This window comes from Typopeltis vanoorti, chromosome 24 (assembly GCF_054136105.1).
Source record: "Typopeltis vanoorti isolate ZY-2024b chromosome 24, IOZ_Tvanoo_1.0, whole genome shotgun sequence".
Taxonomy (NCBI): Eukaryota; Metazoa; Arthropoda; class Arachnida; order Uropygi; family Thelyphonidae; genus Typopeltis; species Typopeltis vanoorti.
In genome coordinates, this window is record NC_143572.1 from 83,835,302 (window position 1) to 83,902,232 (window position 66,931).

A 66,931-nucleotide genomic window follows, 5' to 3' on the forward strand; every position below is an offset into this window, starting at 1 on the left:
TGTTATCTTGCATTTTTTGCAATTGAAACGGTGTTCTGATGCATGAAGCACAAGTTTGTGTATCTTCAAATAATATAAACTCAAAAACCGCCTGTTGCATATTTCACATGTCAACAGATTTTCATTGCAGTTCACTGTAGTCAGGTGTGTAAACGAGTAAAAGGTCTTGCTGTAATTTTCACAAGAAAATAGCTTCTCGAATGAGGGAATTTTCAGATGCTCTCGAAAATTGGCTGAATCAAAGAAATTCTTCTGGCATGTCATACAGAAGGAATGTTTTTCCTTTTTCTTCCACATGCGTTTTCTGGCGCCTTTTTAGGTTGTTACGACAATGAAAGTTTTTCCCACATTTTAAGCATGACTGTTTAGCTCTGCAATCTGTTATTGTTCGATCGCTCTGAATCGTCTCTCGTGTGTTTCAAGTTGATCTGATTGTTTAAATGATTTGTGGCTTACTTTGCACATAGATTTTTTTATCCGATTGATTGTGCATGTTCCGACGTCAGTTTAGATTATTCTGATATAAAAACTGAGCGTTGGATAACGTAGAAACGAAATACTTTTTCCGATTTTCATATCAGCTAAGATATATCAACAGGAAATTTGATTCAGTTATCTTCACTGTTGCAGGAGGACAATTACTCATTGTTTTTTTGAATTTGTGTTGTCAATTCCATTCGCATTTTGATGGTTTTCCATTATGCCACTAGAAGTGCAACCTACTTGGAATTATTTGGTTTTTATTTCAGAAATCCAGCATGAAATATTTTCTACAACTTAATAGTCTTCTTAAATTGCTTCTTATCAGCTTCGTTTTAATGGATTATTAGGCAAAATGTCTCATGGCAGTAATCATATTCTCAATCTGTAAAGAAAAATGATGTAATTAATGCTAAATTAATTACATTTAGTAAATAAAATATTCTCAAAATATTATCTAATATTTAATCGCAATTAATATATGAATTTTTCATCTAGAAATTTAATATTTCTAATGAATAGTTGAAAAAAAATAACAGTTAAACTTTCATTGGAAAATAACTGAGTATTATCGCTCTTAAAATGATGATTGTTTTAACAATCCTGATTTCGTTTGTCAAATGCATCATGACAAAATAATATGCAAAGCAACGAGCCATGTGGCCATATTATATTCTGAAGTTGAACATGTCCTCAGGAATAATTCTGAGGATGAATTTAGATATGAACGTATTTCTTGCACACATGGAAACTGTAAAATAATGGTCAAAGTTTAAAAATGGCTTTTCAATCCAGGAGTGAATTTCTTAAAAAGTACAACTTTATTCAGTTAGTTGTGTGTCAATTATTACTAAACGAGCAATTGTGATTTACAGTTGTAGGTAGCATGAACAGCCATTCTTCTCTTATATTATTCTCTGTTCTTTGGATTTCCTTCTCTACATCATCCAGAAACTGAATGTAAATTATATAAATTTTTTAGAGGGGGTCGCGACTTCCTCCAGCAACACCATCGGTTGTGGAAATGCAGAGATTCCTCCAGATCACCCTATTTCTGGCTTTACTTTTCCCTACTAATGTTACACTTCCTCTAAGAAGGTGCATTTAAGTCATCTTCTTGTTTTCTTAGGATTCTCTCCTTCAATCCCATCTATAATCCATTTATTGTCTCCTCATGTGTGCCAGATGATTGTCTTCGATACTCAACTCTCTTATTTCTTGCAAAACTTATTGTTAGTTTTCTTTTCTACATGTCTTCACTAATCTTACTTGTATTAAAAGATTTTTTTCTTTAACACTTATTTTGCCATAATAATTCATCTTCTTCATATTTTCAGCGTGCATCTTCCATCATCTTGGATAATTCCTCAAAGATATGAGTGATTTTACTTGGTCATTCATTTTACCTGTAATGACAATAGTAGTAGTGCAGGCACTTCTGACAAGATCAAGATAAGGAATGGTGACGTGATTGGTTAATGATGTCATTGTGGACGTGACGTCATGAGATTGGAATGTTCGGAATTTCCCTGTGGGCATATGTGTCAATGGGTTCAGTTCTTGTATTTTGGTTCGCGTATGGCATTATGGGTGATGGTATAGATAAGGATTCGTGTTGTGATTGATGGTGCAGTTCTGACAAGATCATGATACGGAATTGTGACGTGGGTGTGTGTTGTTATGAGATGTAGATATGCGACGTCATTTGTTAGTTGCAAATAAGTGACGTTATTGTTTTGAAAGGAAAGGATGATATTAGTGGATAAGGAATCGTGTCGTGATTGGTGGAACACTTCTGACAAGATCAAGATCGAGCTAAGGAATCGTGATGTGAATGTTTGTTATGAGATGTAGATAAGTGACGTCATTTGTTAGTTGTAAATAAGCGATGTTATTGTTTTGAATGGAAATGAAAAATCCAACCAATCACAACACGATTCCTTATTAGTGTATAAGGAATCGTGTTGTGATTGGTGGGACACTTCTGACAACATCAAGATCAAGATAAGATAAGGAATTGTGACGGGATGTTTGTTGTTATAGATTTTAGAATGTTTGAAATTTCGCTGGGGCCCTCGTCTGTCAAGGACATCATGTGGTGGGTTTGGTGATTTTTAGAGATAAGAATTGTGACATTATGTGTTTGGAAATTTCTGGGGAACATATGTCTCTCTGTGATATCACATGGTATTTTGGTTTGGCTAAGGAATTGTGGGCGATGTTTTTGAGATAAGATATCTTGGAATTTTCCCAAGGTGACACACATCCGTCATTGTTGTCATGTTTTGTTTGGTTGTCTAATGATGGGTGTACTAATTTCCACTACATTATGGGGTATTTCTTTCCTGTTAAAGGTGGGAATTCTTAGAGTAGAGTAGAGTTGTGATGGCGTCCGTGTTTAGGGTTTTCTGAATAATTTAATTATATATATTAATGTCACTCAAACATACATTTTTTTTATCATCTATAGATGGATGTACTAATTTTCCAATACATTTTTAGGTATTTCTTTTCTGTTAAAGGGTGAGAATTCGTAGAGTAGAGTAGAGTCTAGTGGTGGCTGAGTTCGAGCTTTTCTGAATAATTTAATTATAAGCTGGTGTCCCTCAAACACACACTTTAGGCATGAAAAGTCGCTAATGTATCCATGTTGATACTGTAATATGTACCCTATGATTAATAAAAAAAAAACTATTCAGTATTGGAATTATGCTTACCGAAACATGCGAGTATTGATTATTGAAATTAAAATTATCAATTGTTATGTTTAAGTTAAAAAAAAAAAACGAACTTACATTTCTTTCCAGAATGGGAACATCTTGGTACTGTGGTTTTCTGAATAATTTAATTATATGCTGGTGTCTCTATGGTATTTAAAATGAATAAATTAAAATAAACAGACAGTTAAATGGATTACAAAACCTTTTGTATGTATTCTAGAAATTCTAATGATAATTTAAAATTACTTACAGCTTTCCAGAATGGCTCTTCTAAATACGATTATTCCAATATATATATATATATATTCCAAAATAGTTGAATTTTATATCCACACCACAACACAAACACAAAACCACAAAGAACAAAATTTCTGTAAATACTCTAACCTGAAATAATTCAGTACTTTGTTCTTTAGATTTCAGCCCATAGATGCTACGTTATCGTCATGAGCAATATCCCCCAGCGAGCGGTTTTCTTCAAAGGCGTCTTTCTCATGAATATGACATGACTCACATCCATAAATTGCGGTATTGTTCAAAAGGTAGCATTTTCTCAAGTTTGGATATTTCTGAAATACTTACATATGACTAAGTGATGACACATATCCTAAAATTATTCATTCTTCGTTCCCGTGGGAAATTATTGGTGTAGTAAATTAATGTTTACATTTAATTTTAAAACCAATATTCACTATTAATTTTACCTGTGATTCCTTGTGCTCTTAACCTATTTCTGTAACTGAAATTTATTTATATTATTTATTTTTTTCTTTAGCATTAGTAATTTTAAGTAACGGACATTTGCGACAATGAAGGTTTCGAACTGGCCCTTGCATATTCTTTTAGAAATTTCTTTTGCCAGCACAACAAATAAATAGTTATTTCTTATTATTTCAAATGAATATTAGCTCTGTAATATATACTTTGTTAATTTCAATGTTACCTTTTATTTGACTAATATTATTAACAAATGGCTCTGTAAAATAGCCAAATTCTTACAGTATTGTAACTTTACAGGTGAAATCTTCTCCACTAAAATTCTAGCTAATAATTTAATACCCAATTATTCTTTTTGCTTCCAACAGTTGACAGTTTCTTGAGATATTTGAGGGCTTGAATGAACAAATAAGACTTTTAATTCAGTGAGTCAAAAAAAAAAAAAAATTTTATCGCCTTTCTTAAATTTGTATAACACATCAATGACACCCAATTTGTTCATTTATATTTACACATTTTATTTGAATGAAATATTATATACAAATTATATTTGCTGAATGTAACAATACAGAAAATAAATAAATAAATTGAAAAATACATCAAAGGTTCTTCCCATGCTTGTGGAATTGCCATCATGTGGTTTTTTACAATTTGACTCTCATCTGAAAGTTAATTTTTCATTTGGTGATCATTTGGAATTTTTTACAGTAATAAAATTAAGGGTTGCATATTTATTTTCTTGAAACCAATACATATACTTCTGAGAATTATTAAAAGCACAGAATCTTTCATTATGTTTCCAAAAGCATTTAAAAGTACACATTATGTTTTCACGTTTTGGGCATCCAATTTCATTTAAATCAAGAACAGACCTCCCTATTAACCTCGTTAATGTTTTTGATTTTTCTCTTCCTTTGGCAATATATGATATTTCCATGTTGATTCTATCATCCAATTTCTTAGTTTGTCCAAAGATAGTGAACCAATTTCCCACTTCAGCTGATGGTTATATTTTATTAACCAAGAATTCTGTTTTTTTAACTCTTTCAGGTAATTCTTTCCAACTACAAGGTGATTTTTTCAATGCATATCTTACACTAATTCCATCAGAAATTCAAATTTCTTTAGGAAATAAATTTGAAGTCTTATTCAACAGAAATTGTGCATCAATTATAGCAATGATAACTGAAAATATGTATTTTTCACGCAATGTTGATTTTTCATTATCATTTTCCTTCATTATTCTTCTTCTTAGATTACTTCATATGGCACCCCAAATAAATAATTATTTATTATTATTATTTCAATGCTTATTAGCTCTGATCGTATACTTTATGGTAACCTTCATTTACAAAATTCTAAACAATTAGAACTTTTCACAAAGAAACTTTCAAATAATTTGTGGTTCACCCATTATGTTTACATTACCAAACACAAAACACCACAACACAAAACAGCAACTGCAGTGGATGAACGATTACCTTAAGTCCAAAGTCATTTACCATGCTCTACCCTGACCGTTCCTTTAAAAATGAACGTTTTGTGCAGATGACTTAACAACATGTTTTCACATGCTGTTGGATATACTGTTGGTGTGTTTTTATCTTACTTTGTGTGGGGAAAGGTAAAATTTGTATATGTGTTATCTGGAGAGTACAAACATTTTTTCTATACAAAATTTAAGAGATACAGTCACGTTTTAGGTTAATTAGGTGCTCTCTCTCTCTATATATATATATATAAAACAACCAAATTCTAACAGTTCGGATTTTCGATTATGTGAACGAATTGTTTTCAGATAACTCAAATAATGTCAATAGGTAGCATTAGACAATTTTTAAAATAATCAATACAAGGATATTAGTTTTCAACACTTTTTTCCCCATTGCTGGCATTAATTTCAGAGTTGTGAATTTTTTTAAAAATAATTAAACAGAATTGCATTAAGGTATAAAGTTGTGTATTTAAATATCAATTTCGAATCAGAATAACTGAGTAAAAAATTCAGTGTGGAAAAACACCACAACAAAAACACACATCTTTGTTCATTTAAGTTTACAAATGCAGATTTTATTTTGCTGAAATACTATTTACAAGTATATTCACTGAGAAAAATTCGAAACATGTAATTACCTAAAAATATTTCACAATATTTAGTTTTGACTCTTAATATTTTCCAAAGAGTTCAATGAATAAAATTTTTGTTACTCACTGTTTCTTGGTTCCATTACATCAAAATAACTGGTCACGGAAAATAATTTTTAAATCAGATACCATGGTAACCACACTTCCATACATTTGATATTGTGTCAGTCTGCAATTGACAGCATGCCTCCCTAAACATTCTGTGTATTCTTTTGTCAGCAAATATACACAAACAGTTTTGTAAAATGTTCGTAAATGCCCCAAAATAAAGAATCTTTATCGAATTGGATAAAATCTTGAAAGTCTAATTTTACCATTGATGAATTTAAATGATTAGTGATAATTTTCCCCATGATACGAACAGATGGTAATTCAGTTTCCAAAAATAATAAATGATTATCAATGTCGTACATTTTTGGTGAAAATCTATCAGCTTCTTCACAACTAAATAGAAAAAACTTTACTTCCATCAGCTCCTATATCATCAAGTATTAGTTCCCCATCTTGGCATTTCAGAATATAACACTCACCGAGGTCCATTTCGTTGTCAACTCTTCTTTGCAAGTAGCCGAGGATATCAGACCACTTCCTGCGTAACTTTTCCCAAGTGGTCCTGGATAAATACATCACAATGTACGTGTCTTCTAAAATAATAATCGGTTTCCATCCTTTTAGAGCTAGGTGAAGAGTTTTGTCTCGTGCTATTTTCCTGAATAAAGAAAATTTCAATGACTTCTGTCACTCACCCATTATTTTACTTTACTTTCCTGGATACCAATCACCACAACACAATACAATAGCTGCACTGGATGAACGAACTGCCGTAACTGCAAAGACACTTGACTCATTTGTTTTTCCTTATAGTACTGTTTACCTGACCTTTAACCCTGACTGTTCCTTCCAAAATGAAACTTTTGCACAGATGATTCACGGACATGTTTCTACATGCTGTTGGATATGATGTTAATGTGAGATTATCTTCCTTTGACACATCATAGGGCAAATCTTATCTCTGTGGCTCGAAGGGTATTCTATATTATTTGTCCATATTATGTTAAGTATTTTATCCTCAAAAAGTGTTTTTGATGTTAGACAATGTGACTATTTCTCTCACTCATATGTCCAAAATTGTTCGGATGGGGAAAAAAATAGCATTATGTGTTGGAAGGGAAAAGGGTGACAAAGGTCTTCACTGCAATGCTCCACCCTCACCCCTCTCCTCCACAAGATGTCTGCTCAGCCTCATGGAGATGAGAAGGTTAATCATCATTTGCAGATATCTTTTAGTGATCTCACCTCCAACTGATACTGATAACTTTTTGGAAAAAAATAAAACAAAACGCGTTTTTTTATTTTTTTACCATCTGTTCGTATCATTGGGAAAATTATCACTAATCATTTAAATTCATCAATGGTAAAATTAGACTTTCAAGATTTTATCCAATTCGATAAAGATTCTTTATTTTGGGATACTTACGAACATTTTACAACTGTTTGTGTATATTTACTGACAAAAGAATACACAGAATGTTTAGGGAGCCATAGTGTCATTTCCAGACTGACACAATATCAAATGTATGGAAGTGTGGTTACCATGGTATCTGATTTAAAAATTCTTTTCAGTGACCAGCTATTTTGATGTAATGTAACCAAGAAACAGTAACAAAAATTTTATTCATTGAACTCTTTGGAAAATATTAAGAGTCAAAACTAAATATTGTGAAATATTTTTAGGTCATTACATGTTTCGAATTTTTCTCAGTGAATATACTTGTAAATAGTATTTCAGCAAAATAAAATGGTATTTTGTGTTTGGTAATGTAAAAATAATGGATGAACCACAAATTCTTTGAAAGTTTCTTTGTGAAAAACTCTAATTGTTTAGAATTTTGTAAACAAAAGTTACCACAAAGTATACGATCAGAGCTAATAATCAGTGAAATAATAATAAATAACTATTTATTTGTGGTGCCATATGAAGTAATCTAAGAAGAATGAAGGGAAACGATTATGAAAAAGAAATTTCTAAAAGAATATGCAAGGGCCAGTTCGAAACCTTCATTGTCGCAAATATCCGTTACTTAAAATTACTAATGCTAAAGAAAAAAATAAATAATATAAATAAATTTCAGTTACAGAAATAGGTTAAGAGCACAAGGAATCGCAGGTAAAATTAATAGTGAATATTGGTTATAAATTTAAATGTAAACATTAATTTACTACACCAATAATTTCCCACGGGAACGAAGAATGAATAATTTTAGGATATATGTCATCACTTACTCATATGTAAGTATTTCAGAAATATCCAAACTTGAGAAAATGCTACCTTTGAACAATACCGCAATTTACGGATGTGAGTCATGTCATCTTCATGAGAAAGACGCCTTTGAAGAAAACCGCTCGCTGAGGGATATTGCTCATGACGATAACGTAGCATCTATGGGCTGAAATCTAAAGGAAGAAGTACTGAACTATTTCAGGTTACAGTATTTACAGAAATTTTGTTCTTTGTGGTTTTGTGTTTGTGTTGTGGTGTGGATATAAAATTCAACTATTTTGGAATATTTTTTTTTTGGAATATTCGTATTAAGAAGAGCCATTCTGGAAAGCTGTAAGTAATTTTAAATTATCATTAGAATTTCTAGAATACATACAAAAGGTTTTGTAATCCATTTAACTGTCCGTTTATTTTAATTTATTCATTTTAAATACCATAGAGACACCAGCATATAATTAAATTATTCAGAAAACCACAGTACCAAGATGTTCCCATTCTGGAAAGAAATGTAAGTTCGTTTTTTTTTTTTAACTTAAACATAACAATTGATAATTTTAATTTCAATAATCAATACTCGCATGTTTCGGTAAGCATAATTCCAATACTGAATAGTTTTTTTTTTATTAATCATAGGGTACATATTACAGTATCAACATGGATACATTAGCGACTTTTCATGCCTAAAGTGTGTGTTTGAGGGACACCAGCTTATAATTAAATTATTCAGAAAAGCTCGAACTCAGCCACCACTAGACTCTACTCTAGTAGAGTCTAGTGGTGGCTGAGTTCTACTCTACGTAGTAGTAGAGTCTACTCTACGAATTCTCACCCTTTAACAGAAAAGAAATACCTAAAAATGTATTGGAAAATTAGTACATCCATCTATAGATGATAAAAAAAATGTATGTTTGAGTGACATTAATATATATAATTAAATTATTCAGAAAACCCTAAACACGGACGCCATCACAACTCTACTCTACTCTAAGAATTCCCACCTTTAACAGGAAAGAAATACCCCATAATGTAGTGGAAATTAGTACACCCATCATTAGACAACCAAACAAAACATGACAACAATGACGGATGTGTGTCACCTTGGGAAAATTCCAAGATATCTTATCTCAAAAACATCGCCCACAATTCCATAGCCAAACCAAAATACCATGTGATATCACAGAGAGACATATGTTCCCCAGAAATTTCCAAACACATAATGTCACAATTCTTATCTCTAAAAATCACCAAACCCACCACATGATGTCCTTGACAGACGAGGGCCCCAGCGAAATTTCAAACATTCTAAAATCTATAACAACAAACATCCCGTCATGATTCCTTATCTTATCTTGATCTTGTCAGAAGTGTCCTACCAATCACAGCACAATTCCTTATACACTAATATATCCCCCTTTCCATTCAAAACAATAACGTCACTTATTTACAACTAACAAATGACGTCACTTATCTACATCTCATAACAAACATTCACGTCACGATTCCTTAGCTCGATCTTGATCTTGTCAGTAGTGTTCCACCAATCATGACTCGATTCCTTATCCACTAATATCATCCTTTCCATTCAAAGCAATAACATCACTTATTTACAACTAACAAATGACGTCACATTTACATCTCATAACAATAAACATTCACGTCACGATTCCATATCTTATTTTGATCTTGATCTTGTCAGAAGTGTTCCACCAATCACGACACGATTCCTTATCCACTAATATCATTCCCTCCATTCAAAAGAATAACGTCACTTATTTACAACTAACAAATGACGTCACTTATCTACATCTCATAACAACACACACCCACGTCACGATTCCTTATCTTATCTTGATCTTATCAGAACAGTACCACCAATCACAACATGAATCCTCATCTCTACCATCACCTATAATGCCATACGCGAACCAAAATACAAGAACTGAACCAATTGACACATATGATCACAGGGAAATTCCGAACATTCCAATCTCATGATGTCATGCCCACAATGACGTCATCAACCAATCACGTCACGATTACTTACCTTATCTTGATCTCGTCAGAAGTGCCCGCACTACTACTGACAATTATTTTATTTTTTTATTTATTTATTATTTTTTGATACTGTAACCATCATTTTAGTTTTTATATTATTTTATAGAGGTAGTCGGCATTGTAGGATCAGTGGACATTGATCAATCAACGTTAACTGCTCCTATCAAATTTTCGAATGTTGGAAGCTCAACAAAATAAAAATTAGGTCACGACTCTGAACAATAAGCGATAATACAAGGGCCTCAAAGGCTGATACTCCAAGCTGACATTACATTGACCTACACTTATCCCGAAATATTCCGATGACAATAACACGATCGAAACAGTTCGCACCCAGTTAACGCTCTTCCCCGCTCCTGTTTTCCCATAAAATCCTTCCCCAAGAAACGTGCCCTTAAATATAATAATATATATATATATATATGTATATATATATATTTTTTTTTTTTAATAAAAAAACCTGGGATTTCTAATTAATTTTCCCACCGTGCCTCATCTCGCCCACCTTTCCTAACATCTCCCCCCTTTTTTTAACAGCCAACAGCAGAAGTATGGAGAATGAAGACATACTAACATCCAAAAATATTCGAGTCTAGTCGACGACTAGAGGAAATTTTTCTCAGCCTTTTTTCGACCGGTTCCCGAGTTAGTCGATCTCTGGCACGGGCAAGCAGGTTTTTCCTCCCGGAAACTCGGGTTTTTCGTCCTGTAAATTCAAGAAAATCGACTGTAGAACCCACATTATTTCAGACATTAAATATATTGTGTTAGGGTTAGGGACCACGAGATGGCGGTACATTTGAGCCGTCTCTCTTCACTGAGTACCGCTTAATTAGTGATAGCCTTGGGCCATCTATCTCTGATTGGTACCAGTGGAGATTGAACTGCCCACTCAGTCTCCAAAAGTTAGATAGGGCTGAATGGCCTCGCCTACTCCCCGTATATGGGAATAAAAAGGCGTTAGCTGATTTTTTTTTTTTTTAAATATACTTATAATTCCCTAAGTATTCTTTAGTGAAAAGCCAATGTTCTTAAAATAACGGACACTCATAAACAAAAACAGGCTAAAATAGCTGTAAAAATAATAATTATTGTTTATTTTATCTTGCTCTACTACGATATATGAAAATATGCATGTCATGTCCTTATGCCTACATATTGAGATCTACTGCTGCTGGTCAAAAACAACTCTTTCTGCTTTTATGAACAAGACATTAAACTGGATTACATTGTTATTTCAAAGATAATTTTAAAATTTCACAAAACTGTATTCAGTAGTATTTCAAATGAAATTGTAGTTGTAAAATGAAAAAAATTGTTATTATTGTTATTTCTCGAGTGCTCATTTCAATAACACCGTTTCTTTACCATTATAAAATAACCCTTTGTGAGTGAAAGCAACGTAAATATGTATATGAAGAAATTATGTGAGACATATGCATCCTATATGCAATTTATTAAAATTTCGTTTGTTTTGAAGTGTTCTACTCCCCTCCCAACGTTTTATCGAGCTGCCACAACCACTCATAGTAAAAGTATTATAAATATCTACATTCCTCCAATTTCACATTATATACTTTTCACAGTATGTTCACTTCGCATTTGATATGATTGAAGATTTTCATATTATTATCTATAAAGCGAAGTCATCAAAGTGAATCCTGCAGGCAACCAACTAAATTTGATTTTTAATAAAAATGAAAATAACATAATCTGGAAATTTGACAGCCCATTTTTTTTTTTCAAAATACAATACTTTAAATAATTATCATGAATTACGTTCTTCAAGAACAAATAAAATGTACAGTTGACTACACAAAATTAGCACATAAAATTAAAAATGGCATTCGTTTACCAAGATAATGCATTTTCAAGTGAAAAAATAGGCAAGCATCCCTTATTTTGTCCTAACATTAAAAATTGTGCAATAAAAGGAAAAAACAAAAATAATTTCTATATTTTTTGTCTATCCCATATAAGTAAAAGTCCAGTTAACCAGCATGGACAAGGAATGGCGTTTCTTTTCTTGTTATTGGCAAATGAGATGCAGTGTGATAATCAAGAATTCTCTTCAGCATGAAGGTTTATCACACGTTCAAATGAACATGATGTCCAAACTGCATTTCTTATCCCTGTTCTTTCAACAGAGCACGCATCATATCCATATTTTGCTGGACACATATAAATAGATGTTCTGACCTGTTGGGAGGTTAACATATGAATTTTTCGAAGTACACACTTTTTCATAAAAAAAATTTTTTTTTAAATACAAGTAGTTCTCATGTGACTAATTCCTGCTTAATGAATATTTATCTTTATGTATTTTTTGGATTGGAATTTTTATTTTAAATTGTGTGAGGTGAAGGAAATTAGGAGCATGTATGGAAATGTTAATATTCATAAAAAATGTTAACAATTTTTATGAAGACAGCAGACTTCATAAAAAGTCTGCTGTCTTTTTATGAAGTTCTATTATGGAGTTGAAGTGAATGCTTTCTTTAATATTGTCAATCCATTTCGTTCTTGGTCTTCCTCTGCTGGACTTCCTGATACCATTTAATAATGTTTGGTAGCCTTTCTGGGTTCATTCTTGAAACATGTCCAAACCATCTTAATTGGGTCTTTTTAGTACACTGATTACTGTTTATTTAAAGTTAAGTTAGTCTCTGACTTTTTCATTTGTTTCTCTTTCTGTGCAGTTTGTACTATTGATTTTTCTTAGGCATTTCATTTCAAAAGCATTCAGTTTATCCATTTCTTTTTTTTTCTTAAGATCCAGCATTCTGAGAGATAGAATACTGTGGAAATTATTGTTTTATATACAGGTAACCCTCGTATAACACAGTACTTATACAGCACGGTTTCAATATAATGCGGTCTACAAATTGTAGTATCCCTTGTTCGACGCGATTTCGATATAACGCAGTCTACAATTTCTAGTAACCCTTTATTTTTTTCATATTTTTCACCTCGGGACTTAAAAACCAAATTTTATCTTCATTAAATTTGTGTCTGCCCGTATCGTGCAAGTAGTAATAAGTATCGAATTTAGTTTTATTGTATCACTGAATAAGTACTGTACAGAGGCTTTTGCAGTCTGTGTCATTCTCAACAACTAGTTCAATTAGAGACAGATGGAATACAAATGGCACTAACTAATAAATCATGTCGCCTCTCACAGAAACTATGCTGTATACACTTAAGCAAAACCATATGCTGCATCGAAACACAGTATCTAACTAAAAACTATTGTCCAATTTTTCAGTTATGAAATAAGTGTTTGTTTTATTGCATTTGAAATTCTCGATGTCATTATGACAGGTCACAAAGCCTAACTTCAAATAAAAGACTACCAACAATTGAAACATGCCATATAATGAATGTGTTAGTTTGCCTGCCAAGAAGCCATATAAAATTCAAACAAGGGTTGAAACGTTTGTGTGAGTTGAGCCAGTCAGTAATGAGAAGTTCCATCGGAACAATAAATGACACCTTGTTGTGAATGTGTTAAAACTAATAGTGAATGTTGTTATGACAGTTTCAGATATTATGGTATTTGATTGAAGAGAATTACCATTTCAACTCAACACTTCTCGGTTGCTTTTGCCTTTGGGTTGCACAATCTTTTGTTAATACCATACCAATCATATGCACGTCTTTATAGCTGCCATCTTGTGTAAAACAAAATTCAGCTTGTGCGTATTGTAACAATTAAAAAAAAAAAAAATTGAATAATTTATAAGTGTACAAAAGGATATCACCTGTAAATCGTTGACATGCCAGAAAAATTCTCAGATGTTCCACCTATGGCACAAGTGCCATAGGTTCCCCATCTAGGGTTTACTGTATAAAGTCTTTATTGTTGAAAATTGTCTTCGTTTTCTGCCAGGAAAGCACATTTAAAATCATAAGTTTGTTATTCTCAAGCTCAGCAGTTTATTTTCTGCTGAGTTATATACATATGTAGTTTTTTTTGTTTTTTTTTTATGTAAAAGTTTATTTTTATTGTAATGGACACTAAAACTGCAACGAAAGGGAAAAAACCAACATTGAAGAGGAAATTCATTTCTCTCGAAGAAAAAATTAAAATCTTGGATCGGATGAAAATTGGAGAAAAACCAGGAGTTGTTGAAAGGACTCTGAATTTAGGATCAACAATTCGAACATTCAAACATAATGAACATAAAATCCAAGAAGTGTTATTGCTGGGTCAATGGTAAGTGCAAAGCGCGTTTCTCGTGTTCATGATATTCTAATAGAAAAAATGGAGAAATCTCTGATTTGGATAGAAGATTGCACTCAAAATTCCTTTGGATGGGCACCTTATTGAGCAAAAAGTTCTCAAAGTTTATAAACATTTAAAAGAACTCGATCAAGATTCTTCAGAAGAAATCACTCAGGATGGATTTTGTACCAGTAAGGGTTCGTTCGAAAACTTTAAAAAGCGGTTTTCTTTGTATAACCTTAAAATCCAGGGAGAATTAGTATCAGCAGACGTTGAAGGCTGCCCGGAAATACCCAGCAGAACTTAAAAATCATTAAAGAAGGTGGTTACAGTGCAGACCAGGTGTTCAATGCAGATGAATCTGAGTTATATGGGGGGGGGGGGGGGTGGCAAAACGCACCTATATTTCAAAAAATGAAAGATCAGCTCTTGGATTCAAAGTTTCCAAAGATAGAATTACTCTACTGTTTTGTGGTAATGCATTATGTGATTACATGACAAAACCGATGTTTATTAACCGATCCACAAATCTTCGTGCCATGAAAGGGCTCGACAAGTCCACCCTACCTATTTATTGGCGGGCCAACAAAAAGGCATGGGTTACAGCTAGCATGTTCGAAAATTAGTTTTTTTAAGTTTTTACCCGATGCAGAATGTTACACAAAGAAAAAGAATATGGACTTCAAAATTCTACTAATTTTAGATAATGCACCAGGCCACCCAAAAAATTTAAGCTATCTGAATATGAAAATAACTTTTTTGCCGCCTAATACTACTTCACTTATTCAACCACTCAACCAAGGAATAATATCAACATTTAAGTCATATTATATTTGGCGAACATTTCAATTAATTTTGGAAAAAATGGAATCTAATCCAAACATGACACTGCTTCAAGCATGGAAAGAGTTTTCAATATTCAGTTGTGTAAAAATTATTTCTCTGTCCATTAAGGAATTACAACTTTCTACGCTGAATGCTTGCTGGAAAAAAAATATGGCCTGATGGCCTGAAGCTGTTCTGGAACAAAGTTTCGTACTTCCGGTGGATGCCGAACTACGTCGTGTAATAAACATCGCACACATTTTTGGTGGAGAGGACTTTTGCGATATGGTTGAAAACGAAATTAGTGAATTAACTAATGGGAAACAGATTTAAATGAGGAACTGGTAAATTAATAGATGGCGTCGAAACAAATGGCAGGGAAAGTTCTGCTGAAAATTCTGATTGTGATGAATCCGTTAACGAATTCAGTTTAAAGAAATTAGAAGAAGGATTGGACTTGCCAAAAAAGTTAGGAAGTTATTTTACGGATAATGATCCCTCAATGGACCACTCAGTAAAATTCATGGGACAATTGGATATTTCTTTAGCGCCATATTATGAACTTAATAAAAAAAATTGCAGCATAGTGCAAAGTAAAGTGTTATTACTGACTTCTTGATGATTAAATCTGCCAAAGTATGCAATGAGAATTATACTAATGATGTCCAAGAGATTTCAAGTGGTGATGACCTCCAGCCACTTAAAGAACATCTACGAAATGTTATTTCTAGTGTCTAAAACATTTATGCATTATGTGCAATGAAATTTATGTACAATTTGTAATTTTTATAATTTTATACTACGTATTTGTCTTATAGTTTATGTTTTCTTAACTTACATGAATTACCTGAATTAAATAAAAATATTGTTTTATTTGGATATGTCGTTGTTGTTCATACAATTAAAAAAAATAACGATTTCGGAACCTAACCTTACTTTTTCTATGTGATCTAAGTCTCATATAACTCGTCATTTCTATGGAACCTAACATCCGCGTTATACGAGGGTTACCTATTTTTAATTTGAGTTCTTTGCTTAATCTTTAACTGTTTCATATTTTTTTACAGTATGCCCATTGTTATCCATTTATTATTGATTCGGAGTTTTATGGTTTCGAAATAGTCTAGATCTTTAGTGATCATTGATCCTAGGTAATGGAACTTCTTTATTTGTTCTATAGTATTGTTTCCTATTTTCATTTGGTTTGCTTCTATTTTCCTTCCTATTTCCATTAGTTCTGTTTTACTAAAATTGATTTTCATATCATATTTGTTACTTGCTTAATGTAGCATGGTCAGGATATTTTCTAATTTTACTTGGCTGTCTGTAGTGACAACTATATCATCAGCATAATGAGTTTGCTTCTGTTTATTGAATCAAAAGCTTGTTTGAAGTTGATAAAACAGCAGTAGAGTTTTTATTTTTTTGTCTCTCATAAGATCTGCTAATCTGTTTAATGTGAAAATTGCATTTATTGTGCTTCTCCTATTTCTAAATCCCATTTACTCCACTTCTATCTGTTCTTCATAGGAATGTTTAACTCTGTTTTGAAGAATCCTGCTGAATATTTTATAGCAGTGGCTTAAAAAGATGATAAGTCTATAGTTTGTGCAGAATCCACCACCTCCTTTTTTGTGGATGGGTATGATCTGGCTGTTCTCCATTCTGTTGGTAAAGTTGCTTTCTTTATTTTGTTGAACAGTTTCCTTAGGTAAATTATTAGGCTTTCTCTCCCCTTTTTCTAGAAGTTCTTTTTGAATGTTGTCTATACCTGGTGCTTTTTCATTTTTCATTTGTTTGATTACTCTATATATTTCTTCATTTAGGATGTCTTTTGTGAAAGAAGTTTCTTCAGGGTTGAAGGCATCTTCATCTATGTTTCCTTCACCTGCAAATGTTTCTTTAAAATGTACAGCCCATATTTCTTTCATTGCTTCACTGCTACTTGTTGTGGTTCCATCTTGTTGCAATACTGAAATTTGGTTTGGTGAGTATGTTTTGGTTATCTCTAACTATTTCATAAATGGTCTTGGGTCATGTTTCACACATTCCTGCTTTTTCCTCTAAATATGTGATGATTTTTGCTAATCCAGTTTTTGTCAATTTCTATTTTAGAATTTTTGTATAATATTCTATTTTCTTCTTATCATCTATTGAGAGGTTACTTTCAGATTTTCTTTTTCTCTCCCATAAGTCCAAAATCTCAGCTAAGCCAATCTTTATTTAGTCTTGTCTGGTAGCCTATGGTTTTGTTGCTGTTTCTATAATAATTTCTTTACTTTTTTCCAAAACTCCAGGTCTGTATCTAAAGCAAGATTATTTAATTATTCTTTCACTGATCTCTGATAGTTAGATCTGGTCAAGCTATCACTGCATTTTGAGATATCTACATTCTTTTGTGTTTGATGGTTTATTCTCTTTCTTTTGAAACTGATTTTTAGTTTGGCTGATAGACGTTCATGGTCTGTATCCATATCAATCTTTTTTAATGTTTTGACATTTTGGAAGGAACATTTCAATTTCTTATTAAAGATTATATAGTCTATACAGTTTCTGATTTCATTGTTTCGTGACGTCCAAGTGTATTTTTGTTTGGTCTGTGGTTGAATAAGGTATTTGTGATTAACAGTTGTGATTAATCACATCCTCTGCTGTTTCACTTCATTCATGTCTCCATGACCAAATTTTCCCATTACTTCTATTTGACCTTCAGAGTACTGAACAATCTTTGCATTAAAATCTCCCATAATAATCAAGATATCTCTTGTACTTCTTTGCCTTATTTCTCCTTGCAGTTGTTCAAGAAATAGACTATATTCTGCTTCGTCATGTGATTGGTCTGGGGCATAAACCTCTATTATTTTTATGAATATTCCTCTTCCTTTTTCTTTTGATCTTACAGAGACGATTGTAGAGAAAATTGATCTTACCTCAACTATTGAGTTTAGGAACCATTTTTTAATGATTAGTGGTACACCTTCACTGTGATGGTTATCTTTCCTTCCTGAGTAAAATAAGGTTGCATTTTTTATGTTGATTTTTCCCTTGCCTGTCCAGTGGGTCTCTGCAACTCCCACTATTTCCCATTTGAATAGTTCTAGTTCTTTCTCTATCAGTTTGAATTTGACAAGTTTGTACAATGTTCTGATGTTGATGGTTGAAATATTATATATGCAGTTTGCATTCCACATAGCTCTCTTCTTGCCTACCCTAGGTGGATTTGAGTTGGGCATATCAGCTTGCCCATACTCAGTCCCATTATTTCTACTTCTATTTGCTGGCCAATTCATTTCTAAAGATTTCAGGCAATTAATGCAGATGTCTTGCCATTCCTCTGCAGCATATCTATTGGTCTGTGAAACCAACAATTATGCAGGAAATCATAGAGGGTTAAATTTATTAAATACTTCGTTAAAAGTACCAACAAGAATTCTAAATAACAAAATAACAAAGGACATTAATCTACTAGATGAACAACAAGGATTCAGAGAAGATAGATCATGTACAGATGCAATCTTAATAATTAGACAATTGATAGAGAAAACAATAGAATATTATTTATATGTTTTATAGACTAGGAAAAGCATTTTACAGAATATTAATTCTCAAGATGTAATAGAAATATTGCAGAGAAGAAAAGTATCAGAAAACATAACACAAATAATTAAAGAAATATACAATAACAATAGTTGTATAACAAAAATATAAGGAAAAACAAGTAAAGAGATACAAATTAATAATGGCATTAGACAAAGAGAATCCTTAAGTCCAACAATATTCAATATAATAATGTATGGAATAACACAAAATGTTAATAAAATACAAAATACGGAAGTGGAAATAAAAACAGAATAATAAGAACTATATGTTATGCAGACAATGTAATATTAATTGCAGGAAATGAAACCCAGTTACAAATATTACTACATGCATTTAATAAAGCTGCAAGATTATTTAATATGAAGAGATCAAAAACTAAAACAAAATGTATGACAATATCACAAGAACCAGAAAGATGTAAATTTGAACTGGAAGGTACTATTATACAGCAAATAACACATTACAACTATTTAAGTATACAACTGAACTGGGAAGGAAGGCCACATCTAGAAGTTGAAAATGTTGGAAGAATATCAGGATACTTGAAAAAGAATTTAAACAGCAGTAATCAGGACTATTATGACATATAATGCAGAAACAAGACCAGACAGTACTAAAACTAGACAATGTTAAACACTGATGAAATGAATATATTATGAAAAATAGTAAAAATAACTAGACTAGATAAAATAAATATCCAGATAAAAGTAAACAATATGAAATACAAGCAATAGACAATTGGCTTTCAACACGAAGAATAAAATGGATTGAACATGTACATAGATGAAGTGAAGAAAGAATAATAAAGCACGTCTACAGTTGGAAACCAAGGAATAAAAGAAAAACCGGAAGACCTAGAAAACGTTACCATAAAAGAAGATGAAGTGTTCGTTGCAAGAGATATATTTCCTAATGCATGAAGAAGAAGATAACAACGTAAATGAACGAACCTAAGTTTAGTTCGCCCCATTTTGAGGTCTCTCCTTGGAATATTGCCAAGAATAGTCGATTCAGCATGAGTCGACTATTCTTGTCGATTATCCTTCATTTGAAAATATCGTATATCCTTCATTTGAAAGAAATGAAGGATGCATGAATTGGGTGCCAACATGCAAAATCACGTGCTTTCTTGTCTGTCGCTGTACTAGTACTAGCTTGATTTTGTTGTTGCTTTTTTGCATTATTTTTTTATTATTAATTTGTATGATGGATCCAGTACAGTCAACAAGGTCTGTTAAACGTTTCATTAACTCTTGCTAAAGAGTATTGAATAATGTGCTGACATTCTGCGAAAATGAATCATCAGAAGGCTGTCTCCTTGTTCCCCTTTCTCAAGTCATAAAACGTGCAACTGTAATTACGGGCATATTGGGGTTGACTGTTAAAAGAATTTGTAGGGAATCAAAAGGTGAAGGTAAGCCAAAATTTAAATCTCCTAAAAAAAAGCGCCAGAGAAAGAAAACCATCGAAACCGTAGATTTGAATGATTTTGATGTCGACGTTATAAGAAGAACTATTCACGAATTTTATGTGGTCGAGAAAAGAGTGGCAAATGTTCCGAAATTGATTCCTGTGCTTAAAAAAAAATTAATTTTCTTTGGAAAAGAGAAACTTTAAGGAAATTACTTCATGAAATTGGATTTTGTTTTAAAAAGTCCCAGAATAAAAGGAAACATCATGGAGTGAAGTGACATTGTTTTATCTAGAACGCAGTATTTGAGAAAAATAAGACGTTTCAGGGAGGAGAAAAGCCGATTGTGTATCTAGAAGAAACCTGGATTGATAGTAATATAACTTATGGAAAATGTTGGCAGTCTAAAATAGACTCTGAAGATTAAAAAGGATTTGACAATGGTATTTTTTCCCAACATTTTTTTTGCACAGGTTTGTTAAAAGAGTCACAAGTCATAAATAATTAATCGGTTTAGGACATTAAAGTGTCTCAGTTCTCTCAACTGTAAGTTTAGAATATCTAAGTTCATTTGAAAAAATTTATGTTTTTCTGTATAATTATTTTTATTTTATAGAAAACTTTCTTAAAAATAAACTTAGTTAAATTTTTGTTTTATGCTATACCTTTTTTAATTTTGTTAATACTCTACGTACGTTTTTCCAACTGTTATACAAGCAAAATAGTTAAACTTTAAAAACAGTAATGTTCGTAAAAGAAAAGCCAAATTTTCCGACCTGTAATAATAAACAAATTCACCCCAGAAGACAGATGATTACACTATTATCGGAATGGATTTTCCTTTTTCTGGCATGCGCAGAAGTGTAGAGGGATCTCTAATCGGTGGGCGAACTATAACTCACTAGATTTGGCAGCATATTTTTTTTTTTTTTGTTTATATCATTCAATTACACTTGATTTTTTATTTTGTTCTATTTTTAACGATAACAATTTCACTCTTCCAAAAATGTCAAAAAGATGCAAGAGTCCAAAACCAGAAGATGAGCAAAAGAAACGAAGAAAAGCAGAATAGAGAAAAAATGAGAAATTATCACGTCATCAAGCTGGTAGCATTGTTAAAGCTCTTTCTGAAAATTTTCTCTGCCGCTTCTACAGTTTGCACCATTTTAAAGGGTCAAGAAAATTATTTGAAAGAGTAAAAAATGCGAAAAATCCATGCCGTCTACATGGTTGCATAATAAATAAACAAGTAGTATAATTCCTCATGAGGAGAAATTGTTAACTCATTGAATCGGTACTCGAGCCGTTATCCTCCTCTTCCTGTGGCAGAACTGTGCATCACCTAGTCATTCAATGAGAAACTTGTAAGGCTCTAAAGAAACTTCCATTTCATCCACTCCTACAAGTAACGTCACATCCGGTTACCAACGAAGCCGAGTTACAAGCTCGCGCAGTTATACGTCCGCTGCGATCTCCAGTAGACTCCCGTGTTAATGAATGACCGTTTGGAAGGAAAGAGTCCGATTTTAGAAATGCAATCATTCAAAATGTGCTGATGAGTGTCCTAATTTTCTTTGGTAGACTGTCATGACTAAAAGTTAAAAAAGTGCATGATATACAAATTTTGAAATTTAATACAATTCCATAGCTGCACTGGTGTCAGGGCTGAGTGACACATTTGCCTGCAACCGCTGTTCAGTAGTGGAATTAATACAGCTTTGGACAAAGGATTTTACCCTTGTGAGCTTGGTTGCTCTAAAATTTCATGTAATACATTGACAGGTCAGCTTTGTCTTCTGATAATTTTTTGTTCTTACTTTCACTCAGTTTTGTGCTGTAAAAATGATAGAATTTGTTACAATTAGAGTTTACTCGCCTTATAAAGTCTTGTTTTCGCATACTTTGTAGAGTATCGCCATTTCTTAAGATTAGAACCCGCCTTGTACATAGGCCAGAAGATCTTTTTCATTGACTACGTGGATACTATAAAAAGCATACAATTATCAGTTATATCACCTTGTAGTTGATAAATTTTACTAACTAATTTACAATCACCTTAAGAATAAGTAAATTGAGAGGCTACTTACTAATACTTCGCCACCTAGCTTCCAGAATGAGCACTTCGCTACACAATTGAAACCAATGACATCGACTTGTTTATCCCACTGCTATGCGCGACACCTATCGCATTAAATTGAATCAAATGAAAAACAGTAATATAATGTAAATTATATATTTTATGTATAGTGTGAAGCGATTAATTCCGCGGTCTTAGAAGTGTCGATATTTGAAATGGAAGGTCTTAAAGAAACAGGTGATGAAAATAATTACACTTCCATTTTTACAGTCTTTGGGTTGTTCTGAAACTAAATCATTTTTCCAGTGCATGTCCAGTGGGTAGGATGCAGAACAAGAAATCATTTCCTACATTACTCGAACCGTAGTGAAACGAACGATCAAAATCAGTTAAAAGTCAGGTAAACAAGAGCACACAATTGTAAGTTGTTTATGCAAATTCTTTACATAAATAATCCTCACATAATTTGCAATTACAGTATATTCTTCGAAATGGGATCAAATTCACTACATCTTACAAGGAAGAAATCACATCCGCTTGTTTATTACATTTTTATTCACAGCATCTATGGCATAGATGTTTGCATAACAATGGTGCATAGATTCTATGCAATGGACCACAACCAAAGAAATGCACTTTTACTGAGGATCTCATAAATTCTTCCCCAAAAATATTTCAAAAGCACATAAAACCAACACAAAAAATCCAAACATACAATAAAAACATCGAAAATTCAAGCAAATAACCCAACACTAATTCTTACAAAAAAAAAAATTCTTTCCACATTATCTTCACCAAATATTTATAGTCTAAAAAGCAGTATAAAGTATGTGCATTGCCACCTGTGGTCATGGAAATCAGAATAATTCTTCCTATGAGAACTAAATAGGCGAGCTACTCATTGCACAGGTTTTTTGTCCAAAGGGCAGCATTTTACATTTACCTGAACCAACACAACATGCCACACAATATATCCTTGAATATCAACTAACTGAACTTCACTGCCTCAAAATTTCTCTACCAAATCAATCTGCCCTTTTCATATGCTGTCTTATTGCACTCCAAACTCCATCAATCACTCTAACCTCTGCAACTATCTCTGTCTAAAACTGAACTATCTGCAGTCGAAATACTGCAATAGTAAAGTTCACCTTCTTCTGGACTTCAGGGTCGAAAATTCATATTGGTTCTGCTTCTCCAGTTTCATAGACCAATCAGTAACGGATGTGGAGATGTTTTTCATCAGCAATGACTTATCTCAGATCGTCAATCTTCCTACCAGAAAAGCTTGCACTCCCTTCCACTTCGAAAAGACACTTGACCTCTACATAACAATCTACCCATCCAGGTATATACCATGGTTATCATGAAGCGATTAATTCCGCGGTCTTAGAATTGTCGATATTTGAAATGGAAGGTCTTAAAGAAACAGGTGATGAAAATAATTACATTTCCATTTTTACAGTCTTTGGGTTGGTCTGAAACTAAATCATTTTTCCAGTGCATGTCCAGTGGGTAGGATGCCATGGTTATCAATCGACTCATCCAGGTATATACCATGGTTATCAGTTCTCTTCTTAGTAACTAAGTAATACAAGGGTGCCATCTAAGAGGATCTCAGTGAATTATATTCCTCCGTCCGATTGTCCGTCTATTGTTTCAGTTCTTCTCATCCAAACCCCTGCCCAGACTGGATAACAGAAATTATCTTAAGAGAATGAAACCTTTCGTCTCTTATTCCACTCGAAATTCTCAGCCACCATTGAAGCCATGGTTCTTAAAAAAAGTGCATCAATGCTGTAAGAGAAAAATACCTTGGCATATTAGGGATGGGTGAAGGCCAAATCTTTTGTTGCCCACAGTGCCTTTTACAAAACTCGCAACAGTCATAAACGATTCATCACCAATCAAAATCAGACTTTGAAAGGGCAAAATTCTTTAAAATCGCCTCATGCTCAAAGGGCAGTTGGTCCTTGTTCGCTGCCAAGGCCATTGGCAGCAACTTCTGCCACCCAGGTTCCTATAACTCTCATATCCTGATGATACAGAAGGTATATCACATAAAGACTAAGGCAACTTACTGGAATCAGTCTTCTCTTCCAATTCTTGCATTAATGATCTGGAGAGCGGTCACTTACTTTCAACGATATAGGTGCTGTTCATGCTTCTAGAGTCTTCCGACAAAAAGATATCCGAAGAGTCCTTATTAACATGAACACAAACAAAGGATCTCGTCTTGATACTATCCTACTTATTGTGCCAAAAGTATGCCTCAGAACTAACAGCAATCCTGTGTTGCCACTTGAATCCATCCCGTTCAGCTGTCATCTACCTTGCATCATGGAAACAGGTTGACATCCAGCCTAACCCAAAAAGAGAAATTATTAAAGACAACCAACGATATGCAATCGAATTAGTCTCACTTCTATTGTCTCTGAAATAATGGAGGTCATCAACAACCATCTTGAACCATCTAGAGACATATCAACTAATCATGGCCAATAGTATCAATTCTTCTACTCTCTATCTACAGCTGAACTTATTGCATTTACCAATCACCTCTGGGCTCAGACCATGGTTAAATTTGCAGAAACTGATATTTTTGCTCTCAACATTTCAAAGGCATTTGATCAGTTTTGGCAAAGGAGCCTACATAACAAGCATCCATGTTGTTCTCGGCCTTACTCTCTCTGCAACTGGATCACTAACGTTCCCACTGGTTGCTCACTACATATCATAGCAAATGGTTTATGCTCATCAGAGTTACCAAACAATGTAGGATAACCCTAGGGTTCTGTTCTTTTGCCTTTCTCTTCCTCTTTGTATATAAATGATCTGATCATTTCCAGTGCTATCCATAGCTCTGTAGATGACAGTACAGTCCATTCCTCCTTTTCATTCGACAAGCCTTCTAGTACTAAAGAAATAGAATCCTCAGCGTCATGAACAGTGATCTGAACTCGGTTCTAATAGTTTTCTCAGTGGGGCAAGCACAATATTGTAAGTGTCAATGTCACTAAAACTCAGTTCTGTCGATCTATCACAAGAAAGAGCTCTCATTCCTTCCCTCTTGCCTTTGGTAATATTGAGATAACCAAGCATGATAGAATTTCTCTTCTTGAACTGATCTTGTACGTCCGATCTTTCCTGGCACAACCACATTTCAACTATACTTTCTGAATCCTCCAAAATACTTGTATATTTATGCAAAAGACACTACGTCAGACCTCCACAGATCCTCACTCTATAAATATCCAAAATCCAGTCAGCCACGGAATATTGCTTCTATATTTGGAGTGGTACACCAAGCCCCTCTCTAAGATTGTTCGATTCTATCCAGAGAAGGGCAATCTAACTAATCAGTGATCATTTCTTAAATACTCACTTCAAACCTTCTCTCAAAGATGTTCAGTTTCCGTCTTGTGCCTCTCATCCAGATTCTTTCAAGCACTGCTGAATTGACACTAATATCCAGCCTAATTCAAAATCATTAGAACGACAATTGCTAACAAATATTAAACACCTTTTTGGCACTAACCGAACCAACATTACTGCCTCCTCATTCATTCCATCTGTTTCTCTCCTTTGGAACAAATTCGACCACTATTTCCTCAAAGAATAAAACCTCAGTTGTTCAGCAACATGTGAACAGATTCCTCCTTTCTTCTATTCCTCTTGCCCACACACGGCGCTAATCTGCTGTATGTATTGTGGCCATTCGTTTCTGGGGCAGATGTAAAAATTCTGTCGGATTTAAATTTAACTAGCGGTTCTCATTGCGAACCACTTCATGCATCCGATTTCAATCATTCGCCACTCTCGTAGCAAACAACCTGAACCTTACGTCTCTACTAACTACACCGTTACTGTATTGCCAACCGTGATCGGTTGCTTCTCTCTTAGGAATTTCTTCCAAAAACCTGTAAGCACCTTGAGAGGAACTACTATTGAATGCTCTCAACCACTTCTACATCCTAAAGAAACCCACTGACCAAATCTGAGCACGAAATTCTAGATTTGGATGCAGCAAAACTTTATAAAGGGGATGTGAACTACTTCTTCGCTACTAGGTGGCATACTGTGAAGCATGCCACCTAGTGTAGTTGATCTAATGTGTTATTACCATGCTGTGTAATTGATCTAATGTGTGGTTTTGCCAACTTTCGGTAGTCTCATATAAATAAATAAGACTATAAAATAATGCTCCTTGATTGGTACCTTTGATTATCACTGAAGTATAAAAACAAAAGAAAAATATAACGTATTTCAATATTATTGTGTTTAGATAATATTTATGTATTAATTATAGATTATTTGTCATAAAAATTTCTATCGCAAACAAAATATTTTGTTTATAAACATCCCGCGAATATCCATTAGCGTTCACAAACATCCTGCCGTGAAATGGATGTTTGTGATTGTCTCTGGAAATGCTAGTGGTGGCAGTCGGCGACAGATGGCGTTGGTGTAGTTTTTTTCTTTTTTTTTTTTTTTTTTTGCTCGACGATGTTTGTTAAAATTTCCATGGCTCACCATTGCTGATAACCCTCTCATTACTGAAATATTGGCATAAAAGATGCTGTACTGAATGTTCAATGTGTGGCCCTGCTCCATCCTGCTTAAAAATTACAGAGTTCAAACACTGTCTATGCTGCAATGCAAGAATGACAAAATTTTGACTTCGCCAGCGCCGAAATTTCCCCTATCGGCAACTTTTGGTACTAATTTTTTTTTTTTTTCGCAGAAATCATATCCCCATGCTTTCAAAAGTCTCAATATAAAATTTGGTCTAATTCTGTTTATTGGTTTTAGCTAGAGACCTCCAAAGAGGGAAAGTTATTTTTTCCTGCTCCATCCTGCTTAAAAATTACGGAGTTCAAACACTGTCTATGCTGCAATGCAAGAATGACAAAATTTTGACTTCGCCAGCGCCGAAATTTCCCCTATCGGCAACTTTTGGTACTAATATTTTTTTTTTTTTCGCAGAAATCATATCCCCATGCCTTCAAAAGTCTCAATATAAAATTTGGTCTAATTCTGTTTATTGGTTTTAGCTAGAGACCTCCAAAGAGGGAAAGTTATTTTTTAGCCACCCTGTACAGTAATCATCTTGAGTACATCTCAACTTATAATTTTACAAAATTCAGCACTAAGTGCTGCATAGATGATTAATTGTTTACATTAGTTTGCAATTAAAATTTTTAACAATACTTTTTTGTCTCCGTATAATGTATTTACAGCACATGTTCTTCTAATATTAACAATGACAATTATGCAGATTATTTGTATAATGACTAACTAATATAATAATAATAATAATAATAATAATAATAATAATAATAATAATAATAATAATAATATTTTTATTTATTTTATTTATTTGCAATTACGAAAATTTCGTACAATGATTCGACTTTACCTACTGCCACTACTACTTTTAATAATAATAATAATTTTTACTTAAAATTATGATTACATATTTAAATTACATGTGGTACATTACATTGCATGCATATGTACATTACATGCATTTGATTACATATGATACGTACATTACATGCACTTGATTGCATGTGATACATACATATGTTGATTACATTTTTTTTTAATTTAATCCTTTTTTATTATTAAAATTATGATTACATATTGTAATTACTTATTTACAGCACATCTGATTACATGTTTACATCAGATTTAATTGTTTTTTTGTTTTTTTTTATGGATGCACCTTTTTGACAACTCGTATAGCAGAGTATATAAGTTCTTTTTGCTATACCCTTAGTATTATTTTGGTCTAGCTACTCACTGATGAGATTTCAATGAAGATCGAAACCGGTCTGGGTAGTGACCTCCCACCATAATGTATAACATCATACATCTCCTAGGAGATGGGTTTTTCATTATGGAAAATACTAAGAATACCGATCAGAACTTTCCCCACCTTTGGTACGATTTGCCCTAGTTTGTACAACGTACTTGGACTACGTGCATTAGCTTACGCTAGTAGTCGCCGATACTTTTATAGTTACTATATTCGGTATGAAACTCTTTGATTCCGATCTTTGAGTTTCTTATTCGGTTTTGAAACAATGTGGGATTTAATATTTACTTAATTTAAATAATGTAGGAAACGATTTCTCCCACCTGCCCTCTGGTAAATGATGGAATTTCAAACTATCCCGAAGACGCGAAAAATTAAAGTGCAATTATTCCTATCACCAGTTTTTTCAAGATCTTCCACTTCAATTATTTACACTTTCAACATCGAGGAATTAATCACTTCACCACTATACATTTTTTTCCCCGTTTATATTACATTACTGTTCTACCTCCGATTAAATTTAACTCCAAGAGGTGTCGCGCATAGCAATGGAATAAACAAGTCAATAAGCTTCGTGTGGTGTAGTGTCAGTGAGGCGCTATGAAAGTGTCTCCCGATTAATACATTTTTAAAGTGATTAATTGCAAATTAGTAAGTAAATTTCAGTTGTGTAATGTCTTATAACCATCCTATAAGGTGATATAACTGATAATTGTGTGCCCCTTATAGTATTCTAACAGTGTATGAAAAAGATCTTCAAACTCGAGTACTGCCATAACCGTCGGACGCACGTACATGGCGGATGGTAATCTTAGGAAATGGCGATAAAGCTGTGAAGTATGAGAGGAAATAGCCGTTGATAACAAGACTATAGGTGCGTAAACTCTAACTGTAACAATAACTATCATTTTTACTGCGCAAGACTGAGTGAAAGTCAGTACAAGAAATTACATAAGATAAAAAAACAAAACTGGAAATGCATTGCATGCAAAGTTCCGCAGCCTTTATACCAGCGCAGTTACGGAATTTCGTTAAATTTAAAATTTTGTTTATCCCGCAGTCCCTCAACTTTTAGCTATAACAGCGCATTTAAAGAAAATTATAGCTCATCAACACATTCTGAATTATTCCATTTCAAAAATCGGACTCTTTCCTTTCAAACGGTCATTTCGTTAACATGGGAGCGCACTAGAGATCTCGGCGGGTGCATAACAGCGTGTGAGAGGGCTTCTCGTCTCCGGATGTGACGTCACTGGAAGTGGAAGAAATAGAAGTTATGCATTTAATGTGAAGATGGTGCACAATTCTGGTGGAGGAGGATAACGGTTCGCTTGTGAATAATGCCTGCTAGATGTTCTTTCGTCCATTCAGGAGCTGTACGTACATATATGCATATAGGAACGGATATCAATTAAATCACCATAACGCAAATAACGTAGAAAAATGTAGCGTATTGGCTTCTGGTTTTGTGCATGCCACCACCACACATAAAGCCTGCAAAACAAGCTGCCGTATCATACGTAATGTTAAGGTAATGTCGCTGGAGGGATAATGCGGCCGACCACATCGTATCCGCTGCACGTAGACAACAGCGTATTACTGTTATGGATGTAGTGTGTTATGTAGTAGCCGTCGGTTTCCATACAGTGGAAAATTGAAATTTAATAAGCATCAAAACGGAATGAACACAAGCGGCACACAGTTTGTAAGACAGCCAACTTTCATTTACTGCAAAATCAATGCGCGTTCATCACGAACAAATAACTTTTGAAAGTAAAGTCCACGTGGTTGGTGAGCTGCCTTTGGCTCACCAACCACGTGAACGAAGATGGCCAGTGCGTATGATGAACCTGGTAAGAAAACACTTCGAGTCAGTGTTGCGTTTTGCCTGATATTACATGCATAAATTTTCATTCAACTTTGAAGTGCTCCATAAGAAAAATGAAATTTATAATATATCAAATAAAATAAAAGTTGCGCTTTTGTTTTAACGTACAATAATCTACAAAGAGAAGAATATCATTTATTTCATTTACTATTATAATAATGAAATAATATGATCATAATAGAGGATGGCTGGTGGATGGATATCAAAGATTTATTTATAGAGCTGAGTCCAGAAGAAGACACGTGACTAGTGTACCTCAGGGCTCAGTGCTTGGTCCTCTGTTGTTTAATTTGTATATTACTGGTATTGAAAATTTGAAAGGAAATATCCACTTGTTTGCTGATGAGGCAAAATTGGGAAGAGCGATAGTCAATTCAGATGATGTGGATATCTTGCAGAATGAATTAAATAGGCTGACGATATGGGCTAAGGTAAAAGGCTGTCAATTTAACGAGGCTAAGAGTAAGTTGATGCACTTCGGGAGGATGAGATCTATTGCTTTTTCCTATATTAATGGAACTGAACTTCAATAAGTTAACGAGGCAAGGGTCTTGGGTGTTATTGTGGACAGAGAACTTAAGTTTCGAGGGTATATTGCAAAGGTTGCCAAAATATCTTATCAAATGATATGGTGGTTGAAAAACACATCGAGAAGCAGGAATAAGTAAGTGATTGTCCCAGTTTATAAGGCATTAATAAGACCGCATTTGGACTATTGCGCACAGATCTGGTCACTTGGATTTCTTGGATAGATGGTGATGAAGAAATGGTGGAGAGGATTCAGAAGCGAGTTAGATTGTTGCATGTCTGTGGGATGTTTCATACAAGGATAGATTGAAGGTCTTTGGGCTCCAAAAACTAGCTGATAGAGGTAGGAAAGGAGATATGATAGAAGCATATAAATTATTAAAGGGGTTTTATAGGATTGATACTGGTGACTCTTTTAAGACCAGTGCAGGAAGGGAGAAAACGAGTGGACCATCCATGGGGAATGTGTAAGAATGTGGTTAACAAGGGTGTTCGGACTAGATTTTTGTTTGGAGGGTTGTGAATAAGTGGAATGTGGTGCCAGAGGTGGTTGTGAATGATTCGTCTATGATGAATTTAACGAGAAGTATAAGTATTATATGAATAATGGTGTCAATGTAGGGTCTCCCGCGATGAGTCTTTTGATTCCATGGAGACACCCTTATAATAATAATAATTATTATTATTATTAATTTTATGCCATTCATTAGTTATTATGCGTGATAATTATTTACTATTAGGAATAAATTACTTCTTGAATTCCGACGTAATGCACAGAGTCGGAGGGAGTACATCATCTTGTCAGAAAGATGAGAACATGTGCTTAAGTTCAGCCTTTGTGGGCCACCAGCCGTAATTTTTATACGGAAATAGGTGTTATGAAACAGAAGTAATATAACTAACAAATATGTAAACCACTATTTTACGGCAAGCTACGTGGTTGTATACAAAGAAATTGTCTGCGCATTGCAAGCCTATAGCAACCGAAAATAATTTTATCGTTGTGTTATTATGCTGCACTCTTACGTGAATGTAGTGAGTACTATTTGTGTCAACAGTGGGCATTCTTCAATTAATGAGTGCTTTCACTAACACTACTGATGGTATATCAACACATGCTAAAAGAATGTCCAGTCGAACAAATTTTATAAACATGTAAAAAAGGCCTAGCTAGGCCTTTTACATGTTTATAAAATTTGTGCCTTACCTCTGGAAAGGACCCAGAGGAATGAAAAGAATGTATGATGTGTCCACACTATCGACCTATCTGCATACTTGGAATAATTGTGAGAATTTTCGACAGGTGGATTCACAGAAAAGCTTTACTTTATAAATAACAGCTTGAGTTCAGTAAAACGTAGTCATGACGAGGAAATTTGCCATTATTTTACAACTGTTTTGGATAAAGGAAACGGATATATGTTGGAATTGCCTACCATCTAAGTTGCATGAACTGGGGAATATCAGGATTGAAATACACGCTGTTGGCTTAAATAACTTGGTGGCTGATATCACAAAGCGGTATATTGTTGGTTGGTGCAAATCTGGCAGATTTAAGATGACCAGAGCTGTGCCTCGCGGAGCAGTTTTCTCACCACTATTCTGTAGTGTATATACAGATAATCCTCGTATAAATAACGCGGATGTTAGGTTCCACAAAAATGCTGCGTTATGTAAATAGCATTATGCCATTAGTTTAGATCACATAGAAAAAGTAGGGCTAGGTTCGGAAATGTTTTTTTTTTTTTTTAAGATGATATAAACAATGACATATCCTACCAAAAAACATATATATTTAATTCTGGTAATTCATGTAAGTTAAGAAAACAATGAAACAAATACATAGTATAAAATTATAAAAAAATTATAAAATTATACAGGGTGTTTCAAAGAGAATGACCCGAATTCAAATAATTATATTTAATAATGAAAATGTGGTACAGTTGCAAAATAAATTACCAAGTATGAAGTAAGGCCTAAAGTTTCACTAACCGCAATCACAAATGCTCAATGTGCCCTCCACCTGCTGCGCGGACAACATCAAGCATATAGCTGAATTCATCCCAAACGCGTCTGAGAGTGTCTTCTGTCACAGAATTTACTGCAGCCGTGATTCTGGTTCGGCGCTCATCCAAGTCAGCGGGTAATGGAGGAACATAATCACAGTCTTTTACGTATCCTCATGAAAAGAAGTCACAAGGTGTGATGTCTGGAGATCTTGAAGGCCAAGAGTGTAGTGCCAAGTAGTGGGGTCCCGTGCGTCCAATCCAACGCTGAGGCAATGTTTCGTTTAGAAACCGACGAACTTGGAGGTTCCAATGTGGCGGTGCTCGTCTTGCTGAAAAATGTAATCTTCAGATTCAGCTGTGGAAGTAGCCAGTCCTGCAGCATTTCAAGATAGGAGTTTCCCGTAGCAGTGTTTTCCTCAAAAGAAAAGGCCATAAACCTTTGTAACAGAAACCGCACCAAAAACATCAAGTTTTGGTGAATCACGTTCATGTTGTACAATTTCATGTGGATTCTCAAGTCCTCATATGCAGACATTGTGGCGCCAACGTTTACCGCTTAGGTGAAAGGTTTCTTCATCACTAAATATCAACCTTTGTAGGAAGGTGTCGCCTCCATGTCCTCTAACAGATTAGCATAAAAATCTGTTCTTTTTTTTTTTTTTTTTTTTTTTGTCACCTACATGAAAAACTTGCACCAGTTGCAATATGTATGGCTTCATAAGCAAACGTCGTAACACACGCCAAACAGTCACATAAAGAATGGTAAGTTCTCGGCTAACACGACTTGCGCGGGCTTCGCTGAAAAGCCTCTCGAATTCGTTGCACATTCCCCTCTGAGGTGCGTGGTCGTCCAGGACTCTTTCTCTTACATAAACACCCTGTTTCTTGAAAGTGTCGATACCAGCGACGAATGTTTTTGTCCAGTGTTGGATCAATTCCGTAACGTCGTCTAAACGCACGCTGCACCGTAATCACGGACTCAGTCTTGCTAAATTCGAGAACACGAAACACCTTCTGTTGACTAGACAGCATCTTCTCATTAACTAAGCGTAGCGGCTATTTGGGCGCTAGTAGTGTCATCTAGCGGTCCTCATTATCAAACTCTGGACCAAGGCCGTTGACATGGCACAATTCGCATTCATTTGTGGTTCGTGGTTGCCGAGATATACAATTTTCAAATCGGGATTCTTTTTGAAACCCATTGTATTTTAATCATCATCACTCTTTTCAAAACTAACATTTCGTAGATGTTCTTTATTTACGAGTGGCCGGACGTCGTCATCACTTGAAATCTCTTGGACATCATTAGTATAATTCTCATTGCATACTTCGGCTGGTTTGTTATCAAGAATTCAGTAATAAGACATTGCTTACCCCTATGCTGCAATTTTTTTATTAAGTTCATAATACAGAGCTAAAGAAATATCCAATTGTCTCGTGAAATTTTCCAGAACGCTTCATTGAGAGATCATTATCCATAAAATAACTTTCTTGCCAAGTCCAATCCTTCTGCTAATTTCATTAAACTGAATTCTTTAACTGATTCCTTACGGTCAGAATCTTTGGCAAAACTTTCCCCGCCATTTGGTTCGACGTCATCTATTAATTGTACCAGTTCCTCCTCATTTAAATCCATTTCCCCATCAATTAATTCACTATTAAAGAGATCGGAGCACTTATGAAGAAGTTCGCAAAAGTTGAGTCTCATGTGCTGATCGAAACCGAACGTATCTTCAGTCTTGTTCAATTGTTACCTTGGTTTATCTCTATTAATAAACGCGTGTATCGCAAATGCGATGTAAATGGCCATTACTTTAAAAATATTTTTTTCTTAGATAAAAAATAGCATTACATATTATATGTAATTCACCAAAAAATAAAGTGCTCAGCTTGAAATTAACACATTTATGATTTTTAATGCACTTTCCTGGTAGAAAACGAAGACAATTTTCAACAATAAATACTTTATACTGTAAACAATTGACGTACATGCGAGCTAAAGATATTTCCCCTAATATAAATTCACTACTTATAACTACATGCGCGATACGGACAGACGCAAATTTAACGAAGATAAAATTTGATTTCTAAGTCGCGCGTTGAAAAATATATGAAAAGATAAAGGGTTACTACAGTTTGCAGACAGTCTTATATCGAAACCGCGTTGTATAAATACCGCGTTCAACAAGTGTTACTACAATTTGTAGACCGCATTATATCGAAACCGTTTTGTATAATTACCGCGTTATACGAAGGTTACCTGTATTATATATTACATTATATGAACTGTATTGGGAATAGCATTGCGAAGAAAGGCAAGAAGATAAGATACAGATGTACAGCATTATAAAGCGATTTGTACTGGCTGGAAGTGTGCTGCCAAACGATTATGGCTATCATGTTAGTAGATGTGAAGTCGTGCATGGGAGGACGAGATATCAAAAGGAATAATACATCGTGTGATTGTGCTTGGAGTAACAGACGCGAGGCTATACATGTTAGAATTATGGGGACAGGAACTGAGTGAGAGAGTGTCATTGGGAATCAGTTGGTAAAATTTAGGAGTATATGGGCAGGACAAGGGTCAACTGTGCACATCGAGATCGTGTTCTGCTATGATGAATGGGTTAAGATAGGAGCTAGTTATCTCTCATCTCACAAAGCACTGAGCGAATGGAACAGTCGGAAGGTCCAAGCACGAGTGTATGTAGGGTGAATATGTTTAAAAGAAGGTATGGCAGCTGGGGCTGGGTGATTTTTGGCTTCCCTGAAGGTCGGATAATAGTAATAATAATAATATTGGGGAGATGCGATAGAGATGAGCATTTCTCCCCGGAGATAAAGGATAAAAGAGACCTTTCCATTTAAGAAATGTGTTCCTCTACGGTGGAACTGCTATGAAACAGTAGCAACAACTTTGGAACAGCAATTTTTGGAAGCTCGAAATGTTACGTTGTTACACTAGGATTTGCATGAATTGGTGCCCTGGGCAGATGAATGATGATTTCTGGTCATTTTGTGGTTTGATTGGAAGAGTGGGGGTTTACGGTTCTTACGGTGTTGCTAAGTATAAAAGCATGCAATTGACCCACAAATGGTGGAATGAGATGTATCAGGGGAGCTTTGCTTCAGGAGTCGAGAGGTCCGGGTGTGGGAGTGCTAATAGACAATTCAAGGATGCATTGTGACGGATATTCAAAAACTTGATGCCGTCACGACTGCCATCCCCAATTATTTGCCTAAAGAACTAACATATGCAAATTCTCTTGTGACACACCACAGCCACCTGCATTTGCTGAATCTCATTTCGCATCTCCAGCGAAAAACAACTTCCTCTTTGACTCCGAAATATGTGTTTGATAAATGGAACAAACAAAAAAAAAATTCAGTCCATCGATTTATCAGCAATAATCTCTATTTATCTGCCCGTACACACACACGCGCGTGCGCACGAGGGTACACACATCACCTTTATTGTACATGACTGAATTCTCTCTCCTGTTGTTTGCCTACCTGAGGCATTTTTATCTTTAAATGAATGGTTTTCCTTCCTCTCTACCCTTCTCATTTCCTTGCCTACACCTTCTTATGCCTCTGGGGAGGGAGGTATCATGTTCTTTACATTTCCTTCAGCAGCATCTTTCTCCTCCTGTGCCATGAATAATTGCATGGTTCATTCATTTGGCCAACTCTGTGGGTTTTTTTTTTTTTTAAGTTATTATAATCCTAACCTTAGGAATCTAATCCTCGAGCAAAATCGTGTGGTGTGTGAGATGTTTATCCTGAAACAGCTGATGGTATTCATGCTCGTAATTCCCTATCATGCTTCCCTGCTTGTAGAGCATCCCACAATTTAAAAGAAATTGTCACTTGCCTGTCATTCAACATCTGTCTGCTCATTTCTGGACCGCCTCCTTCCATATTCCCTTAGTCTGCAACAATACGTAATATCCTACGTAATATCTGAAATTCCTGTTTCACGTAATCTCTCACCAAATGAATTGAAATCTGGTGTCAGTGTCACTGATGTTCCACCCTGGAGGTAACCCAACTCTCGTGAGAATTAGTCCTTCGTCTTGCTGAAATATGTTAATTGACATCTATTCGCATTGTTCTATCACTCTGTCATCCGTCTCCAAACAATGAATATTCGACAGATAAATTCTATCCAAGACTTCCAGTTACCCCTTTCATTAACATGTGCAAGGTATAACCTTTCGATTATTATATACCCTTTTCTCTCCGTTTAGATCATTAATTTTTCATGATGCCTTTATGAAACAAAATGCGGAGTTGATTTCTTTAGTCTCTTTTCGAAGAGCGATAACATTCTGTGTTATTGTGCAGTGAAAGTTTTAACATTTCAGTTAATAAATTTAGTTTTCATTTAGCGTGAATAAAACACTTTGTTTCTCTTTACAGGTTGTGAATGCATTTACTTCCACAGGTTTGTCTGCCAAATAATACGTTAACAACAAGCAGATAAATATTAATATTTGAAAATTCTTAAGTTATATGAAACATTTCTTCCTGGCTTAGCGAGAAAATGTTTTTCAGCTTCGAAGATATCACAGTGCCATTGGCATAATGGAAAATCCTGAAAGCGAGAATGAAATTGAAGATCCAGTTTCAAAATATAATGAGTTCTCTTCCTGACAGTGAAGATTGTCAATCACGTTCTCAGAGGAAAACGGGAAAACGTATTTTGCACGTGACTCATGCAACATAGAAATTGCCTATTGGTGTAACCTTAAGTGACATCAGAAAATCCACCACAATCATTGAATAAAAACTGTTTATGTGTAAAGCCTTGAAGCAATCACATCTACTTAAAAGACGGGATGATTCATAGCATTGACACAGCAACAGTGTAACTACAAACATCCTATACAATCATGTGACAAATGTGAAAAAACGTATTCTATTATTAACGCATTGAAAAGACACCAAAAGTGTCAGTCTATAATGAAATATCTGCTTCTGATATCTTCGGCAAAAAAATATATCGCCTGAACCATCTTGTAAGACATAAATAAGTGCACTTAAAACAAGAAGAAAAACATATTTTGTGTACGACGTGCCAGAAAAAATTCTTTGATACAGCAAGTCTTAAACGGCATCTCAAAATACACTCCAATCAGAAACCGTTTCGATGAGAAATTTGTTAAAAAGTCCTTTTCAGCTCAGATAATCTAAAAAAGCCACATGGCTAGGACTCACAGCAGGGAAACTCTCGTTCCTAATGAAATATGCGATGAGACATTTACTTTTCGTGAAGCACTCAAACGCCACTTAGATAGTGCGCACTTGGAGAAGAAATCTTTCACCTGTGAAATATGTGATAAAGCCTTTTCTAGTAAAAAAAAGCTTTTGTTTCACATCAGAATTGTTCACGAAAAAGAGAAGCCGTTTGAGTGTGAAATTTGTAGCAAATCATATGGCTATAGACAAAGCCTTGTGATTCATCTCAGATCTCACACTAAAGAAAAACCGTTCACTTGTCACGTGTGTAGTTGCATGTTTTCAACTCTACGTTCCCTTAAAAGGCATCAAAAACATCACCAACTGACTGAAGAAAAACAATTTTCGTGTAAAATATGTGGCAAGCAATTTTCTGAATCAGACTATCTTAAAGCACACGTCAAAAGACACACCACAGATTACTCCTTTGCATGCGAAATCTGTCACAAGAAATTCTTCTATTCATCTGAGCTGAAAATACACGAAAGAGTTCACACCAGAGAAAAACCGTTCCAATGTGAAATTTGCAACAAGTGGTTTTCGAGCAGTTCGAATTTGAAATGTCATCTAAGAATACATACTGATGAGAAGCCTTTCACTTGTGACATGTGTAGCTGCGTGTTTTCTACTCTACGCTCCCTTAAAAGACACCAACGTCGCCATCTACCTGTAGAAAAACTTTTTTCGTGTAAAGTATGTGGCAAGCAATTTCCTGAATCAGACTATCTTAAAGCACACATCAAAAGGCACACCACAAATTACTCCTTTGCATGCGAAATCTGTCACAAGAAATTCTTCGAGTCAACTGAGCTTAGAAGACACGAAAGAGTTCACACCAGAGAAAAACCGTTGCAATGTGCAATTTGCAACAAGGGGTTTTCGGACAGTTGGAGTTTGAAAACTCATCTAAGAATACATACTGATGAGAAACCCTTCACTTGTCACGTGTGTAGCTCTAAGTTTTCTACTCGACGCTCCCTTAAAAGGCACCAACGCCGCCATCCACCTGTAGAGATAGATGGCGAACGTTTTTCGTGTAAAGTATGTGAAAAAAATTTTTCTGAATCGCAATATCTTAAAAAACACATGAAAAGGCACACCAGAGATTACTCCTTTGAATGCGAAATCTGTCACAAGAAATTCATCGACTCGTATGGCCTAAAAAGACACGAAAGAGTTCACACCAGGGAGAAACCTTTTCAATGTGAAATTTGCAACAAGAGGCTTTCACACCCTAGGAGTCTGGAAAGACATCTAAGAATACACACCGATGAGAAACCTTTCATTTGTTCAACTTGTGGGGATACATTCACGCGAAAGGAAAATCTGATGAGCCACTCAAGAATTCAACACAGCCAATGATTGGTGGGTGGATGTGTGTGTGTCCTTGTCACATATGTACAATTCTTTTTGCATTTATTCAAACCACCCTTTTAACCACAACTTAAAAATATTCCTTGTGAATGAGTTTTATTATTATTATTTTGTTTTCCATGTGAAATATGCAGTAGATTAGGTTGAAGCACTTTTTTTTTTTCAATTGCGGGTTCGGTTTCAAAACTGGATTCTTACAAGGATCTACCGAAAATTAATCAGAACAGTGACTCTCTTAAAGTCGTCAAAATACGGCTAAAAGTAAGACTATTACACTTTTTTTATAATCTGTGTCAAGTAGCTTTATTTTATCCTCCTACATGTTTCGCCAATCTTTTTCTATTGGCATCCTCAGGGAATACAAACTAGTAAGCTAAAATGAAGGTTACAGACTAGGTTATAACTGATAATTCTAATTCATACAAAAAATTGGTATTGTGCGTGACAATGTGCGTGTCTCGTTAACGTGATTTATTCGTTATGGCTCATTACGTAATTGTTATGAAAGTTCATTTCTTTGATGTTTAATGATCTGATAAAAGTGATCCACTTTGCCTCTACTAACCATCATATTGAGTGGGATAAGAGCCTTATGCCATACATAGAAGATAACTACCATTCAAGAACCTTTAAAGAAGCAGCTACAGTCGCCCGTAAAACTGAAAACCTAAACATGAATCAAGGTCTGATTTTACCAGAAATTTGGAAAACTTTTATCAGATCATTAAACATCAAAGAAATGAACTTTCATAACAATTACGTAATGAGCCATAACGAATAAATCACGTTAACGAGACACGCACAATGCCAATTTTTTGTATGAATTAGAATTATTAGTTATAACCTAGTCTGTAACCTTCATTTTAGCTTACTAGTTTGTATTCCCTGAGGATGCCAATAGAAAAAGATTGGCGAAACATGTAGGAGGATAAAATAAAGCTACTTGACAAAGATTATAAAAAAAGTGTAATAGTCTTATGAATAATTGTCAAGAAAAAATTCAACACGGCTAAAAGTGTTTTCATGTTTCACAGAAAGTTGATGATTTGTAGAACTACATTAACATCATAGGTGGCTGCTGATTTGAGCATGGTTGTCCCACATCCTTTCAAGCTTTCACATTTTTGCATAACCTTTGCTATTACCTTCTAAGCAAACTACTCGTTAAAGACATGTATTCACTGTTTCCGTGATCCGACCCCCTGCTGTCTTCTTTATGAATGACGTTCTGTCGTCTCATCGTAATTTTGTTTAAATTACTTCGCTGGCTTTGCACTTTACGAGTGGAAGATTCCTATGCAGAGAAGTCTTAAAATGTGTGAAGAACATTGTATATGTCATATGTATCTAGAGCCAGTTGAAAAATATTTCGCTCGATCGAATTTTTCTGTCACGACTGGCATCTTCAAGTCTTCTCTTAATATCGAGATATTTAACATTCCCAATGCCGCGATCATTTTTAAATCTGAAATCAGAAGACGTAGATTGGATCGAACTTTAACTGCCATGAGATTTGAAGCTTTTATTTGACGAGAATTTTTTTTATGTAATCAACGCAGAATCTCTTGGTCGAAGAACGATTCCTGCAATTCACTGCGTCTTCTTTACTAAGTTTCCTGGACGGTTTTATGTGTATTCCCACTCGTCGTACGAAGTTCACATATTGACCACTTTCCGTCAAAATTAAACCTAATTCCACGCTTGCAAATCAGTGCTTTGCAAGCGTGGAACATCTCAGGAACCATCGTTTATATATTTTTTGTGTGCAACCTGATTTATATTTTCTCACCATAAACATCAACGAGAATCTTTATCACAGAATTTGTTTTAGTTAATTACTTGAAGTTAAATTAATTAACTTAAGAGAACTTTAGTTAATTTAATTAAATTTTATTATTGTTAATATTGGTTTGTCGCGGTTGTTTAAAATGTTCCACTTTTCATTTTGAGTGTTAAATTAGAATTGTATTAATTTCCTTTGCACACAGTAGAAGTGACTTAGAAATTGTAATGCGAAGTGCGTTCTGTTCATTTTCTAAGAATTACAATAAAAATGCAATTTTCTTTTTATTCCTTGTCTGTATATATTGATGATATAATTGCCTAATCCTCGTTTCAATGTACACACGTTTACTGAAATGATAATAAAGAGGTCACACTTATGTCTCGCCTCGTATTGTGAAGGAGTGTTCCCTCTAAGTAATGGAAATTCAATACTCCTTAATGAAATTATAAGGACGTAATTAAGATACAGTTAATTTTCTTAGTCACTCTTTTACTGTTTCTCTCCTCGACCTACTTATTCCCCGAAATTTATGTCCCAACTTCCTTGCAGTAACTTCATCTGAATGAACTGATTTGCCTATTCTTTCAGGTTGATGACAGCGATTGCCTGAATAGGAATCTCATTTATAATCACTTTAAATTCAGATTTTTCTTGTCGTTCATTCCTTACATGATGTTCGTCTTGTCCCCACTCTCTTTTTTTTTTCCCTGTGGTTTAGTTTCATTTGAGGTGACACCACATCTACATGACTTTGGCCAGGTTCAGTCCCAATTGTAGAAGTACAGCAGAAATTCGATTTAGCGTTGGCCGTTGTTGTAATTGACATCGGCAAGGTATTTCGTGAGATTCAATACAAAGGTTTGCAGTAAGTTCGACTACTTTGATTGTTCTGTGATTCTTCGCAATAGATTGTGAGATCCAACCTTTTTTAGAGTCGATTACAGTACGTCAAACATCATTTGAGTGACGTTGCTGCGCTGCTTTGACTCGGCGAATCTTCTAATGGAACGAGACAATAACGCCCTGTTATACATTGAGAAGAAAATGTGTGTGTCAGTAGAATCCCTCAACCTAATCTATCTACCTGATGACAGAATGTTATAATCAATTTATATTTTTTAAAAAATGCAATATTAAGAAAGTTCACAGAATAAAATGTGTTAGAAATTTTCATGAAGTCAATGATCGCATTTGTTATCAATTTTCACGAAGTCTGAAGAGAACAACTACGTGAGTATACTGTTAATCTGCATTGCTTGTTCAGATGTTAAGGGGGGAAAATGATAATTGTGTGGTAAAGCATATCACCGAAATCAATAGAAAACTCTATTTTTTAATTGGATTTTTGAATTTCCTTTTATTTTCTTTTACCCTGCTGATCACCTTGTTATTTTAATTTCTTAATTCTCTAGACCCCCTTAACATCTGGCGAACCTATGACACGCGTGTCAGCACTGACACACTTGAGGGTTTCAGGTGACACACCTTGGATGTTGAAAAATATTGGTATTCTGATGAAAAAACTAATTTCAATAATTTCAGTTTATTAAATTAATTGTATGATATGAATTCATAGATTGTATATCAATGTCCTATTAAATAAATAGCCTAATATGATATGTATAAGTCACCATGTATGATTAAGTAGTTAAATTTATAATGCATGTATGCAAGTGGCACATCAACAACGTCAATATTTAAAAAAAAAAAAAAAAGATGTTTGACACACCTGGGTAAAAAGGATCGCCATCACTGCTTTACACTCTAGAGAATTAAGAGTTTTTTTTTTTTTTTTTTTTTTTTTTTTTTTTTTTTTTTTTTTTTTGAATTCTCTAAACTCTAGAGCAGTGGTTCTTACCCGGTGTTCTCCGAAGATGAATAAGTGTTCCGCGAGAAGTTCTAGAATTTGTCAGCACAAATTAATTTAATGATGGTGTAATTGATGTTTAATTAATTATTAATTAACCAAGGTGTTCCGTGAAAATTTCAGGAATTGTGAAGTGTTCCGTAGTCGAAAAAAGTTTGAGAAACACTGCCTAGAGTCTAGAGAATTAAAAATTAGATTTGAAGAGGTTATTTCCGGTTATGCAATTTTCGTGTTGGATCATTATCAAGAAAACTAATATTTTGTAAAAATATTCTTCTGCATCTAGGATAACCGTGGCATTTCCTTTGTCACAGGGAAGGGTTATTTCCATTTAATCGAAAAATTAATGTTTGGAATTTTTCTTCCGTAACATGATTTTTGGGAATTTTGCTTGGTTAATGGCCAAGACAGAATCTGATCGAATTAATTTAGCTTCCAGAGGTGGGCTGAAAGAAGCAGCTTTTTTTTTTTCCCGACAAAAGAGTTCTTTAGGAATGCTAAAAGAGAAAATTGAAAGTTAAAACCCGTGTTGAGAATATCTGTTTGTATGTTTGAAAGATGGTAACCAGATTTATTAATTATGATCTTGTTGAGAGGGAGATGATCCTTTCGTTTAGATAACTTCTCTTGTTCCATTTTCAAATCATTAAATTTTTTAATTAATTTCAATTTATTTCCGTTCTGAATGTTAGTTGTCTAGAGGAATGCATATTCGTAATGTATTGCCCTAAATTTTTCCTACGATTATTTCCAAATAACCTTATGGGAATTCTGTTGTGCCATAGACCATTTGGCCTCCAGAATTCCTGCTTGGAGAAGTTCTCATTTAGCTTTATCATAAATCCTCTTTGCGCGTTCAGTCTTTAGTGTTTTATTCCCCTTACAGGGAGTAGACTAGGCCATTTTAGCCCTATCTAACTTGTGGAAACTGAGTGGGCAGTTGAAAGACCGGTAACCAATCAGAGGTAGCTGGCCAAAGATGATCACTAATTTTATACTTTGCAAAAATATGTGTTGGAATGTTACTCTGTTGGATCATTCCATTACTGTCAGCATTTGCGCGATCAATAAATGAATTAATAATAAATTAGACATCCTAAAAAACCCATCGGGAGATAAATAAGAAAAGCAAATGATACATAAAGGTAAGTGTAATTTTATACTTTGCCGTCAAGATTCACTGTCTACTCACTCTCCACTTCATCTGACAATGCTTTCTTTCATTTCCCACAGCAGGATAAGCCTCACTCTCGTACTCTCAACACTTTTACGTAATTTTGAAGGAAGAACTCTTTTACATATCCTCTGCTTATTGGAATTCCAAACCTGGAATTAATATTAAATCTCTTAAATTCGCACATTGGCTTAACGATGTATAAACATCTATTATTACTTTTTCGATTATATTAGTATTCTTTGATTATATTAGTATTGTATTAGTATTAGTATATAGAAATTTTTCGATTATATTAGTATTCTACTTAGGATTAAAACGACCTCCGCTAGGTGACGCATGTAACGATGTCATTTATAACGTGATGTCATTTGTTGCTGTACTAATGAAATCGTCAGTTGTACCATAATTTTAAGCAGTATTATAACCAAGTTTTTGCGTGAATTTGTTTTATTGATATTTACGTCTAACATTGCTTGCCTTGAGAACACTATTCCATATAAATTTGACTTTGTGCGATGTATATACACATCATACTGGATTTGCGACATTTTACGCATGCTTTGAAAAATAGGATAGTGTACAGCAATCTGATTGTAATTACATAATAAATATTATTATACAGTGATCTATCATAATATTATGGAACTAATTAGATGATACAGTTACCCTTCTACTGTACATCTTTATATTTATGAATATTTTTATACGAAATTATATCTTAACTTTTTATGCTTGAAGCATAAATTACTGCATTAACCGGCTGCATCGCGAATGAATAACTGAGATTCAGTTTATAATTACCCATCTCATAGTTCAAAACTGATAAGCATGTAGTACTCAAATTCAAGGAATTCTTTGAAAAATACACTCTTTCCAGAATGCAAGATCCTTCGTTGCGTTGCGCCTCTTGGTACACGGACTGCAAACATTAGATCAGTAATAGTATTTATATTAGGATTTGTGTAAAATCCAGTGCAAGGAAGAAAATGTATCTCGTTGATTAAAGTGCAAATGCCCCTGATAGTTTTATACAGTAATCAAAGTGAAAATGGTATATTAATAATCCTAAAATAACTATGAAAAATAACTAATAAAACAAGGATTTCCAGTCTGAAAATATTCTTCTTCTTCACTATTAAACCCACTTTACTTCCAGGGCAACTGTTTTTAAGACCACCTCGCCATCAGTTTCTTGAAAACAACAAGTTGTCATCCGAGCTGAACCAAAGATGCTTAATCAAACAACCTATCCAGAAGAGAAATCAAGTGGCAGTTTTATTTAATTTTATTTTAGTTTCTGTGTACCATCTACGCACTAGAATGTAATCCTAACACTTAAGTTCCGTGGGTTGAAGGTAGACAATATAATCCATAAAGCACGCGAGGCGATGAAATTCTGCAAATCAGAGGAACATTCTTAGACATCCAAAAAATGCAGATTTTTGATTGGATCAGTAACATTAAAAAGGAAAGCACCCAACATGAATCCCCCCCCTCCCTCTCTCTCTTTCTCTCTCTCTCTCTTTGGGATAGAAGTTGAAGTAAATCTGCGGGTGAGCGATCATCTGTGACACTAATTCCACGCATCTGGATGTCGTCAAGGATTTTAACTTTCATTGCCAAGCTGAAAATTGGAATTTCATGTGGTGGCAAAATTTTTTTTATTTTTTATTTAGTTAGCGACGTCCACGCGATAACGCGTGATCGGCCGTTTGGTGAGAACTCGCATCACGCGATATCGCTTGATTGGCAATGAACATGTTAAGGGAGATTTTAAATGCGCAATCCCAAACATGTTAGCATTATTCTAAACATGGACGGATTTGGGATATGTATATAGTGTAGAGTTAGTTGGGTAAAAAATAGACGAATTAAAAAGAATCATGTTTCTTGGATCCTGAGAAAGTATTGATTTGATGTGTTTATGCCAGGAAAGACTGGAGATAAAAGTTAGTCGAAGCAAGGAGATCTTGATTTGTGTATTACTAAAAGTAAGGACAGATGAGGTGGGATCTCTTGCGCGAGAAAAAGCAAGACTATGTTTTGTTGACATTTAATATAACAAGGATGTCCTTCCCCCATTAGAGAAGAGCATGTCGATCAATGTTTAAGGCATTATTTGTAAATGATATTGGATGTCAGAGTACTGCATGATTGGTCGAAGGAGTAGAATGAGTGGAAAATTCTATCGGCTGCAAAACTGTGGATGGGATTAGTGTTCATCGTGAGTAAGTCATTTATGTGCAGGAGAAAGAGAGTAGGTGATTTATATCGATGCTGGCGTTCCTCAACGATAGTCTTGAGGAACGCCAGCATTGGTGGTGAAGGTCGAAGAGGGGGTAGTCATCTACCATGACTCGCAGAGAACGACCAGAGAGAAAGTTAGTTACCAAATTCCACAGGGGGTAGGGAGAAACCGAAGGATGGCAATTTATTTAAAAGACCTCGATGTTCGAAAGTTTTCGAAATGGCAAGGGCAACAGCACAAGTTTATCCTAATCTTTCCATGGTGCATTTCCAGTGTTGGGTAGTTTAAGATACAAGGTCGTCTGTGGATATATGAATGGCAGAATTCATACTGATAGTCGCTGATTAATTCGCGTGCCTCTAAATAGTGAAGGAATTGATATTCATGACTTTATCCAGTATGGTGAAGAGGACGAGATGATAGCAATTGGTCGGTAGCGGTAGACGTCTATCATCTTTTTTTGAAATAGGAGAGATATGATGTTGCTTCCATGCATAGGGATATGCATGGAAGCCAGATATGTATAGTAAATTATAGTGACAACGAATCTTGGGTTTTTGGCCTCAAAACATTTCTCCACTTCTATCTTAGTAGAACCTTCTGTAGGACCATAGACATAAATAAGTCATTTCCAGTTCCCTATTCTGATATTTACCTAAGTCACTCTACTTGATACTGCCTGCTATTAAAGAAGATTAGGCCTCGTATTTAGTGTTGATTACTATAGCTATTGCTTCTTATCCCTGATTGTTATTGCCCGAATATAACATTTTGTATTTATTGTTTAGAAAGATTTCACCAGTTTTTGTGTTTTCGTTTCAGTCATTCCTATTATGTCGATTTGGTAATTATCCAATTCTGCTAGTTTAATTTCTTTGCCATTCAGACTTGTTATGCTGATGGTACTGATTTTGAACTGTGATGTTTCAGGATTTGTTGGGACATGTTTCATGATTTGTTCCAGTAGCTGAATTTTCACTGTTCGCCCTGGTTCCCTGGCCAAAACAGCGGGGGCCTTGTTGCGCTGGATGACTCCCCAGCCGGCGTGAAATTCTGTCATGTTTACATTGCAGTTTAAGCCAAAAAGAATATAATTTGGTCGGCTATATCCCAAATTTCCAGCCCATCCGAGTTCGTTCAATATCCAGGTAGACACTAACAGGGTGCATCACGAGAAGGTGAGAATTGGACAGTAGGTCTGAAGCCCTGGTCGTTATCCCCATTCCTTTAAAGTCTACGTGGACGTTTCCTCTCAGTTATACAGTTTTCTCCCTTAACCACTCCGATGCTAAAAGTTTATATTAGTAATTCTTGTTAATCACCAAATTAATATATTATCTGAATTCCAATACTGTCAGATTTTAGCCTTCTAAGGCACTTCGTATTGTATCTAGGTAGCTCTTTTCCTGCCATCCTGACAAAAAAAAAAAAAAAAAAAACAGTACTCTTATTAGCCTTTCTTCTCCAAGTCCCAGAAAAAGAGACCAACAGGATGGAAGGTATAATTGACTAACTGCTAAAATCCAAGGGTTATATGGAAGAATGAAGATCACATGCATTGGCAAATGAGCATGACTATACAGGTCAATAAATCATTATGGAAATTTTGACCAAGGAAACATATTAGATTGGAAGGAGGAATGATCAAATGATCATAGGTAGTGAAGGAAAAGGAACTTATACAGCTACTGAGAGAAAATTAGCTGAGGCGGCATGTAATGGAGACACAAGGTTCAAAAGTACTGGATATACTTACAGCATCAGCACACGTAACAATAACCAATCTAAGTTACTGTGTTGGGTACAGCTAATTTAGTAGTTTGATTAATTTCTCTCTTATTCCATATAAATTTATTCAGTTGACTTCCTACCATACCAGTTTTGTTGATTCTGTTGTCTATTTCCATATTAAATTTCATTTTATAATTGTTATTATTAGTTCGGTTTTCAGGTTATTTAAAATATTCCTGTTTTCTAATTGAGAAAACAGGAATAGTAGAATTTTAAAAATATTATAAAAAAATTGCTTTTAGCCTAATCATCGTTTTAACGCATACATGTTTATTGAAATAATAATAAAGTGTCAGTTATAATATCTGACCTTAGATTATGAATGAGTCTTCCCAATAAGCAATAGTCGTAAATCAAATTAAAAGGAAGTAATTACGATACAGTTGTTTCTTTCTTAACATCACTCTCTTACTGTTTCTCTCCTTGATTTATTCCCCGAAATTTAACCCCCAACTTCCGTGCATGAACTTGAACCAAATGAACCGATCGGCGTTTTCTCGTATATTAGAGCGATTGCCTAAATAAGAATCTCAGTTATAATGACTTTAAATTTAAAATTTGCCTTTATTGTACGTAAACTTATTACGTTTGTATAGTCACAAGTTTTGCCTGTCGTTTATTTCTTTCATGTACACTCTTTTTTCCTGTAGTTATGTTTCATTTGAGACGACACGACGTGCACAAGGTTTTGTGCAGGTTCCACCCAATTTGGAGAAGGGCAGTAGAATGATTCGAGGAAGTGTTGGTCGTTATTGTAATTGACATCGCAAGGTATTTAATGAGACTCGACACACCTTTTTTCATTAATTTCACATTCTTTGAGCGTTCTGCAACACTTCGCAATCGACCGTGATTCGAAGTTTTTTAAAACTCAATAGAGAACACCACATCAAAATATAAACGGAGTAAGGTTAATAGACTTTGCTTTGTTTATTAACTTAAAAATAATCAATTCTTTCTTCAGACACAAGAAGGTTCGCAGATACACATGGGCAGCTAGACGCTACAAATGTATAATAGACTGCATAATAGGAAATAAAGAATAGTGAATCTAATAACAGATATCAGAGTTTATAGAAGTCTGCGCCTATACACAGATCATTGTGAAGTAATCGAAAAATGTCAATACTCCAAAAATGGTTGAAGATGAAAACAAACAAAGAACCAATAGAAAACATATTTAGAATGAAGTTATTATAAGAAGAAGAAATTAAAAAACAGCACCAAACTAAACTAAAAGAAAACTTCCAAGAAATAGAGGTCATTGAAACAGAACGGAAGAAGATTTGTAATATAATAAAGAAAGCAGCCAATGATGGCCTGGGGAAAAAGTAGAAATGGCACAGGAATAGAGGCCTCAGGAATTGGAATGAACATATAGAAAAAATAATACTGGAGAAAAAGAAATGGCTATCTTTAGATACAATCGAAAATAAATTAAACTATAAGAGAAAAAACGTCATAACAAAAAAAGAGAAGTCAGATCTTTACAGAGAAAAATGGAAGAACCATGTAACAGAGTTAGAAGTAGAGTTACGTAGTACGCAGCCAGCAACATACAAAATCTTGAAACACTTAAACAAAGAAATTAGAGAACAATTTAAATTAACATAGATGTCATACGTAAAAAGGGATGGAATAAATATGAAAATGTATGGAAAGATGAAGATTTTTATACTCCTGATACAACACTCAAAAGTGATAAATCAGAAATAATAACGTTAGATGAATTAAGCGAAACTTTAAAGAAAATGAAAAGTAACAAAGCGCCTGGTGATGATGGAATGAATTTAGAAGTATTTAAATACACTAGCTTAGAACTATATCTGACGTTTTTAAATCTGACAAACAAAATTTCACAAACAGGAACAGCTCCAAATGACTGGAAAAAATGAATTATTTTACGTATTTATAAAAATGGTGATAAATCAAATTGTTCAAATTACAGAGGAATACGTTTGCTGGATCCTAAATATAAAATATACACAGCACTTTTGAAAAGTAAAATAAACAACTTTATTGAAAACCGTTTAGTAAAAGAACAAAATGGATTTAGGAAAGGTCGATCAGGCATGGATTCAGTCTTCACTTTAAAACAGTTAATTGAAAAACAAAGAGAATTTAACCTAAATACTCATATATTATTTATATAGTATGAAAAAGCCTTTGATTTAGTAAAAAAAACTTTGAAATATTAACTAAAACAGAATTTCCTCCGCAATTAATAAAAGCAGTAAGCAATATCTATGAAAATAACTTCATAACAATAAAAACCTATAGAGTGGATAAAAACAAATTGAGGAGTAAGACAGGGATGCAGCCTGTCTGCAATTCTTTATATACATACATATATATATATATATATATATATTTTTTTTTTTTATTTCAAAATTCATTTTTACTCGGTTGGAATATTATAAAAAAGGTTTAATGACTATTACCGAGAGAAAGGATGACAAGATATATTTAAAAAAGATACTACTAGTTTACTAGTTTCGTAACATGAACATCCTCAGGTATCACATTCAAAGAAGTATATAAAAAATTACAGAGACTTAAAATTGTACTAACAGAACAAGTATAAAAAACAGTAGCGTGTTTGAAAAAAATGCAAGTATGAGTTCCAAACAAACGAATACTACGCGCTGTCACGAGTGCGCTAGTACTGAACAGAAGCAACGTGTGCGTCAGAGAGATTGTAACTCAGGCTGTTGTTGATATGAGAGGAATCTAGAGAAATTTCCCTAGATTCAACAATCTTTCTTTCGAGTTCATCGCAGCACACATGGATGTTAGCAGTTTGAGTCCAGTTTACAATGTGCTGGCGGTCTTCGTCTGAGTTAGCTGAAAAGAGAACGTGGCTAGAGAGAGCGCTAGCTCTAGTCCTGTTATAGGAGATATCTCTACGGTGTTCATCCAAACGTAGAAGGATGGATTTAGCAGTCTGTCCATAGTATGGCTTTCCGCAATCACATAAAATCTTGTATACTCCTGGAAACTGAGTAGGAAGATGTTTCTGTTTATGTTTGCTAAGTTTTGGAAGCGTAGTGAAGCACGTTTTGAAGTTGAATTTCTTGAGAATCTTTGCCAGCTTTGGTGAAAGAGAGCTGATGTAACGCAAGGAGATGAAGGCTCTTGGGGAAGAGAGATCTTCAGAAGTAGTTGAGTGCCTGGGGGAAAGAAATTTGTCAATTTTCTTTGGAGAGAAACCATTGTTAATAAACGTTTTTTAAGAAAACGGAGTTCATTTTCGATTTCTGTTTCTTCTGTAAGTAATGATTTGGCTCGGTGGGCTAAAGTGGAAATAGTACCACATTTTTGTGGGGATAATGATGGGAGGAAGCATGAAGGTATCTGTCAGTATGAGTAGGCTTTCTAAAAATTGAGATTTTAATGCTCTCAGCACATCTAGTAAGTTTGAGGTCTAAAAACGGAAGGCAGTCATTTTGGACTGCCTTCCAGTTCGAGGGTGATAGAGATTTTTTCATTTTGGACCACCTGAACAAGTGCCATGAAAAAATCTCTTTCACCCTCGAACTGGAATCAGATGACTGCCTTCCCTTTTTAGACCTCAAACTTACCAGATGTGCAGAAATCTCAATTTTTAGAAAGCCTACTCATACTGACAGATACCTTCATGCTTCCTCCCATCATTATCCCCACAAAAATGTGGTACTATTTCCACTTTAGCCCACCGAGCCAAATCGTTACTCACAGAAGAAACAGAAATCGAAAATGAACTCCGTTTTCTTAAAAAACGTTTATTAACAATGGTTTCTCTCCAAAGAAAATTGACAAATTTCTTTCCCCCAGGCACTCAACTACTTCTGAAGATTCCTCTTCCCCAAGAGCCTTCATCTCCTTGCCTTACATCAGCTCTCTTTCACCAAAGCTGGCAAAGATTCTCAAGAAATTCAACTTCAAAACGTGCTTCACTACGCTTCCAAAACTTCGTTCATTACTTAGCAAACATAAACAGAAACATCTTCCTACTCAGTTTCCAGGAGTATACGAGATTTTATGTGATTGCGGAAAGCCATACTATGGACAGACTGCTAAATCCATCCTACGTTTGGAAGAACACCGTAGAGATATCTCCTATAACAGGACTAGAGCTAGCGCTCTCTCTAGCCACGTTCTCTTTTCAGCTAACTCAGACGAAGGCCGCCAGCACATTGTAAACTGGACTCAAACTGCTAACATCCATGTGTGCTACGATGAACTCGAAAGAAAGATTGTTGAATCTAGGGAAATTTCTCTAGATTCCTCTCATATCAACAACAGCCTGAGTTACAATCTCTCTGACGCACATGTTGCTTCTGTTCAGTACTAGCGCACTCGCGACAGCGCGTAGTATTCGTTTGTTTGGAACTCATACTTGCATTTTTTTCAAACACGCTACTGTTTTTTATACTTTTTCTGTTAGTACAATTTTAAGTCTCTGTAATTTTTATATACTTCTTTGAATGTGATACCTGAGGATGTTCATGTAACGAAACTAGTAGTATCTTTTTTAAATATATCTTGTCATCTTTTCTCTCGGTAATAGTCATTAAACATTTTATATATATATATATATATATATATATATATATATATATACATATATATATAAATGAAATACTAAAAGAATGGAAGTGTTTCAATAATATAGGAATACACTATAAACAAATTACAGTTTAAATACATTGCTATATGCAGATGATCAAATTTTAACACATTGGGTAGAGAGAGATTGGTTTGAGCCAATGTGTTAGCTCTCTAACACATTGGCTCTCTACAATCTTCACAGAATTAAAATTATAATTAAAATCATAATCTTGACAGGACTGTTACCAAATACTGTATGAAAATATGTTCGAAAAAGTAAAAAAGAAATGTTATGGCATGCAAAGGAGGGGATCCAATAAGAAGAAAATAGTTTTAAACATCAAACTAATTGAACAAGTTAATAATTTTAATTATCTTGGTTGTAATATAAGTTGTATTGAAGAAACTGAGTCAAAACATAAAATTAATAAATTCACTAAAACTTTAGGCGTGATTAATAATATATTCAAACCAAATTTGGTACAAAGAAACAATAGATTAAGAATGTTCAATGTTTTAGCAAAACCAGTTATATTACATGAAAGAGAAACATGAACAATGAAGAAATTGATTACCAAAGGATAACATCTACAGAAATTAAATTTTTAAGAACTGCAGGTTATACTCCTATATAATTAGATAAGAAAAGAACTTTAGTTATCTTAAAAGAACTTCAACAAAAACCAATTTCACAAACAATAGAAAATTATAGAAACAAATGGATCCAACAGTTGTTTCTGTAATTTTCTATCGTTTGTGAAATTGGTTGTTATTGAAGTTTATTTACATTTAGGCCTAGATGTAAATAGAATGTCACCAGAAAGATTACTAAAGAGAATAGAAAATATAAACCAAAAGGGAAAAGAAGTAGTTCAAGATCCTAAAAAGGTGGTGTTAGACCGGAACAGGCCAGTAGGCCTAATACCGTGGAAGGAAGAAAAAGAACTTCATAGTTCCTCTTCCGTCCTTATATAGATTACCTTAAATAAAAAGGTAATCTATATGCAAAAACAACTTCAGAAAGCAATACAAATATATGCGTTGTTAATGCGTATTTCTATTTTAACGTTGAATTTTTAACATTGGGTTCACTGCAGCGGTGTCCACAGTTCTTCCTCTCTGTCCATAGTAGACTTGATGATATGAACAGGGCACTTCTAGACTCCTGGAAGTGATAAAGAAAAGAATCTGTCCTTAGGTGAAGGATGAGAGTTGCCAATTTCAAATACTGTTTCAAAACTGTGCATAGTTGGTGTTTATTAAGCACTCTAGATATCTTTGCAAATGTGCCTTTAATGTATGGGATGGTGACAGTTTTGTTGTAGTCTTCTGTGGTAGACAGTGGGGAGATTTCTTGGGAGCATTTAGTATGATATCTGTACTATGGGGATTATGGTCATTGGTCAACATGGTGTGACGTAAGTTAGTTAGTTCAACAGTGAGAGCAATGTCATCGGAACAAATCGCTCTAGCTCTGTGTGTTAGTGTTTTAAGAACACCATATTGTTGACAGGGGTGATGGTGTGATTGTTTGTGTAAATATCTCATGTATGTGTGGGTTTTCTATAAACCATGAATGATAAGTAACGTTCTGGAAGACATGTGATTAGTGTGTCCAGGAAGGGCAGACAGTCATTTGCTTTTAGTTCCATTGCAAAGTGGAATTTTGGATGTTGGCTATTTATATGCGCTAATAATGTAACCAACGTGTCTGGGCCATATGGCCAAATAGCAAACACATCCTCAATATAGCGTAGCACAGAGACTTGGTTTGAGAGTGGCTCTATTGAGAGCTAACTTTTCCAGGTGTTTTATATAGAACTTGGATCAGGGGAGAGAATGGAGGAGCCCTAAAGCTGTCCCATCTGATTGTTTGTTTATTTCTCCTTTCCATGTAAAATAACCTGCCTGTATTGTGAATTTAAATAGTTGAAATATATCAGGAGGAAACGCTGACTGAAACCCTTAGTAAATTAAGCGTTTCAGTTAATGGGACTTTTGTGAATAGTGAAGTGATATCAAAACTCACCATTATATCTGAACTTTTTAAGGTACGGTTTCTAATATACTTTTTAGGTGGATAGAATTTTTAACAAAAAAAGGGACAATTGTTTGTGAGAGTGACTAGTACGCTGATTAAAACTACAAGTAGTTTTTGCTAAACTACTAGCCACTTTCACAAGCAATTCTCGTTCTTATGTTAAAAATTCTACCCACCTAAAAAGTATTTTAGAAAACCATTTTAGAAAACCTTAAAAAGTTCAGACGTAATGGTAATCATCATCATGCCTGTCAAGGATTTAGGCATAGAGTGGCATGTTCTGGCCTTGGTAATCAGGGGCAAATTCTCCATGGTTGCTACGCTTGCTGCGCAAGCTCATTACTTGAGAAAGAAGTAATATTATGTTAATGAATGCATGCATTTATAAGCATTCCATTTAGTCTTTTATTTTTGTAGACAAAAGACGTCTTAAGCTTGCTTGGGCAATAATTGAGCTTTTCGTAGTTTATCGAAAGTCGATTCTTGCTTGTCTAGTCAAAGCTATCTTGGCTTGCTCGGTTGTCAGACCTTCCAGGTCCTCGCTGCAGCACTGTGATTTCATGCGCCCGCATAGCCATTTTCGCTCCATTCACGTCGTCTTAAACACAGCACATACGCAGTCAAAGTAGCTCAGGCCTCAGCTTCAGGTAGTCTTTTCAAGTGTGCGTGTTGCTTGGGAAAATAAGTTACAACCAACTTTTTATGACGATGTTATTGACCAGTTCATAAAGAAGAACCGTAGGGTAGAATTTGTATTCAAGTAGCTAAATTGAAAAAGATAGAATATCATTTGTAAAATAAATGTTTTATTTGTATGATTAAATGTACATAAATTTCTAAATATATAGTTTTAAATGGTCAGTAATTCATTATTCCGCTAATCAGACTTCAATCACACTCTCACTCCATGAATGATAACAAGAGCAAGCGTGAATTTCAAGACCAGCATTCGCCTTTGTTAGTAGTCATCGTGGAATATATTTAGATGACGTCCTGGTTTTCTTTTTCATGATGGTTTGTAATTTAAGTCTTATTTTTGTAATCTTTCTGTTTTCATTCTTTCAACGTGTTCCATCCATTTATGTTTATATTTTTTGATTTTTTCTATTACTGATTCCTGGTTTAATTCTTTCATAATTTCTTCGTTTCTGTTTTGATCAAATAGAGTATACTTTGCAGTTTTTCTCGTAAACTTCATTTCAGCTGTTATTAATCTTTGTTTTGTTTTGTTTTTTTCGATGTATTGTCCAGATTTCACTTCAATACAGTAGGACAGGTAGGACTAATGTATTGTATAGTTTTAGTCTGGTTTGTTTTTGTAGTAATTTTGATTTTCATATAGAGTTAATTACACTCCTGTTATTTTTAAACATTTGGATCTTGTCCTTTAAAGGCCATCGTTTTTTTATTGATATTATCATTCCATAATCTTTGACTATCTGATTTAAACTTAAAATATCTTTCTGTAGGTAATCTTCAGAATTTGTAATTATTATTTGGTCATCGGCAAAAAGGAGAGTGTTTAAATTCACAGTAGGAGAAAGTTTAATACCTTGATGGAAGTTTTATTCCATTTTATTATTATTTCCTTCAGATAAATATTAAAGAGTGTGGGTGAAAGGGGACATCCCTGTCGGACTCCTTGATTTATCTCTCTCTTATGTGATAGCTCATGGTTTAGTCTTATTTGTATTTGATTATTTTCATATATATAGTTATGATAGCTTTTAGAATATTATTTGGTATTTGTCTTTCTTTTAATATGTATTTTAATAAGGCTGTTGCTAAGAAGGGTGTGAAAAATAGTTTTTCACTTGGAGAGTGGTGAATGAATAAAATACGTTGCCTGACTTCAGTTTTGAGTTCTTCGTCTGTCAGTGAGTTCAAGAAGAGGCATGAGAAATATTGTGAGGATAGTTATGGTCCCCGGAAAGAGTCTTCTGATTCCATGCGGATTATCGTATAATAATAATAATAATAATAATAATAATAATAATAATAATAATAAATCGAAAAGTAATAAACATATTTAACATTCTGATCAACTAAATGATTGCAATCATTAAATGTCCTTGCCTTGATCTCGGAAATTATTGATATTTCAAAGTAGATGGTCTGGAAGAAGCTCTTGGTGAAAATGGTTCGACTTTCAGCTTTACTCTCTTCAGGATCAATTCAGCCATCGCTTCTCACTATATGAAGTAAACAGAAGGTGGAAGTACAAAAAGCGTTGATCGCATTTCTTTTATTTTTAACGAAATGAAATGGAATGAAAATGAACCAAATTTGAGAAGTTGTTTATGAAAATAAAGAACTTCTCAAATTCTGTTGGAAAACTCCTCAACGTTAAAAAATATTACATTTACATAAAGTTCTTCTTCTTAATGAATTTGAAACTTTTCACTTCTTTAGGTCATCCTTTGTGAGTCTTTAGTGTTGGCAAAAAAAAAAAAAAAAAAAAAAAACCCGAAGTAGGAATATCCAAATGAATGCAATATTAGCTAATTATGTTTCTATGCAGTGGTGGCTCGTGGCTTGAAATCGTGAGGATGCTGCAACTTTCGAATATTTATACACACTGTAAGTACAATGTTTGGATGAAATATCAAAATTATGATAAATATTAAAAAAAATAAATAAATAATCATGAAAAAATATTATTTATTATCGATAAAAATATACAGTTTAGTATAATTCAAAATTACTTGAATATTCTGAGGTCATAATTGTCAATAACCCCAATAATCTTCTAAAAGAAAAACTGTAACAAATGTTATGTCTTTAATTGGAATGTCCAAATATTTAAAGAGACGGAGTAAACACGATGAGCACTACGAACACTAATATTTGCGTAAACTACATATAAGCAACAGTGGTACTGCGCGACGGACAGTTCTGCATTACGCTAATAGCTCGCGTCTCACTATGACGCGCATATGCTTGCGAGCGTAGCAATATGACACTGTGGTAAACACAGTACTTCCCACCAAAGTGCTACAAGGTGGATTTTTGTTATTTTTAATACAAAATAAGAGAATTGTATGGGATTGTTGATGATAAAATTAAATATTACAAGCAAATATACATAAATGAATAAATATATTTATATATCGAGAAAAATTGGGACAGCTGCAGTTCCGCACTACCTATGCATGAGCCATCCCTGTTTATATGACATACATTTCAATCAGCATTAGCATATACAACTATTCAAAACTTCCTGCCTTCATCTTATCTGCTGATTGATATACTATTTGGAGAATTCAGTCGCGACACTAAAACTCGTACGTCGTTCAACGCTTCAGACATTGCTGAAAGAACGAAAATTTTCCAAGTTAAATTACACTTATATACCTGTCTCCAATCCATTAGCCAGTCTTAAATGGAGACTTACACGGTGTTCCGTTTGACCACTTCATATGGCAGTGATTGTTGGGTTCTCAATCTTTTCTCATGGTTCGGAATTTCAGATTTTTACCTTCTTACCATCATATGTCGCATTCGAACTTCAATTTATTAGATTATGGCCATTTTCAACAACTTGGTATTTGTCCGGATTTAAATATTTTATTTATTAATTTTAGTAGGACAGGGTATATTGTATTTGCCTGTTGCTTGATATCCTTAAGTCTTATAACATCGATTCCTTGACCTTCGTTTGGTTTGATTTGATGTATTACAGAGAGAGAGACAGAGAGAGAGAGAAGATCTGCTTCTTTTATTGGGAACCAAAATGCTTGCTTTGAATGTGATCAAAGGGGGGGGATCAGGTTTTTTGATTGGAGGGATATTTCTGTGTAGTTTTTGTTGGAGTCTACAAAGTATTGGTTAGAGTCATTTGTTAGTTGTTGGATAGAACTATGAAGAATGTTTTATGGTTTCAGAGGTAGTGGTATTTGCAGAACATTCTAATATCTCGTTGATCAGATACCAGGTTTGTTTCATGTTATTTCCTGGGGAGGTTCATTTGTCTTTGTAACAGTTTCTTTCTGTGTTTCTTATTTGCATTGCAAGGCGATTCCTTGGTATCTTATATATGGTTTTTAAAGCTGCGTTGTTTGGATACCGCTTTAAAAGTTCCCATAGGGTATCATTTCTGTGTATAATTATTATGTTAATGTTTATTTGGATTATGTGTTGCCTTATCCACGGATTTTAGCTTGTTTTTGAACGAATTCTGACTTGTTTGCAGCTTTTTTTTTACATATTTCATACAGCGAAAATATTATGTTGTTGTATAGGACATGTATTGAATCTGGTGATGCCATTTTCTAGTCGATTTTTATTATATCTTCGTTGACTATTTCTATGACTATTATTATTTTTGTTGCGTTTCATATGCGGATCATTGCATGGATGTTGGCTTAGTGTGCAGGTTTAGAGCGGCCGCCTTTAGAGCCGTGAAGTGATTAATGCCTGCTACATTACATTTTCTGACTGCCACTATTTGATGGCGCCCGAATGTTTATATGACATGAGCAAGAAACAGTGATAGATTTCTGACTATTTCTTCTCCAGTACTTGATGTTATGGTTCGGATTAAGTTATACATAAATAGCCTATCTAGTTATTGAACAGTGATGTTATGGTTTTCTCTTAAAATATTTATATCACCGATTATGATTGGGTATTCAGTTCATACGGTCCGCAATACTAACAGGACGTTGTGGGTTAGTGGACAACTCCAGTAACTCTATGAAATGCCACAGACGTCAAATGACGATACGGAGTCAAGGCGAGCTTAGGCCGCCCTAAGCCTAAATCTATATGCTCCTTTTGATTCTCTCCCAAGCTCTTCAAGGAAGACTAAAGGTTTGTCAGGGAAGTGTCGATGTGCTGACAGTAAAAGAAAACACGATTGAAATATGATGCCAAAAACAAGAAAAGAGACTCATGCCGACTCGGATGTCGCCCATCAAACTAGGTCCGCATCCTTAATCGAGTAATCAAGGTTGGATCGAAAAATCAGTTACTGAAAACAAAGACAAAAAATCAAACTCAGAATTGTAAAGGATGGAATATCAATTGGCATATGGATTGTCCGTACACGCTTGGCAACTGGAAAATTCAGTTGCTTCAAGAAGAAATGAAGAAATACAGATGTGATATATCGGGTATTTCAGAAATGAGATGGACATTGTCAAGAGAATCAAATGGTGGAAGAGTACTCTAGTCAGGAAATGAAAGTAAGCATGAAGCAGACGTAGGTTTCCTGCTAAGAAACAATGCCTTTCAGGCAATGATAGGACACAAACTAGTTAGTGAAAGAATAATGGTTGCAAGACTCAGTGCCCAACCATTTAATATCACAACCATTTAAATATATGCTCCCACTGCAGAGAGTGTAGATGAAAACATTGAGAGATTTTACACTGATCTACAACGAGATATTGATGAGGTGCTGAAGCAGGATATACTAGTCATTGGAGAAGACTGAAATGCCAAGATTGGAAAAAATAACACAAAATGGGAAAGATTATTCGAAAATTTGGACATGGAGAAAGAAATGAACGTGGAGAGATGCTTCTGGAATTTGCCACAGATAACAACCTGATGATTTGCAATACCAAATTCCAACAAAAATGTTGGCGTAAATGGACGTGGCGCTCCTTCGATGGCAAACACAGGAATATGATCGACCTGATATTAATAGACCAGAAATGGAGAACCACAGTTAACAGTGCAGATCATTCTAAGGAGCTGATATTGATTCGGACCACCGCTGAGGGATTGCGAATATGACTAAAACTGAAACAGAAGTACAAATGATAGTTCCAAAAAGCTAGAGCCATCTCAAAAATGAAGAAGACATGCTAAGAAAACAGCATATCAGAACATATTGGAAACTAAGCTTAAGACCCCCAAGTGAAAAACAAAATATAAATACAAGAGCAGAACGACTAAACTACAGTGCTAACAGAAGCAGCAGAAGTAATTCCTGAAAGAAAAAGGATCAACGAGAAATGGATAACTCAGTTAAAAAACACTAAAATTGGTACAAGAGAAACGAGAACTGAACCTTAAAAGAGAGATTATTCAGAGTCAGCAGATGAGCTATACCGTCAAAAATGCAATGAAGTTAGGAAAGAAGCAAGATCTGATAAAGCCAAATGGTTAGACGACCAGTGCAAAGACATTGAGCAGTACTATGGAGAACACAAAACTAGAGGGGTCTACAAACTTATAAGAAATGTCAATAGTAAAATCAATAAGACATATGGACAAGTTATTGCAGCGAACGATATAAAAATCAACTAAATGATACTGCAACAGAAGTAATCAAAGAACTAAAAGCAATCTCTCCACCAGAGATCTCTGAAAATGACATCTTCGAAGTGGAGGTGAATAAGGCTATAAAACATCTCAAGAACAACAACAGTCCTGGAAATGGTAACATAATAGTCGAGATGCTAAAATATGGGGGACATTCAGTTGTAAATGAAATACATCAGCCATGTAATGAAATATGGAGATCGGGGAATCTCCCGAAGATTGGAAAAAATCGGTCTTGGTTGTTCCTCACAAGAAAGGCAGTGCTTTAGAATGCCCCAATTACAGAACTATTGCATTAATGAGCATCTTGGCAAAGTGCTCATTAATGCATAGCGCATCTTCCTGATGAGCAAGCCGGATTTCAACGAGATCGAAGTACAGTGCAACAAACTCGCACTAAGAATAATAGCAGAGAAAGCTCGAAGAAAGAACAAAAAGATATATTGCTGTTTCGTGGACTTTCAAAAAGCATTTGATAATATTGACCAAAATTGTCTTGGAATCCTATGGTGTGGACAATAAATTGATCTGCCTGCTGAGAGATATAAACAGCCAAGCACAAGCAAAAATCAGAATAGCAAGTGAGACTGGAAATTGGTTTGCCCTAGTCAAGGCACAAGACAAGGGGGGACCCAATATCACCAATCATCTTCGTCACACATCCGGGAAGAACACTAGATAAGATTAAAGAAGAAGGTAGAGGCATTTCCATAAATGGCATGAGAATAAACTATCTCTGCTTTGCAGATGACATCGTCCTGATTGAAGAAGACGCAGCAAGGCTGGAACAGACATTTCAAACACTATACCCAGAAGCAAAAAGATATGGACTAAATGCCAACTTTGAAAAAACTAAAACAATGATATTCGGACAACAGGAGTTACTGAACAGAGTTACGATAGATAGATTACAACACGAAAATGTGGAACACTTCACATATCTTGGATTCCACATGACGCATGACTTGGACCACAAAAAAGAGTTAAAAATTAGAATAGCATGCGCAACAACTATTTTAAAAGCCATGGACAAAAATCGAACTGCAGAGCTATAAAAATGCAAACTAAACTGCGAATTGTTGAAATATGTATCTTCAGCGGCATGCTCTATGAATGCGAGCCCTGGGTATTCCTGAGAGAATCTGAAACGAAAATATTGGCATTTGCGAGGAAGTGCTATAGAAAGATCTTGAATATAAGCGGGATACAGAAAGTGAACAATGAGGAAATCTACAGACAAATACAACCAAAAGAAAACCTGATCCAAAAAATCGAAAGGAAACTACTTCTATTTGGCCATATATGTCGAATGAATGATGAGAGAAAATTAAAAGCGCTGCTGTTTGGAATGATTGAAGGAAAGAACAAAAGAGGAAGACCAATCCGAGAATGGAGCGATGATATCGTCAAAAGGTGCCAAAACGCTATACACAAACTGAGTCATCTTGCACAAAATAGAATGTAATGGAAGAATCATATCAAGATGACGTCAGACACCTACGGGCATTGGATCCATGGTTGTTGATGATGATGATTCAGTTCAGCATAATTCTTAGCGTGAAAGTCAGCAACTGAGTTCTTGCAGAATTTTATCACGACTAAGTTTGGTGGCTTTTAAATAGCATTTAGTATTAAGGGGTGTTTGATTGGCCGCATTAATTATTTCAATGTGAAGGATTTCAGCATGCACAAACTGATAAATAGTTTCATTTGCTATTAATTTATCTTCGAGAAATATTAATATTCCAGTCTGGAATTTGAAAAACCGTTGCTTCATCATTAGTAACGAATACGTCTGTTATGACCAATATATCAATAACATCGTTGATGCTTCTAATGTTAATATACAGGATGGAGAGGCCTCTCGTTTAAACTGTGTGATGTTTCCATGTATCGAGGTATTCAGAATTACAATTGCTAATATATTCTAATTTATTTACGTCTGCCTGATTGTTCACGTCATTTTTGTTCCTGTTGTTGTTTTTGTGCTGAAGTCTTCTTTTTGATCTAATTAGAAATTTATTGTTTTACTGTGGCAGCCAGTCTTTGTCTTCCAAGATTTTGATTTGCATTGACTTTGAAGTTTGTGACATCCATGTGACAAAAACATCTTATCACATCTGATCCAGAATAATTGATACTTTTTTCTGTTTTCGATTTTCTGACTTCAGAAAAAAAATCACTTAATGCCTTTTTATTCCGGTATATATAGGGAGTAGGCGAGGTCATTTTTAGCCCTATCTAACTTTGGAGACTGAGTGGGCAGTTCAATCTCCACTAGTACCCAATCAGAGGTAGCTGGCCCAAGTCTATCACTAATTAAGCGGCATGCAGTGAAGAGTGACGTCTCAACAAGTGCCGCAATCTCGTGGTCCCTAACCCTATCACTAGTATTTAATGTCTGAAATAATATGGGTTCTACGGTCGATTTTCTTGAGTTTACGGGACAAAAAACTCGGGAACCAGTCGAAAAAAGTCTTAGAAAAATTTCCTCTAGTCGCCGACTAGACTCGAAATCAAGTCTTCCTTCGTGCAGCGAAACGCCATGGTGTGCAAACGCCACATCCACTGACCTACAGAAGGTCATTTTCTGACTTGGTAAAACATACTTTGGTTGAACTATGTTAACATTCTCAAGTACTAAGACTGATGTATTGTTCTTCAATTCATCCAAGTCCTTGACAACTGTATTTCAGTCTGCTGTTTTTTATGAGATTGTCTCTTATAGATTTGGTTTTAAGACGAACTATGACGGATGAGTGTCATGGCAAGTCATGTGTTTTGCCCTTTCTGGACAAAACACAAGACTTCCTGGGAATCCGATTTACGGCCTTCGTTATGCTGTAGGGGAATGCCAATTGCAAGACCTAATTTTCTGGCACCATCGCAGGTGACAGCATTTCTTTGTTCTCTCTGGAGAATAGGCACTTCCAAACTTCGCGTTTTGCATTGGATTTACATTGCGAGGTTGTTTCTGAAAGATTGGAACATGTAAAGTGAAACTTCCTAGCACATTTCCTAGAAGTTATATGATTTCAGTCGGAAGATAGATCCTTCAGCCGTTTTGTTGCATTTTATGACTCACCCTTCTTCCTTTGAGAAATTGTAGCTTTGTTTTTCGCACGTGAATGACCAGGGTCCACACTGTGTTCATATTTCAGCACTCAAAGTTTGGATACTACAAAGGCGATTTCGATGATTTATATATCACTGGTTTTAGCGTGACAAGTAGAATTACTGTGCAACCACTTTAAATTAAAAACAGGAATCAGAACCCCTTCAAGCCATAATAGCAGAGGAGCAGCGATATCACCTGTGTAGGCATACGAAGTGGTTTCACCATATCCGTTCGTAAACCGAAACCGCACCGTCTATGATTGATATTTATTTTTAATATGATAATAATAATAATAATAATCTTCAAAATATCGGTGCGTAATTTTATTTAAAAAGAGAAAAAAATTAATCTGGATCAAATGATACCTTATTTATAAACAAGGATCAACAGGCTTGTTTATATTCACAGTTTTTCTTCAATCCAACAATGAATATCAGAATTTCGGCAAAAAAACTGCGATACCATTTATCAATGACACGACTTGTGAATATATATTGGAAACTGGAATTTAGATAGAATATCAATTATTTCTATTTACTAAATATCTCGCTAAAGATAGAAATATCAGGTCCATAATGGTGCCTTTCGATTTCTAGAACGTATTAGACATGCTCAATAAAAGAAACAGACTTTGTACCTCCCCTTTGTTTAACTCCCTAAATAATGGAATTCGGTAAACAATAAAATCTGAATGCATACTGTTCGAAAATAAATCATTCTCTTCTTTTGAAATATTATTTTCACCTGCAAAAAACGAGTATTAGCAATTTAAATATGCGCTTTCATTCGTGAAGGAATTAGGGCTCATTCCTGTGTTTTATTCTAATCAGTAAAGGGACGAACTTGATTCAGATAGTTGAAATGCGGGAATATTCTTTTCGTCTATGAAAAGGAATATGAATAAATGTTAACATTTCATTGCATGCCCCAAATTATTCCTGCGATGGCAATGTGAATTCGAATGCTCTGAAAAACTAAAGATATCCCATTAATGTTGAATAACTAACATGTGTAGCAATAAAATAATGAGAAATATTTTTTGACATTAGAAGGCTACTACTGCTACTAACAAGAAGAAACATTTTGTTCATATATCTGGAGAAACGAGCGAGATAGAAAGAGATTTGTTGGTTTAAAGTAAATCAGAGACAGATACGATCTCCATATCCTCATTGATTGGATGAGAATATTGAAACCATGGCTGACATGGCTCCCAATTTCACAGATACTCTTACAAAAATTGGAAAAAGCGCATATCAGATCAATTGGATGCTTCAAAGACTGCCACCTAGTAGAGAAGTTCCCATCCCCTTTATAAAGATTTGGTGCATCCAAATCTAGAACGTTTTGTTCAGATTTTTTTCAGTGGGTTTCTTCAGGATGTAGAAATGGTTGGGTGCATTCAATGGCAGTTCCTCTCAAGGTGCTTTCAAGTTTGTACAAGAAATTCCTAAGAGAGGAGTAATCGATCACCGTTGGAAATTCAGTAACAGTGTAGTTTGTAGGAACATAAGGTACAAATTGTTTGCTATGAGAGTGGCGAATGAATGGAATCGGATACGTAAGGTGGTTGCCAATGAGAACCGCCAATTAAATTTACATCAGATAGAATATTTTATGTGATCCAGAAACGATTGGCCAGAAGACATAAGCACATTACTGCCGTGTGGGCAAGAGGAACAGGAGAAAGGAGGAATCTGCTAATATGTTGCTTGAACATCTAAGTTTTTATTCTTTGAGGAAATCATAGTGGTCAAGGTTTTTCCAATGGACAGAATCAGATGGAATAAAAGAGGAGGCAGTGCAGTGAAGTTGGTTCGGTGAGTCTCAAGATGGTCTTTAATATTTTTTAATAGTTGTTATTGTTCTATTGATTTTGAAGTAAGCTGGAGGAATATTGGTGTCAATTCAGCATTACACTGTGTATAACGTGTCTGTAGAAGAGGCCAAGACAGAAACGTCTATGAGAGAGGATTTGAAGTGGGTATTCGAGAAATTATCATTAATTAGTTGGATTGCGCTTATCTGGATAGAATCGAGCAATTTTAGAGAGGAGCTTGGTGTACCACTCCAAATATAGGAGCAGTATTCCATGATTCAGTGGATTTTGAATTTGCATAGAGTCAGGATCTTTTGAGGTTCGAAGTAATGTCTTTTGCAAAAAAAAATACAAATATTTTCAAGAATGCAGAAGCTTTAGTTGAAATGAAGTTATGCCAGGAAAGATCGGACGTACAGATCAGTGCAAGAAGGGAACTCTGATCCTGTTTAGGCTTTCTCAATATTATTGAAGGCATGAGGTCAGGAATGCGAGCTCTTTCTTGCGATTCATCATAAAGATCTGAGTTTTGGTGGCATTGACACTTACAATTTTGTCCTTTCCCCACTGGAAAAACTATTAGAACCGAGTTCAGGTCATTGGTCATGACATTGAGGATTCTAATACTTTATTACTACAAGGGTTAGCGAATGAAAAGGAGAAATGGAGTGTACTGTCATTTTCAGAGCTATTGTTAGGATTGGAAAAGACCAGATCATTTATATACAAAGAGGAAGAGAAGGGGGAAAGAAGAGAACCCCTACGTAATCCTACATTGTTTGATAACATGATGAGCATAAACCGTTCACTATGATATGTAGTGA

The 66,931-nt window shown here is 34.7% G+C and overlaps 1 protein-coding gene across 2 annotated transcripts; it reads left to right on the top strand.

Annotated features, from left to right (window-relative positions):
* The first annotated feature begins 28,947 nt into the window (after positions 1 to 28,947).
* On the top strand, positions 28,948 to 39,760 carry LOC150093497 (uncharacterized). Of its 2 annotated transcripts, none has more exons than XM_090414024.1 (2): positions 28,948 to 29,008; positions 37,205 to 39,760. In XM_090414024.1, exon 2 carries the CDS (start codon positions 37,988 to 37,990, stop codon positions 39,383 to 39,385), a length of 1,398 nt encoding a protein of 465 aa, XP_090270150.1. In that variant the 5' UTR covers positions 28,948 to 29,008; positions 37,205 to 37,987; the 3' UTR covers positions 39,386 to 39,760. The 2 variants fall into 2 exon arrangements, with proteins under 2 accessions (XP_090270150.1, XP_090270149.1); XM_090414023.1 differs by having other exon boundaries at positions 28,958 to 29,231.
* The last annotated feature ends 27,171 nt before the right edge of the window (positions 39,761 to 66,931 follow it).

Excerpts from the sequence above, each read along its gene's own strand:
- LOC150093497 (XM_090414024.1), top strand. The coding sequence starts at position 37,988 with ATGGCTAGGACTCACAGCAGGGAAACTCTCGTTCCTAATGAAATATGC.